Source organism: Punica granatum, chromosome 2, assembly GCF_007655135.1.
Source record: "Punica granatum isolate Tunisia-2019 chromosome 2, ASM765513v2, whole genome shotgun sequence".
NCBI lineage: Eukaryota > Viridiplantae > Streptophyta > Magnoliopsida > Myrtales > Lythraceae > Punica > Punica granatum.
The window spans coordinates 23,179,314-23,251,402 of record NC_045128.1 but is presented as its reverse complement, the minus strand read 5'-3'; the positions used below and the strand labels follow the sequence as shown (position 1 = coordinate 23,251,402).

At 38.7% G+C, this 72,089-nt stretch overlaps 5 protein-coding genes and 1 long non-coding RNA gene across 6 annotated transcripts; 2 read left to right on the top strand and 4 right to left on the bottom strand.

Moving 5' to 3' along the window:
* Positions 1–16,657: 16,657 nt before the first annotated feature.
* Positions 16,658–18,352, bottom strand: LOC116194759. The gene is made up of 4 exons (XR_004154522.1): positions 18,217–18,352; positions 17,661–17,958; positions 17,430–17,563; positions 16,658–16,987 (listed from the first exon to the last, which is right to left on the bottom strand). It is a non-coding gene; the product is annotated as an uncharacterized LOC116194759 (long non-coding RNA).
* A 16,931-nt stretch (positions 18,353–35,283) lies between these two features.
* LOC116193780 (glycine-rich protein 23-like) lies at positions 35,284–35,880 on the bottom strand. Its single transcript, XM_031522529.1, has one exon. The coding sequence runs from the start codon at positions 35,878–35,880 to the stop codon at positions 35,284–35,286; it is 597 nt and encodes a 198-aa protein (XP_031378389.1).
* Positions 35,881–36,935: 1,055 nt separating this feature from the next.
* On the top strand, positions 36,936–37,958 carry LOC116193779. The gene has a single exon (XM_031522528.1). The coding sequence runs from the start codon at positions 36,936–36,938 to the stop codon at positions 37,956–37,958; it is 1,023 nt and encodes a 340-aa protein (XP_031378388.1).
* Positions 37,959–46,913: 8,955 nt separating this feature from the next.
* Positions 46,914–47,963, bottom strand: LOC116195047 (glycine-rich cell wall structural protein 1). Its single transcript, XM_031524015.1, has one exon. The coding sequence runs from the start codon at positions 47,819–47,821 to the stop codon at positions 47,204–47,206; it is 618 nt and encodes a 205-aa protein (XP_031379875.1). The 5' UTR covers positions 47,822–47,963; the 3' UTR covers positions 46,914–47,203.
* A 1,837-nt stretch (positions 47,964–49,800) lies between these two features.
* LOC116197527 lies at positions 49,801–51,502 on the top strand. Its single transcript, XM_031527696.1, has 3 exons — positions 49,801–49,977; positions 50,457–50,597; positions 51,196–51,502. Exons 1-3 carry the CDS (start codon positions 49,870–49,872, stop codon positions 51,322–51,324), a joined length of 378 nt encoding a protein of 125 aa, XP_031383556.1. The 5' UTR covers positions 49,801–49,869; the 3' UTR covers positions 51,325–51,502.
* A 10,634-nt stretch (positions 51,503–62,136) lies between these two features.
* LOC116193778 (receptor-like protein kinase 2) lies at positions 62,137–65,947 on the bottom strand. The gene is made up of 2 exons (XM_031522527.1): positions 63,022–65,947; positions 62,137–62,654 (listed from the first exon to the last, which is right to left on the bottom strand). The coding sequence occupies exons 1-2, from the start codon at positions 65,945–65,947 to the stop codon at positions 62,137–62,139; spliced, it is 3,444 nt and encodes a 1,147-aa protein (XP_031378387.1).
* Between the last annotated feature and the right edge of the window lie 6,142 nt (positions 65,948–72,089).

Below are 72,089 nucleotides of genomic sequence, written 5' to 3'. Positions count from 1 at the left end.
TAGAATATTTCAATCTTCAAATATTCAAAAGATACAACGAAATCCTTAAAAAATAAGAAATATATCGTTCTTTCGTCTTTTTTAATGATCTCGTCGTTGTCTATCGAGTATTTGAATTTCGAGTCTTCGGGCTTAATGCAAGACATCTCCCACAAATCTCCATCTTGGCTCGCATTCAACCAAGCATGATCAACCTCCCACTTGACTGCTCTGTTACAACCCCTACTGGTCTCGACCTCACCTTGCACGCGTGCCGCTCAAGTCCAAGCCACCCTTGGACTTCTCCGAGGTGTCGGGCTTTCTCAGCTTTTCTTTTGTGCACACTTTAAAGCTAACTTGTCTACAAGTCATATCCCCGCCTTTAGCATTATCTGAGACCACAAACTTCGCAAGCCCGAAACAATCCCCGTGATCTCACATGCTCCCTCCGCCTGTCCTTTCTTCGCGAACTGTTCCATAGAGAATGTTGTCTCCCCTCAGATCTTCCCATCTGACATCCTCTACCATTACAGGTCAAGTCTCAAGAGTTTTCGGGTCTTCCACCACGAACTCCACCTTCTTCACAGGTTTCTTCATCTGTCATCGGCTCCTGCTCTTACACTGCTCCACCAAAGTAGTTTTATCAAAAGCAATACTCGATTGATAAGGAATTTTGAGGATTAACTGATCGAGTGCATTGACCTGCACCCATTCACCCTGTCATGGTCGAGATCACCCAAGTACTTTTCTTCCGAAGTTGACCTCTCAAACGCTGTCGTAGTACCAGTTTTACCGTACAGAACATATATGCCATCCTGCAAGACCCCCTTCATCACCACGAGAGCTCCCTTGGAGACCTTCAAAACTCTACCTTGGCTCCTGTACCACCCCGACAATATTACTTGTCTGACCATTCGCTATAAGAATTCTACCACCCTCTATTGACCGATAAGCGGTAAACAACTTTCTATCATGACAAATATGGTAAGAGCTACTCGAATAAAGAATCCACAATGTATCTGACTGACCTGATGTAATGAGAGCCCTTGTCCCCCTATCCACTACAACTGAGAGAACGTCACCTTCTCCATCGCTTCGCTCTGTCGCCCTTATATTCGTCGATGCCTTGACTTTTCGCTTTTGATAGTCCAGCTTGAGATGGCCTTCTTCATAACAAATCCAGCTAGTCCTTTTCCGGCGCCTGGACTTACTCCTGCAAGGGGACCCCTTCTTGATCAAGTTGCCCCTCACAATAAGTCCTTCACCATCGCTCCCTCGGTAACCGGTCACCTTCTTCTGCAACTTCTTCGAGTTCAACAATGCCTTGACATCTTCCAAGTGATGCTTGTCCCCCCATAGAGCATGTTGTCGACAAAGCTCTCATAGGACTACGATAGATAATACAACAACAACAAGACTTGATCCTCATCTTCTATCTTGACATCCACGTTGGTGATATCCATCACGATCTGATTGAATAGATTCACGTAATCACCTGTGGAGGTTCTTGGACTCAATCTCAACTAGTGCAACTGCTTCTTCACATACAACAAATCATCATGAACTTCTATAGATACAACGATTCTAGCTTCTTCCATACTTCTGGTGTCGAGCCCAGATCGCACACCTCCCGCAAGATTTTATTTGACAGGCTCAGTTGGATTATGCTAAGAGCCTTAGTCATGATCGACTTCTTCTAACCTGTCGTCAGTGTCGGATTTAGCTTGTCATCTTCTCCTAGTGCTCCCTCCAGGTAGTGGTAAAACAACAAAGTCTTCATCTTTATCTTCCATAATCTAAAGTCGTTCGTCCCATCGAATTTCTCCACCTTGAATCTCGCGTCTGACATCTTTAACAGCTCCAAAACCTGTGCTCTGATACACATTGTTGTTTCAAAGACGTCCAAATGAAATTAGAATCACGAGAAATAAAAAAAATAACGACACCAAATATACGTGGTAAAACCCTCAAATGGAGGGAAACATCCATGGACAGAGCAGAAATATTCACTAGATAAAAAAAAATCAAAGATTCAACCGAGATTTCACTCGTGTTTTCCAAGCCCTTTATCGACCCAAACTTCACCGAGTAGAGTCTTTCTTGACCTCTCAATTTTCTCACCTTTCTCACTCTAAAACCCTAGAGTTACGGGAAAAATATTCTCGAGAGAATTCCCAAAAGATCTCACCCAACACTTACAGTCCGTCGCAAAGTTGTTCACTTGAGTTCAAGACTCACTCCCTATATATAGATACAAGACCTCTTATATCTCAAATATATCCTAAATTCCTCTAGAATATTCTTCTCTTTGAGATGTAGAGATTTTTCCTTTTAAATAATCTGAAGATATCCTATGTATATCTCTAATATCTCCTAAAAATATTTCACTCTTCACATATTTAAACGATACAACGAAATTCCTTTAAAATAGAAAATATATTGCTCCTTCTCCTTTTCGACGGATCTCGTTATTGTCTATTGGGTATTCAAACTTTTGAGTCCTTGGGCTTGATGCGAGACATCTCTAACATTATATAAAGATTGAATGAACTCATCTTCGTAATATTTCATTCAACTTAAAACAAGTACTACTAGATTGTTGTCTTTAATCCTATTGACATCTCACCCCCAGACTCCTCAACTTTGCAGAGAGCATTGAACTCGACCTGATGGCACTCCACTGCCTCCCGGACCAGCCCCTCGTGCTCTGGTTTGTCTACGCCGGCCGCACTGGCCATCCTCGCAGGGTTAGTACCACGAAGCTGATAAGGCGCGTGCAAGTAAATGTGGGGCGCTAAACGTGGCTCACGCATTTCAAGTTGCGTTTCACAGTAGTGGATGAAGCTCAGGGCCCGGGGTCCGGCAGGGCAAGCAAGGGGCGATGATGTTCCCTGAAACTTATAATTGTATATCACGATGAGTCGCAACAAATATTGCGATTATTGACACATCATTTGCCACCTCACAATGTGAGCTTGACGCTAACAGCTAAGTACAGGGATTCAAAGTTGTAGAAGTCTCTCTAGAAATGAGATCCATATGATTTGAAGATAGAATTTAATTAACTAAAATATCTTGGAATTAATCAAGGATGACTTTTACTTGCATTACGAGAGTTGAAACTCACTAGAAGTATCTTATAAGTCAGGACAAGTCTATCTAAATGAGAATGGAATTCACCTAATAAATTGGAAATACCTTGTATTTCAAAAAATAAAATAAAAATAAAAATAAAATCCTGAACTTGCATATCTGTCCGATAGCCAGCCGAGGATTTTATCTAATTAATTATTCCATGCAGTTGGCTTCCACTTTTTTCTTTTCTTTTCTTTTTAGCTATCTTCATTAATTGAACTTCACCTTCTCTATCAAGCTAAGAGAAGAAGTTCCAAATTTCTTGTTGCTACAAGCTAAGAGATGAGAACTTCTTAATTCCAGATCCACCTCATTGAACTTCACCTTCTCTATCATTGATCTTACCGCTTTAGCTAGTTCTTGTGAATGGATATTAGGCTGTATAATATAACGTCCACAGTCTAAATTACGCATATTTAAGTTGCATTATATTCATATACAATACAAGCACTGACAGTAATTCATTCACTTCATTTGCATGCATATATGCGTGCTTCTAGAGAAAACAGTACATTATTCCGTAATACTTCGATTTCAAGCAGATGCACCCAGTCGGGCTGTTTCTAGAATAGGATTTAACCCTTAGTTTGATCCCCTCTAAGTCTTTCTTGCTTTCATTACTGGAACCCTGGCTTCATTTACGGTGCCCATGGCTTGAACTGGCGGCATGCCACTGCCGCCGCGGCCTCTGCCAAATCCAAATCGAAACCCAAACCCGGCCCCACCACCCCGTGAACTACCACCGCCCCCTCCTCCACCACCACCACCCACAGTGATCGCACCAGCTGGACCTTCTCTGCCCCACCCACTGCCTACACCGGAGCCAGAGCCAATGTCTCCCGGGGCCTCAGCCCATCCTCCGCCGTAGCCTCCACCACTACCGCCGATTTTGGTGGATCACCATGGGAATGGGCATTAAGGGAACCTGAGAAAAGCAAGAAGAAAAGAGCCCACAAGAGGATTAAGAGAGAGGAGCGAGCCATTGCCTTTTATAACCTTAGAGCATAGAGAAGAGAACTGCGAGGGGAATAGACTCCCCAAATTGCTTATTTGTAGGGTCATTTAATATTAGAAATCCAGATAATTAATAGACAAATAGCATAAATTTTTTTTCGGTGGATGACAGGGACGAGGCCTGGAAAAACAAAAGCAAAACTTAAAAGAAAGTATAAAGCGGATAAGGAGACCTTAATAATATCGCTAAATAATAGTGCACAAAGGTCAATTGGCGGATGTTGATAGTAATGAAGACCAAGTAGCAAGTGCGGGGGTATCGAGCCAACCAATCCGCACAAGAGTTTCCCTCACGATACGATACATGTGATGCACCTCAACCAACCAATCCCTGCTAATTAATCCCTTCAAGGCATCCACCAAAGGAAGGATATGCCCGAGAACATATAAAGACTACTCACTTATATTATGAAAGGATTCAGTCAATTATGTGTATGTACACCGACGAGGGTTGTGGTCAAAGTGGTGAGGTGATCTTTTCTTTAATTCATCGGGCGTTCTGGGTTCGATTTTGATTGTTGCTTAGGGAGTATTGTGATAAGTCGTCACAAAATAAATGTCAATCCATTTTATGGAAGTAATTTATGAAGATCGAAAATGTTGTGTTAGTGACCATTTGACAGAAATTAACCAATAATGCGAAAAGGAACAAAATTTTATTGTAAAAGACATGATTGAAACTATAATATATATATATATATAAGGATTAAACGAAAACGTAAAAAAAAAAAATCGAAGACCAAAGTTTGGCACTTTCTTATTAGAAATTTGGGTAATATGACCACAACGGAAAAATAAAGAAATGTACAAGATGAAAAACGAACTATAAAAGAGATAACAAAACAAAACAGGAGAGCATACAAAGGTACCGGACTAAAACGACAAAAGAACGATTATAATGGAATAGGAAGCCAAATTGACCAATTTTGAATTTTCTCTTAAAAAAATTCATACATCGTATTTCCATGTTTGTCTAAAGAAGTCCTTCCGAACTTTTTCATTAGATGAGGGGGGATATCTGAATTCTGGCAGACTAATAGCCACATTGCACGCGGCAAACCTTCCAATTCCAGGGGACAAATCTAACCATATAATCCACATACTTAATTAGTTCAATAAGAAGTATTCTTATACGTATGACTGCAAGCCATTTAATGATCAATGGTCTCCCGCAAGCTTTTCCTTATTATTATTATTATTTTTTGGTTGAAAGCTTTTTCCTTGACTTGTGGCCGACAAAGCAGCCATTTCGATTATCATCTTCGATTGTCATCTTCGTAATAATCAACATGAAAAAATATCCTGAAATCAATATGCATTGGTCGATCGGTGGTTTCACATTTTTTCCCCTAAAAATAAGGGTCTCTTCCTTGAGTTTATGAAAGAAAAAAATTCATGATTGGTAAAGCTTACCCCTTAACCAAATCAATGGACATCTGAATAACTGATGGCGCGTACTTGAAAAAAAAATCCTTGATTGCATATACCTCCTCTAGTAGAAGATTTTTCTTCGATTAATTGTTACATCCATTTTAAGTTATCTTTTGTGTGTGTGTTGTTTTCCTTATGCACCATCTGGTATCCGAATGCACAATTAATCCTTCAGTAACCAGTTTCGAGCTAGGTCGCCTCACTAGGGGTAGAGCTCTCCAATCACAAATTTTCTTCATATCATAATACTCGAATTCAAGACTTAGAAGAGCCGCTGAACTATCTAAACTAACCCATGTTAGTAGTTGTCTTGCGTTAATATTCTAAATTAGCTTTTGAACTTGCTTGGGAGATAAGTCTTTCGCAAAGTAATTCTTGAATGGGATTAGCTCGCTGGTCGGCATCTCAGGGAGAAGGTGGAGAGCTGCAACAGTGCCTTTTTTTTTTTGGGTAATCTGGCTGGAACGGTGCTTTGCTTAGGATTAACCGGGAGCTGCTTAACAAGAGTGGATGATTATAGTAAAAAATGTTGTTTTTTTTTCCCGGTTACATAAGAAATGTTTATTAGAAGGGAATACGTGTGCTAGTTAGTTAGCAAATTATGTATTAACTCTTCGTTTAGGCCTTCATAATCTCAATTACGTTCCTACCTGACCTACCTGACTGAGCTCAATCTCTTATATAGCTTTAATTTACAAATAAATTAGAGCTTCAACTCGATATTCAAAAAAGAAGAAGAAGAAGAAGAAGATAGAAATAGCATTCGAAGGAAAACTGACGGTTAGCTTTCGAAGGAAAACTGACAGTATACCGTGCAAACACATGTTTTAAGTTGCATCTTATTCAGATACAATATTACAAGCACTTAGTTCATTCACAAATAGCTTTCGAAGGAAAACTGACAGTATACCGTGCAAACACATGTTTTAAGTTGCATCTTATTCAAATACAATATTACAAGCACTTAGTTCATTCACTTCACTTAGCATGCTATGTGCATGCTTATAGACAGAACAACACATAAATTGTTACCTAATACTTGCCTAAGAATTGGACACAAATACATCGGCGTATTGATTCCGAGTATATGCACCCATTCCAAGGTAAGATTTAAGCCTTAGTTCGACCCTGGCGAGGTCTTTCTTGCTTTCAACGGGACCCTTGCTACATTGAGTTGGGGGAAGGGCGGAAACGGCGGCACTGGTATATTGCCACCGCCACCCCTGCCGTATCCAAAACCAAACCCTGCCCCACTACCCCGTGAACCGCCGCCGCCGCCGCCTCCGCCTTGACCACCTCCAGTATAGCCGCCGCTTGGACCTTCTGTGGCCCACCCAAAGCCTGAGCCAGCGCCAGACCCAAAGCCCCCCGGGGCCTCCGCCCATCCTCCACCATAGCCTCCGCCACTACCGCCAGCGAGAAAGGTGTTGTAACTTGGATTCACCTGAGCTGGTGTTTCCGGATCGGCATGGGAATCGGCATGAAGGGAAGTCGAGAAAAGCAGGAGGATAAGACCCCATAAGAGCACTAAAAGAGAGAAACGAGCCATTGCGCCTTTATCAACTAAGAGCAGAGAAAAGAGAACTATGAGGGGAATCGACTCCACGGATTGCTAATTTATAGGGCTCATGGCCATGGGCTCACGTAATGTTATCTGATACTAGGGAAATAAATTATTAATGATATGAAAAGAAGGTATAGTGCGGTGGCGCATGCACTCATCAAGTAATTAAAGGTTTCAAGCTCGATACTCGTTGTGAGACTATCTGTGTCCCTTTATTAGATATTAAAATTTTTTATTTCATTGTACTAGATATGTGACCCTCCATTTAACGAAAAAAATAAATAATGATAAACTTTTGACAAGATTATAATGTGGATTTAGTGATCATGTGATACAACTCTCTTCCTTAAGTAATGTTTCGAATTTAAATCTTTTGAATAGAGAAAATTCACGTTAAGGAGCAGTATCCTATAGTGAGCCAAATTTGGCTCGAACCTAGATCAGTCTAGACCCATGAGATGTACACGGAGAAAAAAGAATTTCGACGGAAATATATGTACTTTTTTTTTGCTAGAAAAAATAGTTGGCAGCAGTGACGATAACCTTACTGTCCCTCGCTACGCGCAACCGCGAACATATCAGACGAACTAAACAATCAGCATAAGTACTGACCACATCAACGTAGCACCACCAAAGACCTAGTGTAGTTAATAGAAGTTGGTGTCTTCCAAACTCAAGCCAAGAGCATATTTTTAATAAATATTTTGACACAAATGCATAAAGGGTATTCGAATCCGAAACAACACCCTAGCTAGAATTAGTCTAGGCACCAATTGGTCACTGTGAGAACAACGATATGTCTGTCTCGGGGTAATTAATAAAAAGGGGTTTTTACCCCAAATGGTCCATGGTTTAGCCATTTTGTCAAATCCATCATATGCATTTTTTTTGTCAGATATATCTCATGATTTACTTTTTGCATCAAATCTATCATGGCGTTATCTTTTTCGTCGACATCTAAGGCCGTGCTGACGTGGCGCTCACATGGCAAGTGTGGCCCACTATCGCTTCACGTGCCACATCAGTATGACCGTTAGATGTCGACGGAAAAGATAACGCCGGAATAGATTTGATGCAAAAAGTAAACCATGTGAGATATCTGATAAAAAAAGCATATAATAGATTTGACAAAATGAATAAATCATGGGCCATTTGAGGTATAAACCCCTAAACAAAAACTACTCACTCGCATCAGGTTGAGTATATTGTCCACTCGATACGTACGAACATAGTAAATGAGAGTTATAAAGGCTATTCTATAGGGTGATGTCATCTGCCAATAGCAACATATCTAATTAGCACGTAATCCCCTAACCATTGTTATTAGAACCGGACCGGATCGACTAATTCGACCGATCGGACCGAAAATCGGCATCATGATCGGTCCGATTCCACCTTCAGACTGAAAGTGCACATTTAAACAGTTGAATTCACAGAACCGACTGATAAATCGACCGGTTTATGGGTACAACAGCTTATTATATTTAAATCAAAATAAATTAATGTGCTGGCATTGGTGGGATTCGAACCCTGCCAATTACACTCCACATTCAAACTATGACCGCCTCACTAACCAACTAAGCCACAAGTTGTTATAATCAACTTATTTTATCTATAGCAATAATATAAACAATTATTATATGATTAATTAAATATGCGGTTTAACCCATTGAACTCCCGGTTGAACTCATGAACCCATGAACCCATGCCCTATCCGGTTCGCCATCCGATCAAATTTTAATAACACTGCCCCTAACAGTGGAAGTTATAGAAAGTACTAGAAATCTTAATCTTAACTATAGTAAAAGTGTTACGTGACTCTCCACTGAAAAAAAGTGTTACGTGACATATGTAACATATGCATGAAATACTCTTTTTTTTTATAAGGAGACCCATGGACTTAGTATAATAAAATAAAATTTTAATAGCTATAAAAAGACACAAATAATCTTATTAAATATCGAATACAGGAGCTCGTAATTATCCAATGAGTAGCGTGTGCGCCACTTATAATTTTCGACCAAAGAAAAGTTTTTCTATTTCTTGATGAATCAGGGATCAAAGCCCGAAGAAAAGTATTATTTATGCTAAAAGAATCCAAGCAACTTATTTTCTCATTTTATACATAAAATCCGTCCTTTTTCCCCCTTATAATGTATGCATTCACGAAACTTTTGTGAATAAAGTTTCTTTTTATTTTTCTATAGCTACGATTTTATCCTCTGGATGAATATTACATCACACTTTATCATTATCTTCCGTCTTTGAAATGACCAGTTTGCAACCATGGTCCACGTAGTATAAACGATATCTCTGAAAATGTGCAATAAATGCTCAATTAGAAGGTAAATAGATCGATAGATTGTCTCCATAGATTTTTTTTTCTTTTTTAAAATAACAGGAAAGATTCGACTTCATCTGAATAACTTTCACTGCTCACGTGAAGACCTTATTAGTTCACGAGAAAGATTAGTCCAGTCACGCAAGCAGTGCGGTGATCACTAGAGAATATTCTTCTGCCTGATCTTGGAATGACTCGACTTAAATAAGATTTCGATTTCGAGTCATTTACAATTAGAGCAAGATTCTAATAGACTGATTTCGCTTGAACATAAATTAGTTAGAAGCACGTTGTGCTTTCTGTAATAGGTGATGTACAACAAGCAAAAAATAGATTATAGAGAAGGTTTTACACCGAAACAAAGAACTTCATCAACGAAAATATGAATTATATTGAGGAGAGGTATTGATGTAATGGCATAGAGAATCGATTCGAAACTAGGGGATCCTGGATTCGAACCTCCCCAATAGGACTTGTATGTCCATTTGTTTCGCTTTACTTTTTTTTCTTGAAGTAGTTACATGAGCCTCTCTTACTATAAGTATATATATATATATATATATATTAATAAAGATCAGGTAATCAAAGCAAGAGGAAAGTAAGGCGGGAAACAGAGGGAGAGAGAGAGTAGTGGATAAAGGGAAGTTAGGGAGAGGATAGTGTGAGCAGTGGTACCGTAGATGATAAGAAAAACCTGCGCATTTTCAAATTTATACTCAAATTTCTCACAATCTAACAATTTTTTACTACAACTTAATTTATGATTGGTGTTACAGGAAATAGAATGTTGGCTAAATTTTTGCTTCTTCAAATTCAACTTGAATAGATTTGTAGTCGCGTGACACACGTTGGTTCTTAAATTCTTCAACTAGCATTTCAGTTACATTAATAATGTTCATTTATCACGTTAATTTGTTATGTGTACTAGGAGAGAGGGAGTGAGGAGAGGCGCATGGAGAAGGAGAAAAGATTTTTTTTTTTCCCTGATGAATGAACGAGAAGTGATGTAAAAGGGGAAAGAGGGTGGGAATGGCAGTAGTACTGTAAAATATTAAAACTACTACATAAATTTTTTTTTGATAAAACGACTAAATAAATTTACTAATTTACTTTCAAGTTTTTGACAATCTATTCTAATGGTTTTTAATTTACAGTTTAGCTTTACCATGAGTATTATTATTAGAATAATTTTTTTTTTCAATTACGAAAGAGATCATTGAGTTTAATACAATATATTATAAATCTTAATAGTTAATAAAATGACATGAGTAAATCTCACTAAATATTGGATATATATAACTTCTTGGTTAGTGGACGAAGGGGTGCGTCACTGTGCTATATCATTTTTTATGAGTATTATCAGAAATTGAATGTTGGGACTAATCTTTTGCTTCGAAAGTATGAACATTACTATATTTGAACTTGTGCGACTGCAATTGTTCGTAAATTCTTCAATTATCCTAGTTACGGTTTTAACACAAGTTTGTTACGTGTATTATTTCAATGGTTTTATAAAGGTGGGCCTCATCTGCCATCACTATTCTCCAGGATGAGGTCGCCGGCCAACCCGCAAGCCATCGATGAATCTCATCTCTTGGGTTGTGTATGTCGGCAAGGTCAACACCCTCGAGATTTTCCAAATAAATGATACTCTACGTCATTCTTGATAAGATCGATGTGATTTGATAAAAAAATGTGATTTGATAAAAAAAAAATTTTAAGTTTTTTTATTATAAAAGTAATTCATAAGTCTAATATATGAAATATAAATTTTAATAACTAATATAGAGGTACATGTATTCGCATAACGAATATTAAATCTAATACTTCTTAGTTACTAGGCAAAATTGTACTAAATCCTCTTTTGATTTAAAAAAAGACAGCGTAAATAGATGTTTGTTTAAGATAAGTGATTGCAACAGTTCAAGGAGAGCTAAGTGATCGAGGGTGTGCGGGTTCAGACACTTTTTTTTTTAAACATTCGAACTGTACCTTATAGGGGATAAATTCGAAGATTTTGGAACCGAATCCTATCATGTTGGAATCTAAAATCGGAATATATCATGAATTATATTACAGATTTCGAGTACCATATTGGAACATGTAATTTTTTTTCTCTTCAAGCATAATAAATAAAACAAATAACTAAAATCGAGAATATCTCATTCACAATCACACAAAATAAATAAATGTCGACATAAATTAATCGGATCACATCCATCCACAAAGCTAAAAAGGATTATGTAACTCTTTTTAGGATTATATAATAGACAAAGTAAATACACAATTAAAAGATTATATAACTATTTAGCAAAAAAATGATGATGTAGCTCTTCTTAATAGACAAAGTTAATAAGCTCTTCTTACGATTCTGTATCTATTACATCGCACATAGAAGATTATATAAATATAATATACTTTTTTTAAAAAAATATAGGTCCGAATATCAATTTCGTGATTACTCTATATGTTGGAACCGAAACCGGAATCTGAACCTGAACCTATTTCACTGGTTCCTTAAATTACTATCCAAACCATACCTTATTTTCAATTGGAGTTATTCGAACCATATCTTAAAGGGTAAGTTCCAACCGGTTTTGGATATATCCGGTATCCATGAACATCCTACTAGTGCCTCGACCAGCTGCCTACCCTGTCCGACTCACGCGCTAGGGGATCAATGGCAGCTAGAGTTCCCTGCAACCTGTTGAAGTGGTGGCCCGCGACTTGCTCTCTTCTTTTTGTCGTTCTAATTTTTAATAATTAATTTTCAATTTATTTATGAAAAATTTCATCTTAGCAAATAACTTGTATAGTGGATCCATACCAGTGAACTATCACTTCGACAAAGTTGCGACAAGGCCATTTTGGTGGCTAATAATTCTGGATGTTGTTGTCACTGCCAGCGAGGCCCCATCTCCAAAGCGTAGAGGTCCTAGTTTGCATATCGGTCTTAAGGGGTGGAATCAAGCCTACCATTATAACCCGACCCTAGAAAACATAGAGTCCTCAATAGTTGTGGGCGACCTTATATGGAGTATCTTCAATTGTTCTTTTATTGTAAATTTTCTTAATTTTCAAAAACTATTTTTCATTGACAGGTAATTTACATATAGATGAATTGTATGGAAATTCAGATGCTAAAATCAAGGTGAATTTGAAGTGACATGTGGAGGACAATATTAGAAAATATGAATTTGGACAAAATCGAAAAAGTAATTAAAAATTGACAAAATAACTTCTAATTAAATCAATATGGTCAATCAAGTGAAGTGTCAATTTTTTTAGGAAAAAATACAAAAATTTCATTGTGGGTTGAATTTGAGAGAAATTGGACCCTATGGTTTTTCGAAAGACAAATAACACCCTGTAATTCACTTCGTGAAACATAATGGACCTCACCGATAATTTTTCGTCACTTTCGGTCCTCAAACGTTTCTTTTTATCATTATTACCCTCAAACTTTTAATTTATTTCAATTTGGTCCTAAAATTCGAAAAAGAAAAGGGGAAAGGGGAAAGGAGTCGTTGGTCGGAGACTTCGACCCCACCACCGAAGTCTCATGCACCCATAAAAGATGCCGGACACCATGGAGGTGGGGCTGTGGCAGTAGATTAGAGGCCTGCCCCCGAATCGATTGAGATCTTTAGCTTGAGATCTCGGTCGATTCGGGGGGCTAGAGCCACTAATCGGAGATCCCGACCTCACTCTCGAGGTTTTCGGCGTCCTTTGTGGGTGTCGGCAACCTTGGTGGTGGGGTCGGGGTCGCTTACCGATGGCCCAAGCCCCCCCCCCCCCAACTCCTCTTTTTTTTTTCCGTATTTTCAGACTAAATTGCAAAAATGTTAAAAGTTTAAGGGTAATAATGACAAAAATAAAAGTTTGAGGACCAAACGTAATAAAAAAAATAATGGTGATGTTCATTATGGCTTACAAAGTAAACCACAGTGTGTTATTTGTTCTTAAAAAAATCATAGAGTCCAGTTTATCTCAAATTCAAATCAAATGGGGATTTTTGTACTTTTTTCCATTTGTTTTATCATGGACAAGGTGAAGTGTCATTTTTTTTCCTTAAGAATGAACCTTAATTTTCAATTAAAATTCATAAAAATATTTGACCGGTTAATAGAGCCGTGAGAATGGGCTCTCATGTTTCGATTCCTCTGTCCTAAAGTTGTTTTATTTTGGACTTATATCGCAAATCGAACCGTAATGTAAATATTATTCGGTTCGGTTCGGAATGGTTTCCAGAACCGAATAAAAGCTCGCCCAACCTACTTCAAGCTAATCATTTTAGGACAGAAGTAATTATATCTTTTTAAACGAAGGCAAAATTATTTAATTAAATGAAAGAAGATAAAAAGAATAAATTCGATCAAGAGGGCCTTCAGGTTTACTAAAAGAACCTATTAGCACGCGGTTGTCCTCAATTATAAGTACGAATATTTACCATGAGTGTTTAAAAGACGCAAATCATATCGTATCATACTAATAAACTAAATTCTCTTGTTTGCAGAAGGCATGTATCATTCTCATGATTTTTCCTTTCTTATTTTTTTATTGATTACCATAAATATAAAAAGAATGGAGATAGCTTTTTTCTTTTTCTTCTCAAAAATAAATTAACACTTTTCCTTTTCCTTCTTTTAAAACTTTTAGTTTTTATTAAATTTATGTATATAAATAATTTTTCTTGGTTGTGTACCACTTGATATTTGAAAGTCTAATAATCCGAGTAACCTAGGTTCGAGCGAGCTCGACCAACTAAGGGATAAACCTCTGGCGATTTTGAATTTTCTTCAATCATAAAACTCACACCGATGTCAAAACTAAAGATAACAAGCGCAAACTTATTTAAAACTGTCCAACATTGATTGAAAACCTATTTGAATTTGAGGAAACTATCAATTTAGTCCATGACTTATACAAGTTGCATCACCTTGGTCGCGTGCGTAAAATCAGCATCACTTTGGCCCCTAAGAACATCAATTTGGTCCTTTGGAACATCAAATTAGTCATGAGTACATCAATTTATAAACAACTTGTCATAATTTATTTTTAATCTTACATGTGTATTGAACTGATTTTTGATTTCCTATAAATTTTATACTAATAATATCCAACCAAATTTTTATTTTTCATATTTATGGTTTAAATTTTATATTAATAGATATTTTTGGAATAAAGATATAGAGTGAATGGGTAGATTTCTTTGTTATTATTTTCAATTTAACAAGCATTTTCTACAGGGTAATTAATTAACCATAGTAGGGCATTCACACACACCTATATATAATATGTCCGAGTTAATTAATGATCACTGTCAGCATCGTCGGTTCAAGAGGTTCAAAACTTATTCCCTTAAGTAATGTCTTGAGCTTGATTCTTGTGAAAGGAGAAAATTCTTGCTCGAAAAATTTTGCTTCTTGATGAGTCGATCCTGCTTAAATTAAATTACTCGGGACAATTGATTTTTGGATATCTGTGAGCACACGGAAAAAAATTGATGATCACTATATATATATATATATGTATGAAATGACTATCACATGTCACCCTTTTCTTAATCGGATACACGACAGAATAGTGAACCATTACTAATTATTAATTAATTACTCCTCTTATATGCACCGTCCAATAATTACGGTTGTGAAGGGAGATGGAAATTGTTACGCTACTCCTTGTACTTATACTGCATGGGTCGAGTTTAAAGCAAAAGATGAGTTAAGGATTCGAGTTTCAGGATGCCCGGATCTCCATATGTCACTATATTATATTTTCCTTCAAAGGGGATGACATATACTTCATCGTCCAGTACCGATCGAATAGGGAGGAGAGAAAAATTGTTCATTTGTTGATCAACTACATAGAACAAATCCATTTAATGTGTTCAGTGGGATAAACTACCCATTCTATATATTTACAACAAAGTTCGCAATATTTCGCTAGATTTATATGGAATTGGCTCGTATCAAATTCAAAAGTTCGAACTGATACGATATCCAATCATTTTATATACTCAAGATTTTTTACACTCACCATCACATGTCATGTGTCCGTAAATACTCACCCTCAACAACTCATAACAAGCTGAGCTGTCTTTTTTGTTCTCGGGCAAGACGGAACAAATTGACTACGAATAGGAATTACTCCTCCCTCATAGGGTTAAGGGAGACTAGCTAGGGGCGTAGACGTTTGAGCTTCGCACAGTATAAGCACACTAGAGCGTGGAAAACCTCCTCCCATAGTACTCGAAATTTCATTGGCAATTGGACCCTTATTCAACCCAAAACCACTATGAAATTCTTAGATGACCATAATCTTTACTCTAAAAGGTTAACCTTATTAAATATTAAATACAAAGTGTTTTATTTATTATTACTCAGCATTCCATCACATGCTGGATTAGATTCCAAGGTCTATTGTTTGAAATTAATTAAATGGAAAGCATATGCATGTGCAGTGTATTAAACCTTTCTTTTTTATCATCTAAAAGTTTCATGACCTATAAAGAATTGGGTCTGTGCTCAATCAAAAAGTTCGAACTAATAGAACAGGGAATTAAATTATCTCATAGACCCCAACAAAACAGATAAATAACGTAAATAGTAAAACAAAAATAACACTGTCTCACGTATGCAGATGTTGAAGCCGACGCTCCATACAGTGTTACTTTTGATTTCGTATCTTTCTTCTAAGACTCGGTCCCACTTTTTTATCTTCTGTTTCTCTGAACAACAAAATGTCAGTCAAACACCTTAATCTATTTTAAATAATTTTCTTTAATAAAATAGGAGTTGTCATAGAAAGAAATGATTTTCTTTTTTAGTCGAGAAAGATATTAGCAGAAGTACGATAATAAGGTGGTTTTGTTTCTATTTAAAATTATACTAGCTATTTTGCGCGCTTGAAATTATTATTATTGACAGAAAATAATACAATCTATTGTTTAATTTCTTTTTTCGGTATCATTAATAAAAGGCTTATTTAGCTGCAATTACTCTCCAAATTCACAGTCTCTGCCTCTGTTTAGATTTCTAATAATATTCGTGCTTTTCCTTTTTTTTTTCTTTCTTCATTTTTAAGAAATATTAGAATATCTTCACCATTTCGAAATAATCATTTGTTACTAAGGCAATAATTTTGATTTTTTTTTTCTTATAGGCAAAGCTATCTTCTGTGAGCGAATAATATATGGGGCTCCAATGAAGAAGATCCATATTAAAAATGGAAAAGAAATAAGCCTTCTTGTGTACAGATAATAGAAATTATATATAGATATTCCATCCCCTTATAAGTTGAGTGTAATTGCGTGTTTGCTGCAACCGTCAGTCAATCAAAAGCTTTGGTTCAATTCTTGTCAACACCAGCTCCCCACGCATATCTCACCCCAAAAAGTTCCCTCTATGTACGCTTCCCTTCACAGCATTTAGAAACCATAATAATTGACTTGGTATGATCACGTCTCAACCCTAACCCGAACTTCCTCAAGGCCTCCTTGTATTCCTCAGCCCTGTAGATACCTAACCAATTCAATCACGGGTCAATCCTTCAAATTGAAGAAGCTATTTACCAAAATTACAGCTAAGTCCGAATAGAGCTCTAATTCATCAGCTTCTCTTCTTACCAGTAACCCCTTCAAGTTCAAGTTCGAGCAAGCTGCATAAACTTAGTTGATAAGCAATCTCTAATTTAACATCATTAACCTCTATGTCTCGTGACAACTGTAAGCAGAAGTGACTATGAGAAAAGCCCCAGATAAAACAGACCAGTATTATGATGTGTGAAACCTAGGTGTATGCACGTCTTAGAATTATAGATGGTTGGTGTTCTCCAATGTTGTTTTTACCCTCGATTGCTTTTTCCCTTTTTGGCAATATAGAACTATAATTTCAACAATCGTTTAAAATGAACTAAGTAAATGACTATCTGAATCATTATAAAAGAGACTCTTTATCATTATACCACTATCAACTCATTTGGCTTCTCTCTCTGGAAGTTCTTGAGTGGTAAACAATGCACTGCGCCGAAGTTTGGGTAATCCCATTAGCTGTATCACCTTGAACACATTTGTCACAATTCATCCAACCTTCAGACACCTAATCGTAAGTCAGAAGAGCCACAAAAAAACAGAAAGATCATAATTCAATCCTAATTATAAAAGTAGATTAGCAAAAAAAGAACATGATCAGATACCTTGATAGGATTTAAAGCCTCAGTAACTGGGACACTGGTCAGCAAAGATGTTCAATGCGTCCGTTTCTCCTGCAATTAATCTTCAGTGTGTAATTAATCTTCAGCACCACCAGAGAGAGTGGGGGTGGACCTCTGGGTTGCACCTTCTCGGCATAAATACCGGGTAAAATTCATGCAGTCCAAGCATTACATGTTGCATTCGCTCTTATGAAGTCCACGTGAATTTTACACTGCAGGAAAAGCACTCACTCAGAGGCTTCAGCCATGGCAGCCACCTTTGTCATCATCATTAGCACCCCTGCACCATGTTCTCAATCCAATCAAGAAGAGCCATAAAAATAAGAATTTTGCTTCGCAGTATAATCAATCTGAGTTGAATCATAGTGTTTGTGTCAAAAGATTCGATCAAAAACAGCTCTATGCAGATCCATTGCCCTGTTAAAAATCCTTTATAGAAAACCCAATATGTAGGAACAGAACAGTCAAGATTCTTCGAAAGGAGACACCCAGCTAAGAAATCAGGAAAGGAATTATTTCCCAGCGGAAAACAGATTACAGAGATAGAGGTAGCATCGTAGCAGCTTGCTAAGTGTGTGTTGATTTCTCGAACATGATCTCCTGATTTTCGATCGGCATATCAGCACACATACTCTCTTTGGGCAACGACAAAGAGAGAGAGGGAGATGAGGAGACGTCTCTCTTTGGTTTTGACAGGTTCATTTTTTCTTTTCTCGGTATATTATTTTTGGGTAAATTGCACTGGTGATTCAAAAAGTTTTACAAATATTTGAATGTGGTATAAAAATTTTTTTTTGCTACTTGATAGTACAAAATGTTTCGAAATTGTTTCAGTATAGTACAAACCGTCATCTTGCTATTGACGCCGTCAAGCCGCCCTTTACAAGATCTGTAATTTTTACACCATCATGTAATTTACGTAAAACATTTTGTATTATTAAGCTATAACTTTAAAACATTTTGCACCATCATGTAACTCCCACAAAAATTAGTTTTGCACCATCAACGTCGATTTGACGGCGTCAATGGCGAGATGACGGTTTGTATTATATTAAAACAAACTTTAAAATATTTTGTACCATCAAGTAGCGAAAAAAACTTTTTGTACCATATTGAAACATTTGTAAAACTTTTTGGATCACCAGTATAATTTACCATTTATTTTTATTTGGGTAAATAGGGAGTCAGAGAGTGAGACATGCCAGCATCTTGAGATGACACATGGAGAAACCTCATTTAACTTCCATTTTCGTTTTGCCATTATATATTATATATAGATGTTAAAAGTAAAATGTTTAAATTTAAGTGCTAAAGAAATTAAGTGTGTAACTAATGGTGAGCTAAGTGTGGAGAATTTCATATTATTTGAGATCTTATCTATATATAATATATAAAAGCAGAAAAACAGAATGTGGGAGTTTCATTTCAGAATCCTCAGCTCTTTGAAAGATGCCATCGATTACTCGAATCACTCCATTTAATAAATCTTGGCTCCACATGAATTGACATTTCATTTTTAGTTAAATGAATTTATATTATATTTTATTGGTGTTATATTCAATGAATACTAAAACTTTGTCTAGATTATTTGCATGTAATAATATATAAAAAATTATTTTTGAAAAATTAAAAAGTTTTCTTGATAATTAGAAAGAACTTATCAAAATACATGATATGCTTCAAGTTCAACGTGTTAAATTCTCAATAAATATCCGAAAAATTCATTTTATTCATCGTCTTTACTATTCTCGCTATACTTTTCTCCGAGGCACTTATAATATTATAAAATTACGGTCTCTCTATAAGCATATTGTTCGCTTTATCTGTCTAGCATACATGTTTATTTATTGTTATCATAGTTTTACTTATGTTATTGCCTATTTTATATAGTTTTATTGTAATAATGGTTTATTTATCTAAGTTCGATATATATATATATTGCAATCATGGTTTATGTCTAGACTACGTTTTTATCAATATTCATTTATAAGTCATATATCATGATTGTCTATTTTCTAAAATAAGATAAAAATTGCCGCGCAACATGAGGAGTTCAACTAGTCTATATAACGCCACAAAACATTTTGACGAATATAAGAAGGGAAGAGATATGGTGGTGTGTGGACCCAAATTTAATATCGTTGGGGCCTGCATGTGTGCGGATAATCGCACGGTTTCAGAGTATCCACTTTCTCGAGGGACACGAATAGATGCCTGTGAGAAGGAGTTGTCATAACCTACTTGGGACCTGTAGGTCGAGGGCCAATGAGTTGTCCAGGTCTTGGGGTAGGGAATACACCTAGTTTGCTAAGGCATATGGTCTGTGGAACCGATGGTTCCGATTTCGGGATTTCTGTTACTTGAGGGCCTAAATCCCACATGCTTTGTTGGTACTATAGTTTGTCTAAGATTTGCTGTTTTTTTAGTTTATTTAACCCATGAATTAGGTTTTGCTCGTCTTGCTCAGTTTGACCTCGTAAACTCGTGAAAACGGTCGATTCGGACTAACAGACCAAAAGAGGAGTGGTTCCTCGTGTCCAGGAATCGGTCCATCATCCTCACATCTCGGTTAACCGGGCCATGATGACCAGTTCACCGTATGGACCGAACCCATGACCCTGATGGTTCCGCTCATCTTGAGGACCCCTAAACCGAGTCTATCAATTTCGACTCTTGGACCTCGTGCTTGCTGGACTGGGATCAATTTCGACTCTCGAACCTCGCGTTCGAATAATAGTTCGCTCGTGCTTACCGAGAGTTTGAAATGCTAGAATAGAATTAATGCAATGCGGGCTCATGAGAGCCAGGGGTCAGGTCCGACAAAACCAGCAAGTCAAGGGAGGATCGAATGGTCCTTGAGATGGCCACGGGATCGATCGAGCTCCTAGGTGATTGTCTAACCTCGTTTCACGTGACCTAACCTAAGTCATATTCCACTTCGATACTACTCGGATTGAAACAGTGACTCAAGGCTAGAACTCACGCCATGCTCAATTGTGCGCTCTCGGTATATGGGAGAATTAGACCCCGTGACGATGGTTGGAGCATTGGACCCCACGTTACTCGTGTCCTGTGGATTTGAGCTCGACCCAAATAAAACATAATAAATCAGACAAGTGGTGAGTTATTTATCAAGTCTACGTGATTATTAGGTTATGATTACAATTGTATGGCACGCATGTTTCTGTCCTAGGCACGCAAGCCCCGTTTGGGCACATAAAATTAAAAAACGGCCATCTCGAAGGTAGTGTTACATTCGATCTTTTTTTAAAGACAGCTCGAAGGACACCTAGTCTTTTCCTTGGGCGTGATGATCTATGAGTTTGTTTTAAATTTATCTGATAAATGGCACTGAAAGATTAACCGATTATGATCGGGGTTTGGTTTTTACTTGAAACCTATACCTAGGGTCTGCCCCCGCATTCGTTCCCATATGTTTAACTATTTCCAATGTGTGATTAGTATGTTTTCTGTTTTATTATAGATAAACCTAATCTAATGCACTAACTTAGGAAGTGGTAAAAGCGAAACACCACAGGAGTGCCAAGGTCATTCCTCATGTCCTATGAAGTACCAGATAACTTTTCATGAGTTTCCTTGCTCGCGTCTCAAATCCATACTCCTAAGCGCCCGATCTATGTTAAAATGACCAGAACACTTTAGTCGGAGGGAGAGAGCTATGTAGATGAGAGTTGCGTCTGCACGGGCTGCTCGTCTCTTCTTGTGTCTCAGAGTATTTCTATTGATCTAATGTTAAGGTTGTCGGTAAACCAATAACAGATCGTCGCGCCCTGTGATGGTAAAAGTGTTTTGTGGAGGAAAATCGAGACTGTGTGATACAGATTGTCGAGGTTGGTAGCCGATGTCAATTGATCTCTTGGACTCGCCAGGGTTGTGAGGACTTTGAGGGAGCCAAGAGATTGGTTGATCCGCCTAGAAGTGGTCCAAGAAGAAATCTCATGTTCCGACTCGAGCCGACCCAAATCGGACCCAAACTCGAGTCAGACACACAAGTTCTTCCAAGATGTCCATGCTACGTGGACCACGTATCTCGGTATTTTATAAAAACTTACGGATTTGAAAAAGGGCATGATTATCGGTTCGTGATTCATTGACCATTCGACCTGATTACAGATTAATGACCAATTTGTGCAATTTATTTAAATGTCGTGTGAATTAATTAACAGAGTGGATCGTGCCAATTACTACGCGTGTGAGATTGATTAAATTAATGGATTACCAAATGCTTTTGGATTTACAAGTTTCGAATCATCGAATTGGTTATTGGCGAACTGTCTTATTTGAATCCTAATCCTCGTCCATTTTAATTATTGAAAATGAATCGCGTACAAATGTTTCCATCAAAGCAAGTTTGGTGTTTTGGACTTTTTTTGAAAAGAATCTATTTAAACCTTTGGGATGATCTACGAAAATCTCAAAAAAATATTGGAATGATCCAAAACCCGTAGCTATCGGCCTAGGTAACGCTTGTGGGGACATCCCATGTGTGATGGGGCCGAATCCTTGCTCGAGAAATATTGGGGATCAATTCATAATTTCAAGAATTTAGGGACTAATCTATAATTTTTGGAAAATAAGTTGGGAAATCACGAAAATGAGTTTTCTAGACTGGAAAACATGTTTTAAGACCATTAGTATTGTTTTTAACCGGTTTTGTGGCTTGGAAGCACCCAAAAGTCACGTTTGGTCTGGTCTGTCGATAGAAATTTCGGTAAATATTTTTATTTGGATTTGCATTGCCCAAAAAAATCTGAAATTTTGTGTAGGGCCTAAAAATAACATCAAGAACATGTGGTAAAAATTTCAGCTCGTTTTGAAGTCGGATGGTTCACGAAAACTATCAAAATTAGATCGAAAAGACAAATAAATGTTTTTTTATCTGAAGATCCAGCACCCAGAAAAATCTAAACTTTTGTGTATGACCTTAAAATAATATCAGGATCATGTGGTAAAAATTCTAGCTCGTTTTGAAGTCGGGAGATTTTCGAAATTTATTAAGGCCAAACTCGGGATCTAGGGAAAAACGTGTGAAGTGAGTCCAAAACACCCATTCAGCAGTCCAGCAGTAAAGACACACATTAAATCGATATTTACATGCAAACATAAAAAAAAAACCTTAGAACATGAAAGTTAAGTCGGATCGGGTCCGCCTTATCGGCTGACAAGTACTTGTAAATAAATGGGGTTATTACGTCAGATATCTCATGGTATTACCGGTTTCTCAAAACTATACTATGCTTTAAAAATTATCCGAAAACACTTATGGTTTATATCTTGTTCCAAATATATCACGCCGTCAATTTGTCTGTCAATGAAATGTAAGTGGGCTCCAAACCTATCCCATGATTTTAATTTTTTCTCAAATCTATCACAGGACAAAGGGCCACAATGGCGAGAATTGGCCCACTGACGTTCCACGTCAACAACACCGTCAAATGTTGATGGAGAAATTAACACTAGGATAGATTTGGAATCAGATGTAAAACTATGAGCCTTTATGGGCAACTTTTAAACCATGTAATTGATTTGAGAAATCGATGATACAATGGATATTTGACGTAATAACCGCTAAATAAAAATTCATAATTTCTCTAAGTCGGGGATGTTAATACCTATACCTCAGGGCGTGAAAGAGGTGGCTTGGAGGCTCGTTGACACACGAGAAGTGGCTGCTGCAATGCTGGAACGGCCGTGAGGGAAGAGGAGCCGCAGATGGCTTTCTCGGGGACACCGAGTCATCGAGTGAGGCGCAACCGCACATGCTGCTTCAGGGGGCTCTTGACTTATAAAATAAGGTTAAAGAGAGGGAGAAAGATAGGAGGTCGGCATGCTGGAGGCTGAGCACCCGCTGGAGCTCGGTTGGGAATGAGAGGCCGAGAGGTCGGCTTAGGTGTCGCATGCTGAGGGATAGGAGGTCGGGCCCTTGGTACGTGACTCTCCTAGCCATACGAAGGGTGTAAACTTCTGGTGGTTTTCTTGCACATGTGGGCACGACTCACCAAAGTCCTGTGGAGAGCTTGCTCGGGCTTGAAGCAGGCAAGATGAGACTTCGGGTAGAAAAGAATGCATTGGCTGTGATGGCTGATTTCAGAGGGTTAGAAGCCTCAAATGGAAACAAATAACCTCGCCAACGGACTCGGGAGGATGAATATGTGTGAGAAATGAAGTTTGTTTTGAGTTCGGGTTGGGTCGGGGAGCGGCTGCGGGAAAAGCGGGGTGGTTTTTCGACAAAACAAGATGGTTTTGGCCTAGGTTGGAGGCATGCCCGAATTTTCAAGAGAGAGAAAGAGAGAGTTGAGAGAAAGCTTGGATGGTTGGTGTCTTGAATAGAAATTACTGATTGTAGTAACCCGACCTTTTTGATTATAGATCCTAAGACGAAGGTTCAATGTGATAAAAATAAATTGTTTAGTAATTGGAGAAGTAGCATTTTTACATTAAAAAATTATCAATCCCATCATGATTTTATGGTACTTAGGTAACTGTAAAGAAGAGTATATACTCCGAATGAGTTCATAGCAAATTATGCAGGATATGCTTCCGTTGCACATATCCGTGAAGAGCTCGCCTATTTGAGTGTTAGGAGGCTGCTACCTATGAGATTTGGCTTTTCTCTAGAGCAGAAAGAAGCAAGATGCAAGACCGTTAAAGCACAACCCTATTCAAGAACTCAATAAAAATCTCGTATGATGTGTATGATTAATTGATACTTGAGATAGAAGATCCTAGGACCTAGTTTAAGACGCAAGTTCACTATGGTTCTTCAGGATGGATTTTCTCGTAAGTGAGAGTTCACAAGACACTTTCACCAAACACATTGTAAAAGACTTTTATGTTGTGTATTGTCCTTAATTTCGAATAATGCAGGGGATTGTTGATTTACTTTACTTCTTTTTTTATTTTTTATTTTTTGGTGATTCAAAATTAAGAATCTGTGCGAAGTTATTTGTAGAAAGCCATGACTCTTGGATTATTGGAGATAAGTCTCCTTAATTGTAAAAAGTCATGTATTTTAATTATAGGGATTGATTCACTCATTTTGTGGATGAATATGTCTATTTATTGAAAAAGCACGATGATGATGTTTCACGAATATATGTACCTTTTACTTTTATTTATTATTTTTTGGTGATTCAAAATTAAGAATCTATGTGAAGTTATTTGTGGAAAGACATGACTCTTGGATTATTGCAGATAAGTCTCCTTAATTGTAGAAAGTCATGTATTTTAATTATAGGGCTTGATTCACTCATTTTGTGAACGAATATGTCTATTCATTGAAAAGGCACGATAGTAATGTTTCAGGAATATATGTACCAAGTCGCTTTCATTTTTACAACACATTCAGAAAACTCTATTTTCTTCCAACAATTCACTCTCTCTCTCATGTCTCTCAAGGTTCTTACAAAATACTCAAAGATCCAAAATCTTATTTCTTTCCCACATTTTTTCAAGAACGATCGAGAGATTTCTGAGTTCTTCAAATTTTCTATTTGAGTGCACATTAAAAAAATCATATGTGGTTTGTTCTATCTTGGAAGTAAGACGTCATCACGCTATTGCACTAACATAGCGACATAAATCTACTATAAAGTTTGCTTCTTTCATAATGTGCCTTGAACTAGTTCTATATGCAAAACTCTGTCATTTTTCTTAGGGAAAATTCCTAGACATATCACAGTTTGAAAACAAGTATCACAGTGTATCATATTTCGAAAAATTAACATGGTGTATCACGAAAATTTTGAAAAATTTCACCGTGCACCATTTCCGTCAACTGATGGACGGAAAGTTGACGTGGCACATTATTTGGACAAACGGTGTCAATGTGGCCGTGCTTACTTAACATCTCGGTCCCACCTGGTCATGAAAATATGATGCACTGTGAAAATTATTTTCAGACTGTGATGCACGGTGTCATTTTTTCATTTTAATATTTGTTTGTTAACTTATTTCCTAACAACCATATACAAACTGCCATGTCTTGAACAATCTTGTTCCTATCTTTCTTCCATTTTTTGTAATGTTAGACACAAGTTTGCTGATCGATCAGGAGACATGGCCTCCATCATCGGCTGAGCCACAAAACCTCACGCGGTGTGTTTCCCTTGGTCGGGTCAGGGCCACATGTACGGACCCGAATGTGGACTCTCGTCGGGGCCCGCATGCACGCTTTTGGATCGCGCGGCTTGGGAGTATCCACCTTCCCGTGGGGACACGTGACGGACACGCGTGAGAGAATGAGTCACCACTTATCATTTTACGACCCGAAGGTCGAGGGCGGATAAGTTACCCAGGTCTAGGGGTATGAAACACCTAGTTTTTCGTTAAGGCATTGATCTGTGCGGAACCGGAAAATCCGTGTTCGGGGGTTCATGTTACGTGTGGGCCTATATCCTGCACGCCCTTTCGGTACTCTGGTTTGCTAGGCTTGCATGTTTTATTATTTACCGCTTGAATTAAGTTGCACTCGGCTCGCACGTTTTGACACCAGAGATTCGGTGAACCAAACGATGTCGGTTGAGAAGCCGAGAGAGAAGTAAACCCGTATGTCAGGGAGTTGGTTCACAATCTTGCGTTACAATTCATCGAACCATGGAGGTTGAATCCCTGCGTGAACCAGAACTGCAAATTCTTGGATTTACTTTCCTTTGGGCAAGCATTAAACCGATTCGATTAATTCAACTCTCGGACTGTTCGATTACCGGCTGGAATTCTTACAGAATGAATGTACAAAATAAAAATCCTTACAATGCTCTCGCAAACAATAAATACAAATTACAAATGGCCGAATTCCAGTCAACTCGAGTTCGGTTATTATTCCACTCTAACTCACCGTGAGTTTAGGGAAAAGACCGAAGAACTGAAATTCAATGCACGCTCTCACTGAATAGGGCGTTGGACCCCGGGAGTGTTGATTAGGGCGTTGAACCCTGTGATCGATGATTAGGGCATTGAACCCTGTGATAGATGATTAGGGCATTGAACACTAATATTATTCGGCCTAGGGATCAGGCTCGACCCGCATGGCAAACAGGTGCGGAAAGATAACAAGCAGCAGGTAAATAACAGACAATGTGTTTGTATTCACCGAATGTACGTAGATTAGCAAGTTTATTAATCTGGGGTATTTTGGCATGCAAATCCTACCCTAGACAAACAAACGCGTGCCAATGTTTTAGCATTCGGCTTTGGTTTAAGAACCTGACATGTCGGGTGTCCGTAGTCAAGTTTTGTGTGTGTGGATTGCTTTTACAGTGATTCGGTGTTGTGACACTAAATTACCACTGAATTAACCCAACTTGTATTTTGACCCTATATTTGGAACCTAGAGTTCCACCAAACCATTTTCTAGCATTTGGTTAAGTCGAGTGAAATGATTAGTCAGGTAATTGTATTTTTGATACAGAATACCCAACCGACATCTTAAACTGCGCTAGGATGTCGGCAAATCACAAAATGATGTTCTTGCACTTGATTGGAAAATTTGATTTCAGAAAAGGAGAACAACACAATACGGATATGAAAGTATGAGGGTTTTGAAAAGGGCATTAACATCATTTTGTAATTCGTCGACACGAGTTACAAATTAATGTCCAGTTCGTGCAGAGTTATTTAAATTGAATGAATTAATCGTGTGAGCGTCCCGATTAACCCGTTCGTGGAATTAATGCTTAAGGTTGTTGCCGAATGCATTAATTATGAAAACAATTCGTGATTCGATAACCGAGATGGTTTCACAAGGATCGAGGATAATTTGGTCAAATAACCAAAAATACCCTCATAACCGAATGAACCCAAATAAGTTATCGATATTCGAATCCATGCATATTTGCTTTGAAAAGATATTTTCATGTGATATTGCGACGATAATGTAAATTGCAAATTACACGAAAGCTGAAAACGGACTCAAAACGAGAAGAAGAAACCTCATGCAACCCGTACGAGTCTAAGAGGCTCTCGGTTACTTCTCCTTGGAGATAGCCGAGAGGTCCCATGGCCCAAATGGGGTTCCACGAGGTTTCCCCGTCTCGTTTCGAATCATTTCTCGCATGCTTAAACGACAAACATGATAAATGACACGATTAAACGAAAGTCGGTATTGCCATGATTTGAATAACGCATTCGAACATGCAAACATGCACAAACAAGTTATTTAAGGAATCGATAAAACAATACCGACTTCATGCATGTAAAAAAAAGGAGAAAACTCGGGAATCGAACTTGGATCAGGCTAAGAAGACCGTTCTTAACCCGAGGAAAGCAAGCCAAGTCTCGGTTACCTCTTCTTGAGGCAAACCCGAGAGCTCTTTTGCTTATTTCGGGTCAGGAAGGTCTTCCGAATGACGATCCAAACGTTTCCCGACATGCTAATATGTTATATGATGACGGGCATGCATAATATAACGTGAAAACGCATAAAAATTAAATCTTGCATATGGAATATGTCATATACTCCATATCACTCCATAGCCATGAAAAAAATATAAAAGGCCCTAACTCCTCTATGTCGAGAATGTTCTACCTAGCCTCGGGATGCGAGGAAAGAGTCGGGGAAGAGTTCGAGAGTCGGGTGACTCGGTTGAACGTTTGGAAAGGTGCTCGGGTGCAAAGGATGCACGTTCGGCGAGGATGGGAGCGCGAGAGGACCTCAGGCGCGCGACTGGGCTTGCGGGGCGCGCGACAGGCACACGGCAGGCGCGCAGGCGCACGGCAGGCGCATGGCAGGCGACTGTCACTATTCACCTGAGAGCACGGGATGAACTCCAAAGTCTAAAATACACCTGAAATCATAACTTAAAGTGCTCAAATAGAAAAACAAGTTCACCATTGAACTCCAAGGGTCCAAAACATGTGGTCCATGGAATTTGAGAATTTTTGAACTTAAGTCGGGATGATGAACATCGGCTTCCGACTTAAGCACTCAAAGCTTTCTTCGGGTTTTCTCCGGTTTTTCTCTCTTGGTTTTGAAGTGTTGAAGTTTGCTGGTTTTGGCTATGGAGTTGAGAGCTTTTTTTGAGGGAGAAAGCTTGGAGAGAGTGTGCAAGAAGGGAAGTCATTAACTTAATCACTTTTGGGCAATTTATAGGCAAAACTAATGAGCAATTAAGCAAAAACAAGTGCTCTTAACCCCCATGCTTAGCAAATTTCGGCCAACTAATGAGGATGAGGATGAATGTGAGCCAAGTATTCTTCATGTGGAAGAGCCAAGAAGCATTAATGAGCATTGATGAAGCTTGAGTGTTATCTTGGAAGACTTGAAGATATTTTCATGCAAGAGTGCAAGAGAAGCTTGGTCTTGGCAAGGGAAGAGTTGCCATTGGGCAATTCATGGGTCCCACGATCGAAGAGGAGAAACCGGGGGAAAGTTCGAGTCTCGATTGATCACGCATTCGAAACTCGTGGTTCGAATTAAACGTCGAATTGTCGATATACGGGGGAAACAGATTTAATGAGCCCAAAATTGGCATTTTTCGTGGAAAATTGCCAAATGTCTGTATGAGGCTCGAAAGCTAGTTTTGCTCCTTTTACTCATTCAAAATGAGGTTATCTATTTCTGACAGCATAACTTGCATCTGCATCCCACGTCGGTCATTTTGACATAAATTGTCAAATCACGTGGGCACTTGACCCTTAAGCCGGTAATGCAAATATGGAGCCGGAGATGTCCTAGGAGGCCGAAACTGGATTTCTTAGATTGCTTTCTGAGTTGCTTGGGCGATCCGGAAATCATTGTGATCTTTGTTTGTTGAGATTGGGCCTCTAAGGACATGAAAAGTGCATCTGAGACCCTTAAAGCGCTGCTCGGGGGTCTATGAGTTGTGTGATTCATTCCGACGATTCCACATTAAGCCTTGAGAAGGCTAACACTGTGTAAGGTAGGCATCCGGCGTCAAGTTTCTCCAAAGAGGACTTCCGGATATGAATTTCCACTAAAAATGGCATTTTGTGCTCCTCGGAGGTTACTCGGGAAACCGAGAAGGGTTTTGCTGTTTGTTTTGCCTAATTGCGAATGTCCGTTGGAGTTTTTAGGGCAATGCAGTGTGAACTTCGTTTGTTATAATTCCGTCGGACCAGTTTCCGGTTATGCTTTTCCGAAAAGGGGTATGCTCGTTTTGTCACTCGGAAGTCATTCGGGGTGTCTGTATGGCTTCCAAAAGACAATATGAAGCACTGCTCGTGCTCTGTATGATTATGGGGCATGGCCGGATCTGATATTTGGAATTAACTTTTCTCCGAGAAACCGGTATTTTTGGACTTCTACTGAAAAGTTGTCTGTATACAGAAAGTTATTCTGTATAGAGCAGATGATTTACAAAATGCATTTGAAGACACTTTTCATAATTTTGGCATCGATGTGGATTTTTGAAATCCAATATCGGCTATCTTCCGACGATCAAGCGAACTATCAGAAAATAGGTCTGTTCATGTGAACTTTGGAAATGTCGGTTTCGGACATTGTTGAGCTCTCTGGTCACTCTGTTAGCTTCTGTTGATCAAGGCCGCTCTTCTGTCATGTGCATATGTCATCTGCTCAATTTTGCCGACTTGAGGTGAATAGTAATTTCTTGCTCTGCCGAGCCATTTTCTGTATTCCTGCTCAAGTCATGGTCTGGACCATTGCTGATATCGTTGTTTGGAATGGTGAGCCAAAATGGGGTGCTGACACCACATTAACGCAACTCTCGAACTCGCCGTTAAGGAAACCGAGCCATTTTCTAGAGTTGACCATTCGCCTGTGGTTGAACTCTATGTTGACGAAAGCGATATCAAGAGCTCTGCGAGTTTGAGGGTTGCGTTAATGTGGTCTTGATCCGGGCAAGGGAAACACTTCGTATGAGGTTTTGTGGCTCAGCTGACAATGGAGGCCATGTCTCCCGATCGATCAGCAAACTTGTACCAAATATTATAAAAAATGGAAGAGAGATTGGAACAAGACTGTTCAGGACATGGCAGTTTGTATACGGTTGTTAGTGCATTTCCGTTTTAGGAAATAAGTTAACAAACAAATATTAAAATGAGAAAATGACACCGCGCATCACAGTTTGAAAATAATTTTCATAGTGCATCATATTTTCATGGCCAGGTGGGACTCAGATGTTGAGTAAGCACGACCACATTGGCACCGTTTGTCCAAATAACATGCCACGTCTGCTTTCCGTCCATCAGTTGATAGAAATGATGCATGGTGAAAATTTTCAAAATTTTCGTGATGCACCAAGTTAATTTTTCGAAATATGATGCACTGTGATACTTGTTTTCAAATTATGATGCACGGTATCATTTTTATTTTTTCTTAATTGTTGGTTGTGTGTGTTCTTCGTATTTCTCGTTTGTTTTTGTGTATAAAAATTCCAGTACTTCCTACAATACTCATCAATTTTCCATTCCTATCTAATATGAGATTTTCTATTAACTAGTTCACTTGTACTGCAAAATATCCTATATGTATCCCACTTGACATGTCTCTGTCATCTTCATACGCTATTACACTTCTGCAATGGCTTTAATTGCATCAATTCAATATATATATCTTTATGCATGTCCATTTTTTTATTGGAATGTAGGACCGACATACTCACAATATTGCGTTCTATTAGACAATATTAAGTTTCAAATAAATTACTAAGATATGTGATACTTTATGAGTATCTATTTGTTCTAACTAATAGTTTGAATTGCTCTGTATATCATATCGAAATATCAAATGTTGTCCAATGTTGTTAAATCGATGTGTATAAAACACCAAAAACATAAGCGTCGCCAGATAGAGGAAATAATCATATAGGAATTTTTAATGCGTATTCGGACGACAATAGCCGAAACTTCCAAGGGTTTGTGTGGAATTTTCACATCCAAGGGTATTTCCTAACCAAATAAAGTATTTATTTAGGCCATCTTACTTTATTGGCTTAATATTCACCAACTATGCCTTCACTCTGTCCCTTTTTTATTTATTTTTTCTATTTTTTTAAAAAACACCATGATGGGGTTCACCATCTTTCACTTTTCATAGGAAAGGTCTCCAAACCTAGCCCGACTAATCTTCACATTACATACAAATCACAAGATATCCAGACCACATCGTTGTCTAATCATCTCTCTCTTAATATTCTCTTTTCTTTATGACGATGAATTAATTCAAGCGATTCAACGCTTATTCTCTATAAATAAGGTCTTGAGTTCGAATGATATGAATGGGAAAAATCCAAGCTATAAGAGCTTTATCAATCAATAGTCTGACCTTGCTTGATCTCTATTAGTTAGGACCTACTAGACTTTCAAATATATCCGAGTGCACACCGAAAAAAATTCACTTTTCTTTCATGTGGTATGGTAATTCTTTTCCTTTCTTTGTTTTTTTTTGGTTATAAATGAAATTGGAGTAGAAGAAAGCAGACAAGACAGTGAAAATCAAGGGTATGTTTAGTTCGCATGAAAAGGTAACAAATTATTGACGTATTACATACATAATACCTATTACAAGGGGTGTGCACGGGTATAAAGTATATCCAAAATCGGTCGGAATCTACCTGTTAGGGTACTGTTCGGATAGCTCGTATTGAAAATATAATATGGTTCGGGTATTAAAACTAGGAAACGATAAAATTCGGTTTCGATTTCGGTTCCTACGTACAGGGTACCCAAAACCAGAATCGGAACCGATACTCGGAACCGGATATTAAAAAAAAAAGGAAATAGTAAAGTTACTGTATTCTCTTACTGAATCAAAACATAAGCACTTCTCTCCGTCTCTTCTCCGGCCGTCTCCGAGACTCCGATTTCTCTCTCTCGCTCTCTATTGCCAACCTCGACTCTTTAGAGGCTCCCCTCCGTCTTCGACTCTCCGCCAAGGTAAAGTTCAATACTCTTCCACAACAGTAGGATGAATTGTCCCCACAAATAAAAACCTGCATCAGTAGAAGCCAATACCATTAGAAAGCCAATAAGAATATTGATCAGGATTATTTTCAAAATATGGATACATCAGCAAGTGTTTATTGAAAACTGAGAATTTACAAGTTTCAAACCTCTCCAGATTGCATGACGAAAGCGGCATGATTGTGGGAGGTTGACACTTGCAATACATGAGCTGGGTATGGAAAACTAATTGGGGTGAATGCTACACATTGTGTTATTTTAGCACTATGACCGAGTAGACTTGAAAAACTAGATCCGCAAGAATACATTGATGATTCATGAAGTAGCGAAGTATGATATCTTCCAGTTGTAACCTGCATCTGCTTGAGAATTAGACATTGAATTAGAACTTGTCCAAGAGCCCGTAAGTGAAGTAATAACAAATGGTTTGCACAATATGTTGAGGTTTACTCTGCAATCATAGTGCAATAGGAAACGATGTGCAATGCTCAAATTTGACATCAAAAGGTGTGCAAACAATTAAATGAGGAGAAAAAAAATTTCAACTTGGAGAATCAAAGAACTAGTACATTGCCAGCTGGGGTCTCGACATTTGCTTTAGTCAATGATTTCTATGGTGTCCATAGTTTTGTTTCTTAATTCTTCTGTTTCTTTTCGATGGTTTTGGGATTACGGAGCTCTCTTCATCTGTCATGTTTCTTGACATATCCTTGCACTAGGATTGCTAATTAATATCTATGTAGATATTCTATTTGGCGTGATTACTGATTATGCATGTGACATTTTCGGTTTTATTTAGTGAGACAAAAACATTTACAGGCTCCAACATGGTACTTTAAACCTGTGGTATAATACAAGTTCCGGGTAGGTTCCGGTTCCAAGATTCAATAGGGTAGGGTCTGGTTCCAAAATCTTGGAACATATCCATTACAGGGTAGGATCCGGATATCGTGAAAAATACTTGGTACCCGGAACCGATCACCCCTACCTATTACTTTGTTTGTTTTGACCTGCGGTCATAATCGCAATTATGGATGGGCTTACTTATCCGTAATAGACTCCGAATTGTGGTGTTGTACCTCCCTGTACGTAATAGGTAAAATGCATACATAATAGGAATGAAATGACCAAATTACCCTCAACTATCGTTCAAATGTTCTAATTGAACCACCCTTCTGCCCCCCACCCTCACCACCACCACCCCTCTTCCGCTATCGCCACCATCGAATTTTCACCTATGGCGAAATGGAGGCATCCTCTTTTTTGCGCTCGAGCTGGCGAAGCCAGATCAAGCTCGGGGGCTCACGTAGGGTCCGAGCACCATGTGCAGCTTGAGCCTCGAGCCATGCCTAGGGCTGCGAGCCCTTAGCTAGGTTCATCTCTCTCTCTGGCCCCCAAGCTTGGATTTGTTGAACCTAGGGTTCACGAGTCCCGTGGTTGGGTTTGCGACCCAGCCATGGGGTTCGGCCCATTCGATGTTTGCCACCTTTTTTAAAATAAAAAAGTTTTTTAATTTCAATTTTTATATCTTTAATAAATATTATATAATATTTATATTTTGGTAAATGAACAGTTAATATTTATTGGGCATTTTCTTCTTTGTATAGGAAGGGTAGTTCTGTATTTTTTTCAAAATCTCTCCATCAATTCTTTGAACCTACATTTTAGAATAGTAATTCACATTTCTCATGTTACATTCAATCAAGCAAATAAGTTTAAATGCAATTTTCATTCTATTACTTACTAATTCATATTCCCTACCTATTACGTTCACTGCTACTTCCATTACGGCGAAACAAACGTAGCATAAGGGATGGGGGTGCCCCATCAATGAAAATCGAAACCAAAATCTCTTATTTTGAGATCAAGGGTCACACCACTGCTCCAAATCCCCTTTCCCTTTATTTGCGTGGTGTGCTTTACTCCCCTTTTCCTAATATATGTCTTTGAACGTGGTTGAATTACATCCCGAAAAGGTAATTATTAAGAAAGTGTTTATAAAAGATTACTTTTGTTACATTCGATTATGATAGATGATTAATAGGAATCTAGCTATACGTGGTCTCATATTTCATGTTTTTTTAATAGATTTTACATTAGATTATCGTTACCTTATTATCGGGTGTGCACCTTATTATCGGAAGTCAATATATAGTCTGCGACTAATTTAGTTCGAGGCAAGTCAGCTTGTTAAAGAGTAGAACTCTCTCAACCATGAAAATGAAAGTGAGACTAAAATCTCTTCTTTTGGTTTTATAATTGTAGAGATGTTCAACATGATATTTGTTGAAGATGTTTACATACCCATCAATAAGGTACCGAGTACTCTGATATTTGTTGAATATTAACATGAAAATTTGTTCTTTTTTTTTTAAATAAGAAATATGCATCTTCCTTTTATTCTTCTTTTTCTGGAACAGATCCACTGAAAGACGTACACACCTTACTGTGGACCAATATAATATATTGTTACTAGAACTTAGACATTCGGTTTACCATTTTATTACAACATTAAAAGTGACATTACACGTCTCGTCAAAGTAAGTTGAAACCACTTAAAAGTGGATACACCAACAGGAACGACATCCGACAACGTATCGTCCAGGAAGCCGAAGATTTATTATGACGGGTATCTACAACCAGACCTACGAAGAGGAGATCATAGGTTGATACTAAGCTGAACCACGGAAGCAAGGCGAAATCATGGGAAAGGAAATGGGAGGCCGCGGATTCCACCTGTTGATCCGCCACCGAATCCATTGGCTGAGCCGACGCCGAACCCACCAGTGGAGCTGCCACTGAGTCCACCCGCGCCGCCAATCCCAACACCAGGTCCACCTGCACCCAGGCCTCCTGATAGGCCACCGCTACTAATTCCAGTTCCAGATCCAGCCCCAGCCCCAGCCCCGCCTCCGTAACTGAGGCCGCCGCCCATCCCAAACTCGCTCCTCATTCCAGGCCCAACCACACCGAGCCCTGGGATAAGCCCACCGCCCATCTCCCCATAGCCACCCATTCCAGCTCCAGCCCCTCCACTTATGGGAAACAAATTCTTCCGATCATCGATCCCAACTCCGCCATGACCATCGTCACCTTTGCCAACCTCCTTTGAAGGAGCAGTTGCACCTTGCTTTGAGGTGCTATCATTATTACCATTAGTATCATTATTATGGATATCGAGATGAGCCGACGTGGTCGGGATCGTCCGAGCAGCTCTGTTAGGGGTAGGGGCCACTAACACAAGTATGATCACTGATATAATCACCATCGAACTCGCCATGTATCTCATTTGCCCCATTTCCTGTTGTTTTCGTAGATGGAGATGTATTATTGTTCAGTGTCAGGCCAGTCCACCTGAGCTTGCACATTTATATTATGATCATTCAAATGCGAGGTTAGGGGACGGTTGGGAGCAGTAAAGGGGCGGCGTTCGATCCCATTAGTAAATGAGATCGCTGAAACTGATTGCTCTCCGAGTCTATTCGAAGATGTCTTGCAATTGTAAAGAAATTATTGGGAGTGAGCACTGATGAGTTTTAGGTGAGTGAGCAAAACAAGAGATGATTTTTACTTCACAGTTGCAGGGTAATGGCCACTGCATGGGCTATAAGCTCTGCGGATTCTGCTTTCACTAGCTTTAATTAGCAATTACTTTCATTGACAATTTTGAATTTATTTTCTTCTAACAGCAAAATATGACTCCTAGTGGTTTGTATATCTACCACTGCGTAGCTTCTTGTCGCCATCGAGTGTATCTTCCAACAATTCGGAGGCAGAACTTAAAATTTAATTTTTCGAGTACACATAGTCTCATATAGTCAAAGAATCGAGTTGAAATCTCTTGGTTCACCGTGCACCATATCCCTAGATCATAGTAACGGATACCAAAATGGAAAATAAAGAAGAGCAATAAGTATTATTTAAACTAAAATTTCACTAGATAGGGAAACACTACAATGACACATGTCTTTCCTTGTGAGTTAGGAGATTTCATGTTCGATTATTACCAATAGAATTTTTCTTCTTTGCTTTTCATTTCCTTTTCCATTTAGTAGAGCCATTAGTCTCCTTTATAACTATTACAGATATTTTAGATTGTATACGTATATATTAGGAATCTAGTATAATTGCTATTCGATATGTTAGGTAGTCACAGATATTAGGCCTAGAATATTTCTTGGTTTCCTTTTCTTGTAATATCAGTCGGGCTATTTATTCGTTGATCGACATGCTGAATAATAAGTTGGATTGATCCAAACTTTACATGGTATCAAAGCACCTACGCTCCTGAGCCGATTGAAATTTTCCGACTTCAATATGTTTGATGTTAGTGATGATGAGAAGAGTCCGAGAATGGATTCTAACTCGTCAAAGGGCAGAGCGGCAGGGGACGGCTCAATGAGGAGTGTGGAGGTCCCGCCGGTATATCGCCTTACGTCGTCGGATAGCACGGGAGCCCAAATAATCGGGTGCACCCTCAACGGCGACAACTATTTGACATGGTCACGGGCCATGTTGATCGCGTTACGGGCCTTCATAGACGGATCTCTCGAGCAACCGGGAGATAACAGTCCCCTCAGAGAAAGATGGGAACGATGTAACTCCACGATCTTGGCGTGGATGTTTAACACCATGGAGGGCAGTCTTCAAGCCACCGTTACATACGCCGTGGACGCCAAAAGGTTATGGGATGATCTCAAGGAGAGATATTCCGAGGGAAATCAATCTAGGGTTTTCCAAATCAAAACCGAAATTTGTCTTCTCAAGCAAGACGGGCTGAGTGTTCGGGATTACTATGGTAAATTGAAGTTGTTGTGGGATGAGTTAGAGTTCTATTTAGAACACCCGGGTTGTAGATGTGGAGTGGGTGCCGTGATTGCTGCGCAACGAGAAACGGAAAAATGTTTTCAGTTTCTCATGGGACTCACCTCGGATTTTGGCACGATTCGGTCCACCATCCTCAGTATTGAGCCGATGTCGAATTTGAACAAGGTGTATAAAATGGTGGCGAACGAAAAACGGCAGAAGCTGGTCTCGCGTGCACGAGAGTCAGCTCCTGAATCGGCTGCATTTCTCTCCAAAGAAAACCTGGAGCAGGGGCGAGGAGGAACCAACAGAGAGTTGCAGGGCTTTTCGGGGGAGAAGACAATCTGTAGCAACTGTGGAAAAGTGGGCCACATGAGGAATTCTTGCTGGGCCCTCATTGGATATCCATCTTGGCACCCAAAATCCAAGCCCAATGGAGGGAAAGGGTCTGGACAAGGACAGACAAAGCAGAGCTTGGGCCGCGAGGGAGAGCCCAATTCCAGCGAGGCCCAGACCGGGCAAATGCAGTCCAGACGGGCCAAGGAAGTGGCTCACGGGCTGAACGTTTAGAGGCCCTTCCCGATGAGCAATTTCAACGATTGCTGTCCATGCTTTCGCAAGACAATATGGATTCGAACCGGTTTGTTGGTAATGAATTTATTTTTGCAGACTTGCAGGATGAATGGATTTTGGACACAGGAGCCTCGAGACACATGACGGGGTGTCTTGAGAATTTCACGAAATCATTTCCATTAAAGGGCGGAGCACCAGTATTCATACCAAACGGGGGCATGGTACAAGCCACCCGAATGGGAAATGTGATGATTGCAAACTTGATGGAAATTACTGACGTGCTCTATGTGCCCACTTTCAATTGTAATTTAATTTCTATTGCACAATTATCGAAAGAGATGAACTGCATCGTGACATTCTGCGACAATTTATGTGTTATTCAGGACCGCACCTCGAGGAGGACGCTTGGAGTGGGTGAACTTCGAGGGGGGGTCTATCATCTGAGGCGAGTGGCCACTGGACCGCAAGTATGTCAGACAGTCATAGAGGGATCTGCGGAGATATGGCATCAGAGGCTCGGTCATCCGTCTCGCACGATGAAATTAAATGGTACTAATTTGGATTTTGGTGAAAGAAGTAATAAGGAGTGTGATATTTGTCTTAGAGCGAAGCAGACACGCTCACAATTTCACTTGAATATGAATAAAGCCGAGTATCCGTTTCAGTTGATACACTGTGATTTATGGGGGCCATATAAAATTAAGGCTAGTTGTGGATCCAATTACTTCTTAACAATTGTTGATGATTTTAGTCAAGGAGTGTGGTTATATCTGTTACGAGAAAAATCTGAAGCTCGGAGGTTTATCATTGATTTTTATAATTTAATTAAAAATCAATTTGGTCGCAAGATTAAGATCCTAAGAAGTGATAATGGGATGGAGTTTTTATCGAAGGAACTACGAGACTTTTTCTCTGCACATGGCATGTGCATCAAACGTCTTGTACAGATACGCCACAGCAGAATGGCAGAGTTGAAAGGAAGCATCGCCACATCCTCAATGTTGCTCGGGCACTCATGTTTCAGGCCTCATTGCCAACAAGGTTCTGGGGTGAATGTGTGTCAACCGCTGTTCACTTGATAAATGTCACCCCATCGTCATTGCTTGGTAATAAAAGTCCATACGAGGTATTATTCGGTAAACCACCTAACTACTCGAATTTACGAATTTTTGGATCATTGTGTTATGCTCACACACGGACCAAAGATAAATTCGAACCGAGGTCTCGAAAATGCATTTTTATCGGGTATCCACATGGAAAGAAGGGTTGGCGGCTTTATGACTTAAAGAATCGACAAACGTTTGTGTCGAGAGACGTTCATTTTTGCGACACCAATTTTCCCTTTGCCACAGAAAATGCAGAACCGAAGCAGGGGAGACGAGGTGGGCCACTGTTCCTAAGTGAGGCCTTGCCAACCAGCACATATGAAGGGCCCGAACTCGGGCTGTGGCAACACGGGAAGCCCACAGAAAATAGGTGGCAGAGCAGCCCAAATGATAATGGGCAGAAGCAGACAAGCCTGGAAAAGGAAGGAAGGCCCAATGATGGAAGTGGATCAAGTTCAGTCCAAGAGCCTTTTGAAATTGGGCGGACTGGGGCACATACGGGCCACCAGAAAGGAAGAAAGAGTCCAAGGCCCAAAAACGGGGCCAGTCCAGATCACAGGATTTCAGAGACGGGCCGAACAGAGAAGATTTTGGGTTGTCCGCTAGAAATAAAGGGGAGTGGCTCAACAGAAATATTGGGCCGAAATTTGGAGGAAAGGGGGAGTCGGCCAACATTGGAGGAATCACCCAAAATGGATTCTTTTTTGGAAAATTCAAATTTGAATCAGGAGAGTAATGACGAGGAAAAGCAAGCTTTGAGTATGGATAAGAAGGATGTCGTGCCAGAAGTAAATTTGCGGCGATCTGAGAGAACTTCCAATCTTCCCAAACGATTGAAAGATTTCATCGTTCATATTGCTCGCCATGAGACCCCCCCCCCCCCCCCCCCCCCCCCCCCCCCGATTCACCCATCTCCAGAGCTCCTCAGGTATGTCCTATCCCATTGAGAGGTATATTAATTATTCGGGTGTCTCTGACCAACACAAAGTATTTCTAGCTGCAATTGATTCTGACAGAGAGCCCACGTCATACCGAGAGGCCATCAAAGATCAAAGATGGAGAATGGCAATGGCGGATGAAATCCGCGCGCTAGAATTGAATAAGACATGGACAATCGAACAACTTCCACACGGTAAACGTCCTATCGGGTGCAAGTGGGTGTATAAGGTGAAGCGCCGGGCTGATGGAAGCGTAGAACGCTATAAGGCTCGATTAGTTGCGAAGGGCTTTACACAGGTGGAAGGAGTAGACTATCATGAGACATTTGCACCAGTGGCCAAGCTGGTGACCGTGCGATGCTTATTGACTGTTGCAGTGGCAAGGGGGTGGCAAATCCATCAGATGGACGTTAACAACGCCTTTTTACATGGAGAGCTAGATGAAGAAGTTTACATGGAATTACCTCCGGGTTTTTCTACGCCAAAAAGCGGGAATGTCTGTAGGCTCCGCAAATCTTTATATGGGCTACGTCAAGCATCAAGGAATTGGTTCTCGAAGTTTGCTGATGCACTCCGACACTATGGGTTCACTCAGTCCGGTGCGAATCATTCACTTTTCACTTTTACTAGAGGTACCATCTTTCTTGGCGTACTAGTTTATGTTGATGATTTAATCATAGTAGGCAACAGTTCTAGCCACTGTGATACATTCAAGGGCTATCTGGATAAGTGCTTTCGTATAAAAGACTTGGGGCCGTTGAAATATTTTCTTGGCATTGAAGTCACCAAAATGGACTCAGGACTCTTTCTAAGTCAACGGAAGTATGTTCTTGATATTTTGAATGAATGTGGTATGTTGGCATCGCGTCCATCACATTTTCCCATGGAGCAACATCATCGATTATCCACGAGTTCGAGTGACTTATTGTCAGATCCTGCCAAATACAGACGTCTGATTGGGAGACTTATTTATCTGACCATCACAAGGCCAGAAATTAGTTATTCTCTCCATACTTTGGCACAATATATGCAAGAACCGCGCCAAGACCATTGGGATGCTGCTATGCGGGTTCTTCGATACTTGAAACAATCTCCTGGTCAGGGAATTTTTCTGCGGCCTACTTTACTCGAACTTGAAGCTTTTAGTGATTCAGATTGGGCAAGTTGTCCTTTGACCCGTCGCTCAATTACGGGTTATTTCATTATGCTTGGAGGCTGCCCAGTCTCATGGAAAACGAAGAAGCAAACCACAGTTTCACGCTCATCCGCTGAAGCAGAGTATCGAGCTATGGCGGCAACTGTTAGTGAAGTCATCTGGTTACGGAGTCTTCTTTCTTCTCTTGGAGTACGTATGACCTCACCAACTCTGTTATTCTGCGACAATCAAGCAGCGTTGCATATTGCAGCCAATCCTGTATTTCATGAACGGACAAAGCATATTGAGATAGATTGTCACTTCGTTCGTGAACATCTCAAGTCAGGCGCCATGACCACAGACTATGTGCCTACAAGACTTCAACTAGTAGACATCTTCACAAAGGCATTGGGTCGAGATCGCTTCCGCTTCATCCTTTCCAAGTTGGGCATTCACAATCCTCATGCTCCAACTTGAGGGGGAGTATTACAGATATTTTAGATTGTATACGTATATATTAGGAATCTAGTATAATTGCTATTTGATATTTTAGGTAGTCACAGATATTAGGCCTAGAATATTTCTTGGTTTCCTTTTCTTGTAATATCAGTCGGGCTATTTATTCGTTGATCGACATGCTGAATAATAAGTTGGATTGATCCAAACTTCACAATAACCGGAAGGTTCGGAACGAGTAAATTATTATTTTGGTTCCTAAAGTTGGGGCAACGGAAAGCTGACTTAGAGTCCAACGGAAACTAATACCATTGACTTCAATACTGAAAGAATAATCTGTAAAAAAGCAATTACAATTGATATCACGTCATATTGAGATCGAAATTGTTCGTCCAACTCAAAATTATTCAGCGTAAGGGCTTGGCCCCCGGCTCCCATTTTAGGTTGAGTACTATTAGTCACTACAAGGGGCAAATAAGATTGGATTTAAAAATAATTAAATCTTTTACTTCCTAAAAAATCTTGAATGATATGTTTTCAATATATCTCTACTAATATATTTCTCTAAGTTATTTCTTTTTTTTAGAGGTAAAAGACGTTTCTACTGCTAGTGATTGTGATATATAGATATATAATATATTAAAGCATTAATTTTAGGTGATTTAGAGATAAATAAAATCCACATGACAGGCATATATTGTATTTGTCTCAAAATGAGAATTTTAGAGGCAAATATTATAGTTGTCTCCCATTAGTAGCCTTTGATAAGGGTATTTCTTGCGGCGACTACTTTGTAAATTTTCATAGTATTAACCATTACCACTAAATGTACCAAACATTTCTCCTTAAAATACCATTAATATATAATAAAAATATGTGGTAGACAACTGTAATGAATGCAGTCATCTATACTAAGCGCATCCGTCCATTATATATACGCATTATATATATATATATATATATGTTAAGCCGAAACATTTCGGACGTCCTGGTCGAGAAAAACGATAATTTCTCATACGCTCGCAATTTTCTTTTGTATTTATAATAAAAGTTATAAATTCTATTTTTTTGAAAGATTTTATGAAATAATGTAAAAATAAATACGTTACTTAACAATAAAAGAAATAATAATAATAATATACAATGATATAATAATATTTTTGTTTACTTAATTATGAAATAAGTACTATTAATATAAACATTCTTATTTTTTTCTAATTTGTGGCTATAATGATAAACTAGAATTAATTTTGTCACATTTACTTGGTTACGATGTAACTTATATTAACTAGGAAAAAATTACATGATGAGACTTATTTTAATCCTTAATACAATCTTAAACGGCTGTTTATAAAGTATTCAAATATTGATGTTAGTTATGGACCTTGAATGAACCATCAATAATTAGAGAAACGAGAAAAAGTTATATGCGGTTGTCTATATTAGCAACCAACAAAATGAGGTAATCCATAAGCGCTCTTCTATTATAAATAAGATGCATTAATTGGACGAAACAATATGCGTCGGTAGAAGAGTGCAAAATGTATTTTTACATGAGAAAACGCTAGCAGCTGTACATGACATATATGTTTTACTAAATTCAACTAGCATACACTCTAATGTATACTTGGAAATATGTCTCCTCGGTTTTATGATATGAAACGAAGTCATATATTTTCAATTTCTTAACATGATAACAAATTTTCAAATATTAAAATATAATTGTCTCAAATTGAATTAAGTTTTACTTAATTATGAAGCATGTATAAGACGAGTTTAATTTCAATTTCAAAATTAATGAGGCGGTGAAAATTTGCTTCAATGAAATTTAATCTTTTATGACGGTAACAAATTATTTAACTAGGGAGCAGTATTAATAGATCATAAATGAGCCGACGACAACTAAAAAGAAGTAAGGAGAAATAATGTTAGCAATAGAAATTATTATTTATGGGTTTTGAATTTTTAAGAATGACATTGAATTGTTAATATTTTCACTTTTCACGTGCATGCACGAGATTTTTCACTAATAATCATCTCATTCTTTTTTAAATGTGTACGACGGTATCCAAAAGTTTAATAAATCTCAATTAATTCAGTTTAAGAAATGTTGGTCTATTAAAGAGTAGAACTCTCCCAACATGAATTTTCTCTATTCACAAAACACGAAACCGCAATCTTATTTAAAGTGAATCAGTGTCAACTTTCTTGAATCAACCCCATATTAGTAGTAGTCATTTTATTTTCGAATATAGTCATCTATACCACGCATGAAACGGGCCGGGTGCGCGAAGGTACCTTCGCGTGAACTGGCTACTTGAATGTACGATAAAGTTTCTCCACCGTGAGGGAATCTGATGACTATTTAATTGACACCATAGGTTCGACCATCTATATATATTCAATTAGGCCATTTATGGACTTTGTTGTTGGTATTAAAGACGATTTAATGCGGCTTCCTGATGACTCTATATATTGGCTGATTCCTCTTGAATGACTTTCCCATATAAATGAAATTGATGCACTAAAAGCGACTGACATGCAAATCCCCGCCGCTCGCCGCCGCCGTACAGGTGTTGGCCATGCAAAATGGCGCTATTCAATTCAAGTTCCAGCAACTTAATTATTAGAATGCCCTTTTTTTCTTTTAATTTTCCCTCCTCTCGTAATTTCTTGTTCGAATCCCCGAAGTTCATCTTCAGACCTTAATAAATGCCATCCATGCATGCATGGATATTAAGAGAATGCAACTTTGCTCGCTAAACCTTCCATACCGTTTCAATTTTGTGTTTTCCATTTTTAACTCTTAAAACTATACGAAATATTCGAGTTTGCTCTCATTTTGGTCAAGTTATCCATCGTTGAGTTTGCACTAAACATTCTATCAAATGACATCAAAATTAACTTTCCGTAGTTGTTATCACCTATGGATGACTTGGTAAATAACTCACTTAATAGCACAAGAGTCCATTCTATTTTAATGTACTAGGCTCATGAGACTTCCTTGTAACTGAAAAAAAAAATATAAGAGTTCATTCTATTGATAGTGCTATATATATACCTTTTATTTTAGTAAGAGCCCGGGCATCTTGAATCTATTAGTGAAATTAACCTCGTTTCGGTATTAGTTTGGTTTTAGCTTAAACCATTTTCAGTGAGTTTTATACCCTAAATTGCAGTTATGCCTTGAATCCCCCGGGATTATGACTGTGGCACAAATGCTGCAAGCATGCAATGCCAAATAAATATTTTAAATCGTAAAAATGACTTCATCAAATATTCACTAAATACTAATAATCTCTCCCTAAATCTAAAGTATAAACTTATTTAAAAAAATTAATCTAGAATATTCCAATCTTAATTTTAATAGTTCTCGAATAGAAGATCTCTAATCGTGATCATCTAGCTCCCGTACACCTCTTAGTCGATCTGCATTGTAAAGTATGACCGCTAGCTAGTGTCAAGAATGTGAAAGGGGCCGCATATGCTCGACTCGATAGCCTAGCTAGTAATAATAGTAATAGATCCATGCTGGTTCGACCAGTCATTAATCGAAATAATTTCTTAGATAATAATATTATAGAATAGACAGCAGAAATTAGTCATCGTGATAGAAATTGCAATGGCAAACCACCACAGCTTAATCGTAATCGAAAAGGCTATGTACTTCGATTTTATCCGTTTGGGGCATACAATAACAAGTTCAGACAGCCGGCCGTCAAGTCTAGTGTCGATCATAGCCAAATATTGCTCATCTAAATAAAGCAATATTAGTTATGATACACAGACACTCGAAGAATAACAATTACAGATATCAACAAATATTTCCATACGTGATAGGACCTTCAAAATAACAAGTAATCATGAAACTTATTTAATGATTTTGAAGAACTACACGATGAAAAGAATTTACTTGTAAAATATTTAATTTCACAATCAATGACACAAACCACACGATGATTTATGGTGAATATGGGGTAAGCACAGGGATGAAGAAGTTTGCATGCAAAGTTCCTTCATTAAAGGAATACGGTGCTCAAAATGAATCTATATTACCCATATTATTTCAAAAAATATTCATTTTACAAAATGATGGGCAAGGCACTTCTCCGTTTTTCTTTTGAGAGTTATACTTTGCTATATAATGCAAACGGTAAGCTAGTTATGTTTAATAACGCAATTCGTTTTGGAAATCATCCTTCGCCTGAAATTTTAAACAAATGTAAGATCCAGACCCACTTAATGCAAGAGCTTCCCAGTTTAATTCTCTTCAAGCAATTACCTGTACCCATTATCTAAGTTTTTATTTTTGTTTTATTGTACTAGAAAGCCTTTTTTATTAAAAAAATTAAAACTCACTAAAAGTATTTTATAACAATAGCCAAGACATGCTCAAGCAAAACAGTCTCAATTAACTGGGAGAGAATAACTGGTTGCAAGGATGGACCGGGGAGAGGGGGTGCTAGGACATCGTCCCCCTAAAATTCTGATATTCTAAGTAAATTTATATATCATCCTTTAAATTTTCATGAAATTACTGCTATTTGTTCCCTTTAAGCTGGAAAATTTATGTCCGTATAGCCCCTCCAGGGACACCTCCCCCCCCCCCCCCCCCCCCCCCCCCCCCCCCCCCCCCCCCACTCTCCCTCTTCAGTCTAAATCCTAAGTCAGAAAACTTTAGACTGAAAGTTTGTGTTGCTAACCTCGGCCCCCTCAATCTACATCCTGTGTCTGTCCTTGCGGTTGGTGGCCCATTGAAAAAATAACCTATGTGGCTTAACAGGATCTGCATTAGACGATGGCCAATTATTAATCCTGGCAGAAGATAGTACGTACACCTTTGCCTTTTATTGTAAACAATAGTTTAACTTTGAGCATTTGCCCCAAAAGAAAAATCAAACAATAGGTCAAAAACATGATCCCTCCCACTTGCGCTATCGCATATTCACATGAAGTAATTTCACAGAATTTCGGGCGAACTTACAATCGAGTTATGTATCATATAAGAAAATCTACATAGCTGTGTGCTTGTAGAACAGGGTTAAGCAAGTTTTAAATAATAAGGATCAAATTAACAATTATCTAATTTTTCTTAACTTCATGCTAAATATTATCTATCTTCTTTGGTCATGGTCCGTGGCAAAACAATTGCATGATAAATTATATAGAATTATAACAAGCTGTTTGATGTATATGTCGATCATTCCAACGTCTGTGTCTTATGTAGAGACTGGAAACAACAGTCCATTTCAAGCTTCCGTCAGGAATATCGAGGTTCATATTATATTTATATAAATATATGTAATATAGAAGGGAAGACGATGCATGTCTAATCTTGTAATAATGAACGAAAGCCAACTGCATGCATGGATACATAAATTAACTTCTTCATCACCAGGATACCTAAACATGAACGTACTCTCAGCAAAATGAAATAGGACAATCGATAATTAGACATGACCAACAATTGAGAAGTGGTCACAGGACTCAAAATTAAGACTAGACTTACGACAAGTACCCCAAGGATTGCTAAACCTAAAAAACAAAAACGAACCATAACTAGGACGAGAAATTATTAGATGAACTCTTGTTATAATCAAGGAGAATTCAAGGATGCGGATGTATGCCTCCGCCAGCGATCCCACCTACGCCACCAGGTGCAGCACCTATCCCTCCGGCTCCACCGCCAACCCCACCTGTACCACCGCCAACCACACCTGTACCACCGCCTAAACCTCCAGCCCCACTGCCGATTCCACCTGTTCCCCCACCGATTCCACCAAGTCCGCCCGTCCCACCACCTAGGCCCCCAGCTCCACCTCCACCTCCACCTCCCATCCCGCCCATTGTGCCACCCACACCGCCAACACCGCCCACACCACCCACACCATGAGGGATCATGCCACCTATGCCTCCTATCCCGGCTGCCCCACCTATACCGCCAAACTTCCCGATACCACCAACCCCGCCTAGGATGGGGAAAGCACCTCCCATGCCCGCATAGCCCCCGACACCTGAGAAGCCACCAACGCCTCCCCAGGCTATGAAGTTCTTCTTGTCATCAAGGCCCGCCCCAGCTGGAGCGGCCGCTTCTGGCGCACTGCCTTGCAGCACCATCTGCTCGGGCTGATGGTTGCTCAGGCTATCACCCGGAATCGTTCGTGTGGAGACTTGCGTTATCATTATGGCAAGCCCTAACCCTAAGACAAAGTAAACCCTTGCCATCGTCCTTCTCTTTCTCTCTTAGCTACGAGGCTTTTTGTTTATGGGGCAATTTATGAATTTTTTGACGATTCTTCAACGGAGAGACCCTTGTTTATAAAGGAGAGGGAGCAGTGGGTCACAGTTGTAGTATTGAAGGACCGGAGTAAATAAGGGTTGTGAAACCTTGGCTCTCAACAACTATCCATTATAAGAGATCTTATCGAAGAGATATATTTTTTATTTTTATTTTTCTTCTGGTCAGATCATCATAATGGGTATCCAAAGCCTATTAACTAATACTAATTTCAATTTGACATTGGTTTACAACTGACCATGTGGTGCTTTCAGTAGATTTTGAACCTTACATATTTGTAATGTTTGTTTTTTTTTAAATTTATTTTAGAGAATTAGATATATGGCAGATTGTTTAGGTTGAATGAAAATACGTGAAAATTTATGGGGCATATGCCATAGCAAAGAGTTCATGCACCAAATGGCCCTCGTCTCTTGACATAAAAGCCCATCAGGGAAACCATAGAAAGCAAGAATTAGGTGTCAATCAGATTAAATCAATGTGCCCTCTGATAACTCTATATCTTGGCGTTGGATGGACGTGTTATCGCCTGGCTTGCGGTTCAGTCCGGTGTCCAGTCCAGTGTCTTATCTAGTTTTGGATCAATATCTTTTATGACTTTCTACTCGCCACATCACAAAATGTTGACATAATGGAAATTGAGGAATGGCACAATTTCTGGACCCGGAAAAGTTCGGCCTCTATGTTGGGCCAGGTTCCCCTTGATTGTTCTCTCATAATGTAACAGTGGCATGGTGTATTCCCACACTCGCCACTTGCATGCACCGTTGGGGGGGTCATATGATACTTTGGTAATTTGGCTATCGACAATCTCGCTATAACAAAATTGGTCTTTACTAAATCATATGAAGCAATGAAAAGTGATGTATTGGGTGACATGTAAAGTAGTTTAGTAATTGCATATTAAACCTACAGGCAGGACTCGTTTGCAAATAAACCCCCAGCAGTTAGCTGCTTTTTCACTTCAGATTTCCAGTAACATAGTCCTTCTAAAGAACATTTCTTATAAAAATTATGTTTTGACATTAATAAAGAAATTTTAAAACACGACAAGATTGCAATTGAATATATATACAGTAACCGAAAAAAATTAACTGTATATGGGAAGAACCATCAACGAGGATATGGGTTTTCACTTATCCGAGTGGATAGGGCCGTGGGCATTCTACTGTTGGATTTAAGGTCAGTTCCTATACTGAATGGAGCTCGCTACTACACAAATATTGGTACTTGCCAAGGTATATTTTCTCATCATCCATGGTGTTTCCTGCACAACAAGAAGAAATGGTATGAAAAATTATTAGTTCTTTCTTTCTATATGCGAAGCCTTCAAAGTTATATTATAATTCACGTTTTCACATTGATTGAAATTGACTTATTGCTTATTATTCTTGTGCTTATTACCCTTGATGGATTCTTGCAGACGTGGACGTATTTATATGTCCGATAATCACGTCTTGAAAAAGCATCGGAATTTCACAAATGTCAAAACCCGATAAATTCGTGAACAAGATCAGGCAGTACGTACTTGCCAATTGTCTTATTGTTAATCTCTCGCAACTGTCTTAGCAACATCGCAAATTTTCCATTTTTTAGTTCTAAAGAATGCAACTTATCTTCAAATGGTAATTTAAGGGGTAAAAGTGCGACGACAGCTCTATAGTTTAGGTTTGGAAGGATAATTTTCCCTAACTATTAAGGGCTCGTCAACCGCCTAATTTGTAATACTTCTCTGCGGCCATGAAGTTGTGTGGTAGTATTCTATTCTAACCGCAGAACACAGAAGAAGTCTTCATTCTAACTAACTGTAGGGCTACACTTTCGCAGATGTTGCCACTTGGATAACCGTTAATTAGCAATGAAAAACCAATGCGTTTCTTAATTCTTCTTTTACACCGATTAGTTGAGCTTTATTGAGGAAGAAGAGACAATTTCACCAAATCCATTAATTCCAACATAGAACTGAAGAAGCAAAATGTCCACTTTCAAACTAATCGTAGGAAGGATTTCGAGGTTAGTCCCCAATGGAAGAAGTGGCTCGAGCTCAAGGATTTATGTCACTGCGGCTACTAGACCACTCCAAGTACGTAGATCATTCGGATTCCCTGACTTGAGATTAATTTTGCAAGTACCATGGAGTTCTTTTTTATGTTTCAAGATCGTTGTCTTGCTGTCGGGAACATGCTTGAACCTAGAGCATATTGGCTTCTCACTTAGTTTTCTCTGTAGTTTCTTCAATAGTTTCGTCCAGTTAGGAATCTTAGGGTTCTCTCTTGGGTGTACTCGACTAAGTTGGATCGATCATTTGTACAAGTTTCAAATGTGAAATCTTTTTCCCATTAGGCATACAGGTAAAAGTAAAAATTACATATTCACATTAGAGCGGAGGCTAGGGATGTGCCGTCACACTTAGCGTAGCAATCACTGAGAACTTGATAACTAAATAATAAAATTGACACTCTAGAAATGTTAAAACAGGTTCTACCAAAAACATCAAATTGAATGTCGTCTTTATAACTAATGCATCTCGATCAACATGGCATGAAATTGTGATTCTCGCAGGATAGCAAGAAGGAGAGAGAGACTAAGAAGGAGAAAGATCAGAAGACGATAGAAGCCATGGAGTCGATCAAAGAAGGGATGGTCAAAGTGAAGGAGACCGCAGAATTCGTTAAAGGTGCCACTGCCAAGACTACCAAAAGCGTAAGTCCATTTAGAATTCTCAACCCAGTTATCGGGGAAATTATCCGATCTCTTAATCGATCTGTTCTTGAGCCCCCAACGACCCTCCCCCCCCCCCCCCCCCCCGAAAGGGCCATTGGATCAAATAGACCCAACTTCTTACTAAGTGCAGATTCGACGGGAGGGGACCAGGATCGGTCCGGCTAAGGGGTTGAATAAAATCCCATATGCTATATTACCAAGAAAAAAACTGTAGTTGCAATTCTGAATTTGTTATGGCTTTGATTGAACTTCCACCAGAATAAACCGGTCGAACATGTCACAATTTGGCGAGCCAATATATACCTAACCAAATGCTTGAAATAAAAAGTTTAGCAATTGATGGGATTTAATATCTTTGTTGGAACACCTCTTGGTCCCTCGAGGCCGTTGGATCACCGACTAATGTTGATCCAACAGCTCCGAGGAGCTAAGGACCGGTTCGAGGTTAAGGAAGCGTCGAATATTGCTTTCTTTTTACTAATCCGTAATTGTGATCATTACTTAAATGTCTAATTTTTCTATAGAAAGGAAATATCAAATATCTCATTCGTAAATGTTTTTTTTTTTTGGAGCACAGGTGACCTCCATGGCAAATAAAATATCAAAAGCGGTGTCGGACACAACCGGAGCTATTGCAGACAAAGCAACAGACTCAATAATCAAAGACGCCACTAACTACATCAAGGACAAAGCCGAGGACAAATGATTATATTTTATTATTATTCTGTGATACAATACATATACTGTTGGAACGGCTTGGCAAAGAATCACAGTAATATTCTTCTTTTAGTTTTAATTCGTACCAATTAATTGTTTCTATCTGAACAGTTTTTAATTACTGTTATGATCATATCGAGAATGGAATTTTTGGTGTCTGTTTGGTATGTTTTTACTGTTTTGTTTTAATAATGAAGAGTTTATTCTCCAAGGCTCATAAATATGAACTCCCTTCACAAGTGTGGATGGCCTCGCATGCGGAACCACTGCGTAGAATTAAGTTAATGGAAGCATATACATGTGTTGTATTTTCGAACGTGGGCTCTAGAAACTATATATATAAAACTAGTCGTGAAACCCGTGCACTGCACAAAGTAGAATGTGATGTCTTTTTTCTTTTTGTCAATTATGTTATATATCTTATACATACTTATTTTAAACAATAAACTAAGTAAAAATATATATTTATTATTTTAATATACTATATTAACATCGATTTGGTTAGATATTAATTTTATGTTAAATAAGAAATTCAAGATCATCAAATACCATGTAGATGGTAAAATCTTCTAAAAATTATCAAAAATATTCTATTATATCAATATCTAATAAAAAATATTCATTCAATTGTAAAATTTTAAAATTAGCATATATGAGAGACAATCATGCGACTATATTTTATCACAAGAAATACGTATAAATACATTTATATTATATATAAATAACTTAATATATGTATATTTTTAATACTAATATTTATGTGATTAGATATTAAATTTGTATCTTAAACAAGAAGTTCAAGATTATCAAATATTATATAGATAATAAAATCTTCTTAATTTCAAAAATATCCTATTATGTCAATATCTTATAAAATATTCCTTTTATTTTTAAAATTCTAATATTCACGATTTATAAATTAAATATTGCGTAATCATCAATATCTCATATGAAAGTTAGAAAATATTCTACTTTACTCTAATTTTGTCAAAAATATCTTTAAAATTTTAAAAATAGTTTTTATAAAAGTTGTTATAAAATTTTTAAAATTCAAAATATAGAAAAAAAAAAGATTTTATCATACCATATCTTCAATGATTCTTTTGAAAAAAAATATTTTTATTAAAAATAAAAATAACAAAACTCAAAAATTCGAGAAAATTCTATTCAAGAAACCAAATGTTTTGAGACCATCTGCCCAAGCCCATCATAGCTCCGCTTTATGTTAAATATAGATATAGATACTTCAAGTTATCACAACCATCTGTTTTGAAAGATTTAGATTTGAAAATAATATGGTTTAGAAAATGGGGGTGTCTGATATTGTCTTGAAGGAATGGGGGTGTCTGATATGGTTTAGTAAATGTAAGGGCGTGTAACCCGAAAGTAGTATATGTGTGGGTGTGTAACCCGAAAGCAGTAAATGTGGAGGTGTGTAAACTGAAAAAAGTAAATGAGCGAGTTTGTAACCCGAATGCCGTCTCATTGCATAGTGAAGATACACGATTGAAACCTCCTCATATTCCACGCATAGATGACCTGAAAGAAGGGGACCATCAGGAGGGAATCCTAATTTCCCTCTCCAATACTTAAATGAGTAATTTTGAAAAGTTACGTATCTCGAGTATTTATTATCTTTTACTGACCGCTGGTGGTTACTTAGGAATGGTCCAAATATAAATTCGAAGGGACACTTTATAACCATTCCCTCTACTAAATTATGGACTGTTTGTATCAGTTTTGGCCCATATGTTTTATGGGCTTGATTTAGAGGCTCTTGTTTCCAGGCTCATTATTTGCTCTCCAAGCTTGTGCTTTCAGTGAAAGTGCGGGGTTCAATTATTATTCTTCCAATTTTCATCCATTGTCTGCCTTGTGTTGCTTCGACACTATAGAAATGGGGTGAAATTTTTGGATTTCTCGCGAGGTGATACTCGCTCGCGGTTGCCCTCTGGGGGGTGTTAAATTGTTTCAATCTGCGAAGTATTATCTGTCAAGACTCAAAATTTCAGTAAAGTTTCCCCTAAATTTCTCCGATATCCATTATCACATAAACTATTCACATAAAACTTACTTTCCATAATTTTCCAAATGTATATAACCAATCCAACAAGCTCTCTCTCTCTCTCACACACACACAGACACACACACACACACACACACATATATATATATATATATATTCCAAAAGAGTATTTTTTCTCACCCACATCAGTAAACCGACTAAACAAAAGTTTCAAGTCATAACATATTCAAATACATTATATACAAAAAGAATACCTATCAAATAACTAAAGTATCTACATAGTCATCCGAGCTGATTCCCAATATCAAAAGTGGTTCTTCCACGCAGCTATAAGCTTATTTGGAAAAATATATGCAGGGTGCGAGCTGCATCTCAGTGAGTACTATAAATGAATTAAAATTAAGTAATAAATATATTTTCAAATGATCAAGTGTTCATATAGATAGTATTAGCATATCCAAGTCCATCATTTAATTCACCAACTCAACATATTATACAATATATAAAAATAATTACTAAATTCATTCTTAAACAATCAATTATCTTTATAACCATATAATAATATTAGAATCAACCATTAACTGAGCACCGCTTAACATTCATATACTGACTGTATCCAACTCTAGCAAATAACACGTCTTTCATAGAACAACTTCAGATAATCTCAACAATCATCACCTCTATAATAATCAAATCAAACAAATAATATACAGCACAATCAATCAATAAAACCATAGGATCGCATTTCCTTGCCACAAGTTAAGATAGTACCAAGACCCTGCACTTCTCACCCATATCATCCTCAACTTCCAATACTCATATCTCATAAGCGGGGGCCGCCCATTAACCTCTGGCGGTAAGAGTTGACCTCAATTTATATTCCGTCGGCCGATCATGCCCCTTTTTCTATTCCACCGGGTCCAGCGGTCGATCAGGCCCCTATTTATATTCCACTAGGTTCAGCGGCCGATCAGGCCCCTATTGATATTCCTCAGAGTCCTGCGATCGATTAGGACCTATTTGTATTATGCGGGTCCAACGACCAATTTGGACCATTTTGTAATCCACCGAGTCCAACAGTTCTATGGCTATAGTCAATCAACAATTACAAGAATAATCAACTGCAACTATTCCATCTCACATCATATACCCATACCAAATTCTTATTCCAAAATTATCACAATATCTCCTTAAATAATACTCCGTATGATTTGTATTCATATAACATATATATATATATGTATATATCATTTCACAAAGGAATAGAGTACTCACCGAACACCCAAAATGGTTCAACAAACTTGACCTTCAGGATGTTCAATATTGGTGCCCTTAGCCCTTATCAATCATAAGCACAGCTTAGAAAATAACTTATATCTCGTATATCATTTTCTCCACTAGTCCTCATACCAAATCACACCGTAGGAGCCTTAAAGGATCGAATAAATCTAAAATATAACGCACCAATAGCATCCGCCACCAAACACTCCATATAAGGAATCCTCCTCTTAGAAATTTTCTACCCTAGCATATTTCATAATTTACAGTTTATCAACCTTGGATAACTTGTCTAAACTAAATACTAACTTAGAATGTTGATATTCCAAAAATAGGTATAATGGGTTTAGTGGCCACATCCAAATATAGGGAGAAAGACAACAACAGATCATCCCTTACCAGTCTCACAATTTAGCAAAGCACATACAAGCAACAACTTTAATGGAAAACCAACTCTCAATACAACAACTAAATCAACAAGAACCGGTCATCATAAGTATATTTTAGCACCATTAATTTGTCCTAACTTAGTTCACTAAACATTTAGTTTATACATGTCAATCCTTCCAATTAGTTTCATACATAAAACCCAATTCAGTTTATTCTCATCAGATTTCAAGGTAAACTGAAATTCAACTTCACTATGGCCAATCAACTTCGCCATATTCATTCAAAACAGTCCACTTAGGTAATAAAATACTAGTATAATTAAAGCCTAAGTCAAGAGATCTTTCTCCTTAGCAAACAAGATAATATATAAAATCGAAATAGCCCATCGTAAGTGAAACTCAGCAAAACTTATATCTTTCCTTATAACCATCAGTTGGGCTTCGACATAAACTCATTTACTAATGATGTTCAGCTCGCTCTATTGTCTTTACCATCAACCAAAAGTAGCAAAAATCAGGAAATATGATATACAAATATATAACCATCAAGCATATATCACTACAAATACCTTAAGGCAGAATTGAAACTCAAAACATGAAAAATATACTTATTCAATTTCGTTTTTCAGCACATAGCATAATATAATAGTACAATGATATAAGGACACAAGAAAGCACCATAAAAATTCCTTAATACAACGCCTAAGACTATAAAATATAACTCAGTCAATCAAACAATACATCCAATAGCAATTGGAGAAGTCGAACAATTCAATATCAATAACTAGAACTTTAGCCAACCCATTGACAGTTCATTCCTCGAGTTTTTCAATCAATAGAACAGAACTTAATTAAGCTGAATTCAATGAATTTAAACCTTAATTTGCTTGTAAACCGGATTAATAGAGATACCTAAGCCATAAACAACAGACCCACATCAATTTCCACATTACTAGTCGGAACTCTAGACTGAACTCAGATGGAGAACAAGGCCTAATCCACATCTAAACATGGTGAGTAAGAGTGTCTAGGGTTAGGAGAATCAACTTACCATACCAGAATTCCCAAGCCTAGCCTTCTCTTTCTCTTCCCCCTGTTCAATTTCTACTCGCTACTCTACTCGAGTCTTGATTTAGGTTAGAAAATAACGGAGCTCAGACTTTGTTGTGAAGCTTCCCGAAGCTATTCTTCTCTTTCTCTTCCTCTTCAGTTCGCTCAGCCCTCTCTCTCTCTCTCTCTCTCTCTCTCTCTCGTGCTCTGTTTCTCGATTCTTCTCCAACTAAAATGGGACAAGGAAAGAAAAAGAAAGAAAATAAAAGAAAAGAAATGGATTGGACAGCGGTGGAATGGGTAAACGTGGAGCCTAAGCCACCATTTCTTTCTCTCTTTTTTTAGCCATAATATATATATATATATATATATATATATCTAAGCATATGTATGTATATGTATACTATTTGCAATTAAAATTTCAAGTCTCACAATCTCCCCCACTAATAAAAATTTCGTCCTCGAAATTTGTTTGAGGAATCACAAAGATTATTAAGGTTCATAGTACCCCCAGGTCCCCAAGTAGCTTCTGTACTAATTCCTCTATAGCATCATGCTTTCGCTGCCCCTCTAATAATTCAAATTATTTGAAGTTAGAAGCACATCAAAAACAATATACAAGGCCTAATGAATATGCCCCACAAAGAAAATTCCTAGTATTTTCCCGTGGAAATTCTTCTCTTGTTCTTCAGAATACCAAACTTTGAAACTTGATCCAGTATAAGCTTAATATAAATTTCAAACTTTGAAAATTGGTCAGTCTCATTTTGATAGCTTTTCAGTAGAATAAGTGTCCATGCCAAAATAGGATGCTGACAACAATAATTTAGAATATCTAAACCCATGCTGAACTCATATGATGATGCCAAACTAAAAACATTAAGCTAAGCAATAATAGAATCCCAAGATCAATGATGAAAACCAAGTAAGATCGTGTTCAGTAAGCAAAGCAACAATTCTCTTGACCTAGTCAGATCATTCTCACAGCAACATAAACCCTGACCGGTGGCAGATATAAAGAAGAAAATAAACTGGATTCACCATTTGGTAGAACCGAAGAACGCAGGATAACAAACAACATTGAATAAGTTGATACTCTAGGAAATATCCAACTAAAATAAATCTGACATATGTGGTAAAAAGTCGCAAGAACTTCTTGAAAGAATATCTCTAACCCTAATCTATAAAGAATCCTTGTGAAATCATATCTACATAGTTGAGACGCATATCGATTCTGATACTTAACTGAATTCAATACTGGTTTAGAGCTCGAAGAATAATTGATCATGACATTGATTTCATGATAAACTTAACCAATGGGGAACCTAAGGTGCTTCCTTCTACCCAAATCATAATAGTATTATAATAATTATGTGGATTTCAAAAAGTATACTTAAATCCCAAGCTTATTCTTTAACGAATTACAAAGAAATTAACTAGCTTCAACCTTTGAAAAATCTTACTAATATGTTAGTAAAATATAAAAGTTTCTTATAATTAAATCGAGCAAATAAGGCCGAAACTAATCGAATAACTAACATAGCAACTAAACAGGAAAATCACAATTAAAACTCAGCCACATATGTTTCTAATTCAATTCACTTTTGTTCTGAAGCTCCAATTTAGATCTTGCCTTTCACTTCTCCAATTTGGTGATCCACTAAATCAGTCTGTGAACAAGTTTCTCTCTTACCTAGCCCATAAAAATGAAATTCTAGCATATTAACTATCTACCATCCGATTTAGTTCTTCGATTGGTTCATTACCATCGAATTCGCAAGGAATATGCATTCAGACACAAGAAGAAATCAAGTCATTAGCACATACACAACACTTCCATATCAAGCTGATTTCAAGCTCAAATTATTGCTTTAGCCATTCTTCAAATTTCCTAGTCCAATAAGTGTCCCAAACAATCCAAATAAACCACATAACATGCGCTTTCTATTTATGTATCCTTGTTCTGCTCCAGACCGAGTCATTAACCGATTTCTAGGGAAGGAACATGATTTAAGAAAAAGGAGAATCCGAACAATAGGAACTCAACACATACCTAGTATGACAATAATCTAGCCAAAAGCAAGATCAAGTCTTCCCTATTCTGCAATATATATGTAAATTTCAACAATCACACATAAACACACACTTATTCACTAACAAATCCGACACACAAACAACTCAAATGTTTAATAAGCATGGAATTCAAAGAAATCATAGCAAAATCTCCACAATTATCAAAAAATTTCTCGGGGATCAAGCATCAACTTAAAAGTCCACAAGATCTCCTGACCCATGCTCTGATACCAAAATTGTCACGACCGAAAATTTCAACAGAGTTTCCCATAAATTTCCTCAATATCCATTATCACATAAACTATTAACACAAAACCTACTTTCCATAAACTCCCAAATGTATATAACCAATCTAGCAAGCTCTCTCTCTCTCTCTCTCTCACACACACACACACACATATATATATACATTTATTCCAAGAGAGTACTTTTTCTCACTCACATCACTAAACTGACTAAACAAAAGTTTCAAATCATAACATATTTAGATACATTTTATACAAAAAGAATACCTATCAAATAATTAAAGTCTCTACATAGTCATCAGAGCTGATCTCCGATATCAAAAGTGGTTCTTTCGCGCAACTAAAAGCTTATCTGAAAAAATATATGCAGAGTGTGAGTTGCATCTCAGTGAGTACTATATTCCAAGGTAAAATGAAATAATATTAAGCAATAAATATATTTTTAAATGACCAAGTGTTTATATAGATAGTACTATCATACCTAAGTCCGTCATTTAATTCACTAACACAGCATATTATACAATATATACAAATAATTATTAAAATCAGTTTCAAACAATCAATTATCTTTATAACCATATATTAATATTAGAATTAACCATTAACTCAACACCATTTAACATTCATACACCGACTATATCTAGCTCTAGTAAACAACACGGCTTTCATAGAACAACTTCAGATAACCTCAACAATCATAACATCTATAGCAATCATATTAGACAAACAATATACAGCACAATCAATCAATATAACCATAGGGTCGCATTTCCTTGCGACAAGCTAAAACGGTACCGTAACCCCGCACTTCTCACCCATATCATCCTCAATTTCCAATACTCATATCTCATAAGCGGGGGCCGCCTATTAACCTCTAACAGTAGGAGTTGACATCAATTTATATTTCGCTGAGCCTAGCAGTCGATTGGGCCCCATTTTCTATTTCGCCGGGTTCAGCAACTGATTAGACCCCTATTTATATTCTGTTAGGTCAAGCAGCCGATCAAGCCCCTATTTATATTCTACTGGGTGCAGCAGCCGATGAGGCCATATTTGTATTCCGCTGAGTCCAGAGGCCGATCTGGCTCATTTTGTAATCCGCCAGCTTCAACGGTCCCTAAACTATAGTCAAATAACAATCACAAGCATAATCAACTGCAACCACGCCATCTCACATCATATACCCATACCAAATTCTTATTCCCAAATTATCACAATATCTCCTTAAAATAATACTCCATATAATTTGTATTCATATAATACATATACATATATATATATATATATATATCATTTCACAAAGGAATAAAGTACTCACCGAACACCCAAAATGGTTCATCAAACTTGACCTTCAGGATGTATAATATTGGTGTCCTCAACCCCTATCAATCATAAGCACAGCTCAGAAAATAACTTATATCTCGTATGTCATTTTCTCCACTAGTCCTCATACCAAATCACACCATAGTGGCCTTAAAGGATTGAATAAATCTAAAATATAACGCACCAATATCATCCGCCACCAAACACTCCATATAAGGAATCCTCTTAGAAATTTTCTACCCTAGCATATTTCATAATTTACAGTTTGTCAACCTTAGATAAATTGTCTAAGCTAAATACTAACTTAGAATGTTGATATTCCAAAAATTGGCATAATGGGTTTAGTGGCCACATCCAAATACAGAGAGAAAGACAACAGCAAATCATCCCTCATCAGTCTCACAATTTAGCAAAGCACATATGAGCATAAACTTTAATGGAAAAATCAACTCTCAATACAACAACTAAATCAACAAGAATCGGTAATTATAAGTATATTTCAGCACCATTAATTTGTCCTAGCTTAGTTCACTAAACATTTGCATTAGTTTATACATGTCAGTCACTCCAATTAGTTTCATACATAAAACCCAATTTAATCTATTCTCATCGGATTTCAAGGCAAACTAAAATTCAACTTCACTATGACCAATCAACTTCGCCATATTGATTCAAAACAATCCACTTAGGTAATAAAATACTAGTATAATTAAAGCCTAAGTCAAGAGATCTTTCTCCTTAGCAAACAAGATAATATATAAAATCGAAATAGCCCATCGTAAGTGAAACTCAGCAAAACTTATATCTTTCCTTATAACCATCAGTTGGGCTTCGATATGGTATGGAAAACGGGGGTGCCACATATTGTCTTGAAGAAATGGGCGTCTCATTTGCTTGGTGAAGATACCCGGATGAAATCTCCTTGTACTCCACACTCAAATGATCTGCAAGAAGAGGAACATCAGGAGGGAATCCCGATTTCCCTCTCCGATGCGTAAATGAGTAATTGCCGTAAGAATGAAATATCCATAAATCCACTCTTGAAAAGTTATGTATCTTGGATATTCATTATCTTTTAATGACCGTTGGCGGTTAAGTGAAAGGGTCCAAATTCAAATTTGAAGAGAGACTGTGTAACCACTCCAACTACTAGATTATGGGTCCTTCGTATCAGTTTTGGACCATATCTTTATATGCTTGATTTAGGGGTTCCTGTTTCCAGGCCCATCAGAAAGGAACATGACCCCGTGGACTATTTGTGAAGTATGACCGAATGTGACTTTTTCCGAATCTACTATTACTTTTGTGTTGAAATTATATTCCCCGATGATATAAAATCACATTCGAGGGGAAACTACAAAAACAACTCTATCTTGTACATAATCTCAAGCTGAATGGCTCGCCCTCAAAGCTGGGCATTGCTGTTTGGGGCCATCATGATTCCCGGGCCGTCTGTCCACTGTGGCCGAGCAACTTGCATCACTATGTCAGAATCTTCGATATTCCTCACACGATCAGAACACAAAATAGAAGAGGAGAAATTTCCAAGCAAAAACAACAAATTCAAAATAATAATAATAATAATAATAACAACCCTGATATTCTAATCGACCCGACAATACGAGCTTAGTCTCTTAGAGTAATAACCTGACGGTGAAATCATGAATTCGTTTAAGAAGAAAATGAGTTTGTTAGGCCCTGTTTGGATTCAGGAACAAAAAATTTTAACTTTAACTTTAACTTAACACACTACATAACAAAAACACACATTTCCCAAGTCAAAAATTTCAACTTTAACTTTAACTCAACACACTATACAACAAAAATACACGTTTCTCAAGTCAAATTTATAATCACATCTCATTTATCATTTTTCACAATCAAAATCAAAATAAAAATTAAAGTTATTTTAACTCTGAATCCAAACGCACCCTTAATTCTTCTGCTTCCGGGTGTAGATGCACATCGATATCAGGTGCTATTCTTATCAAGCACTCCTCTTCTCCCCCTGTTCCCTCACAGCACTCTGTGCTTTAATTTTCTTCCAGTCCGAAAGATGAAATAAAATCTGCTTGACAGACTAATCGATACGATACAGAAAGATTGAGGAAAACCAAAGAAATGTTAATGGTACCCTGCGATGAGATTCTGCATTAGAAGAGTCGGGCAGAACAGGGTTCAGGCGGGTCTGTCTTTCGATATGAATGTTTATTTGGGGAGTCTATTAAACATAGCAAACCAGCAACCTTTGGCTCTGTTTCCTCTTATGCATAATATGGTGATGATAACAAATTTTGTCCCTTTCATTCTTCTTTACATTCATTAACACTGCAAAACAAGAGAAAGCAAAATGGATTTGATCCCCAACAGGGCAGAGTGATATGATCCCACTTCTTCCTCCTCTGCCTCTCAAGCTTCTACTTGAACCCGAGTCTAGAATGCTCGGACGAGGAGTAGAGCAATGAAGAGGCAGAAAAGCTAGTATTGTTGCTGTTTGGACACTGGCTCGGGAGGGTCTTCCTCGATGATGATGTGGGGTGGCCGACATTACTCTTAATGTTTTCCAGTTTTTCTGATGAGGGAGACCCCTTCAGGAGAACATCGACCTTTGCAAACTCCTCCCTCTCGTGCTTGATCTCCTTGAGCATAGCTGCGACATCCTTCATGGTGGGTCTCTCGTCGGGAGTTGCGTTAACACACAGTAAAGCTATCCCAAGGGCTTGCCTTATTTCCTCGACATCTGATTCAGTTTGTGAGAGCAGGGCTCGATCGAGAACTTCAAGGCTTCCCCTCTTCTGCCTCACCCAGTCAACCACATGGAGCCCTTCCGGGATGGTGGGGTCGATCGGTTGCTTCCCCGTTAACACTTCAAGAACTACTACTCCATAGCTGTAGACATCGCTTTTCTCTGTGATCTTCATCATGTATCCATATTCTGTTCACAAAATACACATTCAAAATCAACATCAACATCGAATCTCCTCAGAAGTTGGAAATGACGAACTTCTTCCAAGAATTTATCGACGGTGTCCAGTTAAAAGAATGAAATGATAAACTCGGAACTGGCAATATCTAACTCATCGTACATTTCAGGACAGTCGTATTCATTGGTCCTAGCATCAAAGTGGTCCTCCAATTAACTCTAATCCACTTGTTAAAAGTACAAATTTATTCAGAACTAGAAGCAGGACATGTCGTCCCCAATGATCCAAGATTCTGTTGTACTTTATCCCCAATAATGCTGATTTATAGCAACAAGCACAATTAATCAATTGGACGAGATTTTAGGAAAAATTTCTCACCTGGCGCAATGTACCCATAAGACCCAGCCACTGTGTTAGAAGACCGAGCAAAATCACCATCATCAACGAGCTTCGCCAAGCCAAAATCAGCTATATAGGGCTCAAATTCAAGCCCTATGAGGATATTGTTCGCCTTAATATCCCGGTGAACAATTGGCGGGACACAGTCGTGGTGCAAATAAGCCAGTCCTTGGGCCGATCCCAGCAAAATTCTGTACCTAAGATCCCAATCTAACGGCCTCCCATTCCGCTCATGGAGGAGGCTTCCGAGGCTCCCATTAGGCATGTAATCGTACATCAATAGCCTTGTACTCTTGTTCCAACAGCATCCTAAGAATCGAACGATGTTCTTGTGCCTGATTGACCCAAGTGTCTTTACCTCTGTCGAGAATGAATCACGGATTCCAGACTTATCATTGCCGTTCCCACGACCATCTGATTGGGCCATACTTATGGGCCATAGTTTCTTCACAGCAATGACTTCCCCATTCCCCATGTCCGCTCTATAGACTACCCCAGAGCAACCTTTCCCGATTACATTACCCTCAACTAGAGACTTTAGTACTTGATCGACCGAGAAGTTCAGCTTCTGGAATGGGGTGAACTGCCACTGCCAAGGCCATGATTCTCCAAGCTCGAACTCGCCGTCCCCAATAGTTCTGCGGGCTCGAACCACCGCTAGCACTCCCATCACAATCATTGCAACAGTGAGCGTGATCAGCAGTGCTAATGCTAGCTTTAGCCTCCGTGCCCGCTTATCATCGGCCCCATTATTTCCATCCTTAGTGTTGCTCGCGAAGCAAGAGTTTCGGGAGGAGGTGCAGAGGCCACTGTTTCCCGCTATATTTTCCGGTGACAACTGGTGGAAGAGCTTGTTATCGGGGAGGAGTCCGGTGAAGTTGTTGTATGAGATGTTCAGGGACACGAGGTTGTCCAATGAGAGGAGTGGGCTCAAGTCCCCCTCAAGCTTGTTATGTGAGATGTCTAGAACTGAGAGCTTGCTGAGGGCTGATATCTGGACCGGGATCGGGCCTGATAACCCATTCCAGCTCAGGTTGAGGGCTATCTCGAGAGTCTCAATTTGGCCCAGCTCAGGTGGGATGTTGCCACTGAGCCCATTGCTGCTGAGATCAAGTAGCTGAAGGCTCTTGCAGAGGCCAAGCGACATTGGAATTGGACCTGAGAAGTCATTCTTGCTCAGAATGAGCTTGTTCAGGGACACGAGACGGCCAAAACTTGCAGCGATGTGGCCTGAGAACCGATTGTTTGAAACATCCAACACTTGCAGGCTTGAGAGCAATGACAGTGAATTCGAGAGCGGGCCTTCCAAGGTGTTGTTGCTCAGGTCCATCATCTGAAGTTCGGCGCAGTCCATAATCTCTTCAGGAAGCGAGCCCAAGAGCCTATTACTCGCTAAATCGAGAAAATTTAGGCTCTCCAGTGATCCTATTTCTCTCGGGATCCAGCCGGTAATACGGTTTCTACCGAGCCTCAGCCTCACCAGGGAGGAACAGTTACCAATCTCCGGTGGGATAGTCCCCGATATATCATTGGAGATGAGTAGGAGCTTTGTCAGGTTCCTGAGCTGAAACAGCCCCGAAGGAATGGTTCCGGTGAGGGAATTGTGTGACAAGTCCAGGGCCTGGAGGCTTTGGCAGGAAGCCAAGGTAGAAGGAATGCTGCCTTCGAGGTTGTTTTGCCACGCGAAGAAGATGGTTAGCTGAGAGAGCCTCCCAAGCTCGGGTGGGATTAAGCCCGAAATCTGATTCATGTCGAGCTGCAGCTGCAACAAGCTGGTGCAGTTCGAGATGCTAGAAGGAATCGAACCCGAGACATTATTGTTGCTGATCATAAACTCCTGAAGGTTTACAAGCCTTCCGAGCGAGTCTGGTATTGCTCCCGATAAGTAGTTGATGGAGATGTCAACCATGGCGAGACTCGAGCAGTTCCCAATCTCTTCCGGTATCGAACCTGTGAGAGCATTCTGCCAAAGCATGAGGCTTTCGAGCTTCGAGAGCTTCCCGAGCTCTTTAGGAATCGGGCCTGACAGGCTGTTCTGGTAGAGGAACACGTTCACAAGCTCCGAGCAGTTCCCTATCTCTGCCGGGATGTCGCCTGACAGCATAGTGGTGTAAACAGATAGAGTCTGGAGGTTCCTCAGCAGGCCGAGCTCCCGGGGGAGCGGACCAGACACCCGAGTGTCCGCGAGGCCCAGAACAGTCAGCTTCCCGCATTGCCCAAGCTCGGGAGGGATCGCCCCGACAATGTCCTTGTTCCCCCCGAGACGTATAACCTCGAGCTCCTGAAGGTTCCCGAGCTCGGGCGGGATGATACCACTGAGCCCATTATCGAAAATCAGCAAGTTCCTGAGCCGCTCGCACCGGCCTAAGTCGGTCGGGATTTTCCCGGTGAACTGATTGGAGTTCAGGATCAAATCCTGAAGGCGAACGAGGTTCCCGAGGCTCGGAGGGATGTTGCCAGCTAAGGCATTGGAGCTGAGGTCGACGACCCGGAGAAAAGGGCAGGACCCGATACTGCTGGGGATGCTCCCGGTGAGGTTAGAGTCCGAAACGACGAGCTTCTCAAGGGAAGGGAAGGAGGAGAAGTTGAGGGAGGCGAGGGAGAGCTCGAGGGGTAAGGAGTTGATGTTGATCTCGGTGACGGGGCCGCCGGTGCCGGAGCAGGTGATGCAGGGCCAGTTGCAGGGGGTGGGGTCGAGCGGGTTCCAGTCGGAGAGGGCGGAGGGGGGAGAGGACGAGGGGGATGAGTGGAGCCATGAGAGCAGAGCAGAGGCTTCACTGTTGGCAGAGGCGGAAGCAGAGGTGAGAGTTGAAACGATGCTGAGGCAGAGGAGGAAGAAGAAGGGAGGGGGATGTGATAAAGGGGAGAAGAAGAAGAAGAACAGGGATTGCCTCGAACACGGCATCATCATAGACATATTCCTCTATTGTTGCATTTGCATCAATTTCCAAACCATCCTTCTCGGGCTCCTTCCATATCCTTTCCTTCCTTCCCTCCCTCCTTCTTGGTCTCTGTTCTCTCTGGGTTTTGCTGCTCTCTCTCTCTCTCTCTCTTTCTGGGTTTTCTTGCTTTGGTTGGACTCAAACTCGTGGAGAGGAAGATGGCACTTTAGAGGGAAGAAAGGACAGCAATAAAATTAAGGACTCTGTCTGTGTATCTCTCAGGCTCGGTTCCATATGGAGTTCCTTTTTGAATTATTTTTTTTAGAGGTGATGCATTTTTTACTTCTTGATTGAGATTAATTCAGTTCTTGATTGAGATTAATTCAGTTCGACTTGGAGTTGATTCCACTCTGGTCATGAAAAATTTCAACAAGTTTCGAATTTTTGGAATTAAAGATAATATATATATATTAACAGTGTAATTTGTCAACTTGATACACTTCCGTAATTCCTTTATGGAGGTTATTCGATGTATTGAGATGCGCAAAAGCGCAAAGAGCTGATGCCCAAAAAAAATGGAAAAGGAACAAATTGAATTGGGTGCCTAACGCCAGAGATCGGAGACGGCACCAACACCACCATTACTACCACTGACCTCTTTCTACGTGCGGTGAATAGAATAATTGGGCTGTGGGGAAGACAAGACACGACACGACACAAGAGTATTCGGGGGGGGGGGGGGGGGGGGACACAACCCAAAGAGGTGTTATATATCATGATTGATATACATATATCATATTATAGTATATAGTATTAGGATGTGGGGCTGCATCATCACGTGTATGTATTAGAGGGAGGGAGGAAGGGAGCGACACAAACACCAAATTTGACTCTCGTTGATGAAGTTTCGTATGCCTTCCCCTTGTTATTTGGAGGGAACCACATAAATGGTTCTAAAGAACTGTCTATTTCTAAATGACATTTATAAATGGGTAAAACTAATGATTTACATGTTATTTCAGATCTATCACAGTATTACTTTTTTCATTAATATTAGATGAAATTACTGATGTGACAAGGATGAGTCCACATTACTTGCATGGGCCATGAATCTTTTAAATAATATTTAAATCATTACATAAATTTAAAGAAAGTGTCGAATCATAAAACATATGATGTTATTGCTTCTTTATAAAAGGTGAAGTATTGAAGGAGGAAAAATGCATTAAAAATTTTATATTAACATTAATCTTTTTTCATTGAACCCAATTAAGTATAAAAAACATGACCAATTAATAGTAATGTATACTGAGATTCGCTAGTTGAGACACATATAAAAGTATCTCGTCATCGACTAAAGTAAATGAACATTCGATATCATTGGGTGCTTGTGGAGTCATTATGATTGATTTCTTTTTTTTACAATTGTGCCTACTTGGACTTTGGAAGCCTAATCGGCCCGACCAATAGGTTTAAGTTGGATTAATTTATTAAGAAATAAATTTCTCTAATTATGAATTTTCTCTATTTATAAAATTCGTTCCCGAGACTTATGTGTCAAACCACCTGAATCAATCTACATTAATCAACGATTAAATATTTTAACTTGTATGTCAGCTAATAATTGACTCAACGCATTATTGACGTGGTAAAAATAGGTTTCGTTTTAAAATTTCTCAAAAAGTGGAAGAGCTCGTGGCTACTCCCTATAGAACCCCCTCAATAAGAAAAGTAGATTAGGAAAAGGAAAAAACAAAAAAAAAGGAGAATCAATTGTTTGTCTCTTGGTTTGGGATTAGATTGAGCTATTATATAGTTGGTGTAATTGCAGTTGCACTTTAGGCTAATTGCACACATCTGTCCGGCGTACGTCTTTCACAATTTATATAGTCTCATTGAAGCATTCTATACCATTGCACGCTTTATAGTGATAAAATTCCCATCGCTTGTCAACTGGCATTTATTCTACTCGACCTTTTCATATAGTGGCGAACTTGCTCAATTTCGTTTTCCCGCTTTAGTCTGTAGTATTTTCCTCGAAAGCAAAATCGGGGTACCGATGCTCTTTTGTATGAATTAAGAAAGAGACAGGTGAAATGTGCGCAATTTGCAATAATAATTGGATCGAAATGAATTGGGATATACTAGCTAGAATTCTTTCACCAAAAAAAAAATACTAGCTAGAATTCAAGTAGAGATTCAAATAAAAAGCTTTGATTCCCCCACTATGGAATGCAAAGACAAATCCCACAGCATGGTCACTATCACAGAGGTATATCTTTGTTCTTGAGGGCCTAGAGGATCTACTTTTTGGGTTTCCATCGATATAATATAGTAATATTCTTACTAGGGAGAATCAAGATATTAGAATATTTGATATTATTACGAAGAATCAAATGAGATACTATTTAGAAGATTATATTTGTGAGGTGTTTTAGATATTTAGTAGAAGTATCTTTCTTGATATGATGTATTTCGGTCTATAAATAAGAGCGATCTCCGCACTATTTTATATGTGAGTCAATTCTATCGATTCTATCTATTTTAGAAAATCTTCGTGGTATCAAAGCGGGACAATCATGTTGCTACTGATTAAAGCTTCCACTAAATACGTTATCTGGAGCATCCGGCCATGACCGAGCGTGCCCGGCAACCTCAATTTTGCAACCAATCCATTTTTTTCTACCTCTTCCCAAGCTTTGCTCGCTTATTCAGTTTGGTTGAAAGAAATCTTTCCTCCAAACAGATTATCTTTGTCTCCGGCTTAATAATAAGAATACCTTGAACTCTTTTGCCCTACCACAACGGTAGTTAGTCCTGAATTTGAGTTGCTCGGTACTGAGATTTTCTTTTTATTTTTTTCCTTCCCCTCTGTCTTTGCGGAATCTCTCTCATTTCTTTCATCTCAAATCTCGACACTTATTTTTTTCTGCTACTATTGGTCGTACCCGACCTTCCTCAAATTCATGGTTGTCCCGAACTTTGGCCATATGACCTCGTCTTCACGAGTCTCTCCTTGCCAGTGCTCACAAATTTTCTCTCTGCTAGTCTCTCCCTCTAAACCTTTCATTCCCTTCCGATGCTACTTTTTCTTTCTCTATCACCAAGATCAAAGCTCTCTTTTGTCAGCCTCAGGTTCCGATCTCCAGGCCCCTTTATTGTTGGGATGATGCTATGCCATGCTCCTTATGCTGCTCAGCATGCTCTTGACCCCTTTTGTTGGCCAACACTCTGGTATCTTCTTCATCTCCTGTCACTGGATTTCATGGTCTTTGGAAACGGGGAAGAATCAAAGTTGCTTATTAAAGGTAACTTTTCCAAGACATTTCTAATCCAAATCATCGGGTGACAACTCATCAACTCAATAGTGTTCTTATGAAGGGTATTCACACTGCACTCGCTCAAATCAATTTCAAGCCCAACGTACGATCTCTTTTGTTGCACTTGCGGGGGATTATGAGAGAGAATCGAGGGATATCGATATTGTAGAGAATCAATTAGGGATATCGAAGAATATTTGATATTATGATGTTGTGTAATCTTTAATATCTTTCTATATATGTTGTATTTCATCTACTAAAAATAAGAGCACATAGACACCATTTGGTACGTGACATTCTAGCAAATTCACTCTATCTATTTCGGGGGAGTATGAGAAAAAATCAAGGGATATCAATATCGTAGAAAATCAATTAGTAATATTGAAGAATATTTGATATTATGATATTGTGTAATCTTTGATATCTTTCAATATATGTTATACACATTCACACCATTTCTTGTTTGACATTCTAGCAAATTCTCTCTATCTCTCGTGGTATCAGAGCGGAAAATCTTGGCATAGTTGAGACCTTCGATTGCGTATAGCGCCCAAGCATTCGACCTTGATTGGACGCTTTCGGCAACCCAATTCCATTTCAGCTCTTGAAATCCTTGTCTGACAACCCAATTCAACAGTTTTGCCTTTGCTTTTATACCCGTTCTTCCATGACGATATTTGACTGATTGTCATCTCCTCTCACATAAACCAGTCTCCTAAAAAAAATAAAAAATCACTTCTCTCTCGGGTCTGATTGGTTGACCTCTCCTCTCGGTCACCTCCATGTTCCCTCAAGTTTGTTGCCCTTAGGTCTATTGTCTCCCTTTTTTCCCTTGCTCCACCCAAAATCACTTCATCTTCTTGGCTTTTCTCATTCTTGAATCGGTTGGCCTATGCTCCTTCTTTGCTTCGTGGCCATCTTCTCATTCCTCTTGCTCAACTGTTGCTTTTGTGTCCTCAAACACCATGTGCGGCCCTTCTCACTCTCAAGTCGCCTGGTCTCTCGACGAAGTCCTCTCCTGTCGCTCGTTTTGGCCGTCCCGAGCTTCAGCCATGACCTCATCATCATGAGCTATCTCTCAATCTCTCCACTATTAATTACTGGTCCTGACAGCTTTATTGTCACGCTTCAATGTCGTCCTTCCTTATCTCTCCATTTTCGGTCCATGGCTTTCTTCTCATCCGCCTCTTTTTAATCGGCAATCCACCCTCTTCTCAACCTCCCTTTAGGCTATTGCAATTATATCTCAAAACTTCATCTTCTAACATCTACCATGTCACCCTGTGCCTCAAAGCTGCGGCCATCATCTCTCTTGGCCTTGTTGCACTTCAAATTGGACCAGCCATATCAAAGTGCATCAATGTCAATTTCTTTTTGGACCATGATGTTTTGTTGCCATTTTTTTTACATTTTTGAGTTCAAGCGCAATGTCGCTCTGGAACATTGCACTTGCAGGGGAGTATTAGGGAGAATCAAATAAGATATTAGAATATTTGATATTATTATAGAGAATCAAATCAAATACTATTTAGAGGATTGTATTTGTGAGGGATTTTATATATTTAGTAGAAGTATCTCTTGATATGACGTATTTCGGTCTATAAATAAAAGCGACATCCACACTATTTTATGTGTGAGCCAATTCTATGGCGATTCGCAATAGGATAGACATAAGCTTCTCTCTCCTAGTTGGGAGCCTCTCTCTCATCTCTTCTCTTTGTTGGAAACTTCCTTCTTCTCCTCTTCTCTTCAAACGATCGGTTGCCCTAAAACATCAACAAGGAAAGATCACATTCTCAACATTTACTAAACTGCATCTACTACACAAGGAGTTCATCAAAGCTGCAAGTACATTATGCATCTGCTAACAAAGTAGATCTCTAACATTACAACATCAAATCAACAACATTCAATATTCCCAATCACCACTCCAGCGTCAACGGCCACCCTTACACTTCTCTTAGACCTCCAACTACCAGCAATAAGCAAACAAACCGAGCTTTTCCTCATTTTCAAACACTCTATGATCGCCCCTCCCTCCTTGACTACACAAGAAAACAAGCAGAGACAAAATCTCTACCCATCAACCATTCCAAAACCTCTACTACACCCACAAGACACCTTACCACCAATGGACCTAGCCGATCTGGAAATCTCCCTCTTTGAAATGTTATGTTCATAGGTCTCTATGGCTCACGGCCAGGACATACTAGACCTGCCAGCCAACGATGAGGAATCACAAGACCTAATACCATTAACTCTCCTCATCAAGCCATTCGATTTCAAACCCCCTCCCCCAAAAGCTATTATACCACGCACGTTACAAGCTTGGAACACAAAAATGGCGTAACCATCACACCAAAAAATTACATAGAAGACATTCTGATTTGCTTATTCAGGACAAACGAGACATGCTATTTGTCAAAAGAGACCGAGCCTGGTCAATCCAGGGAGCCCATATGATGATAGCTCATTAGGACAGAGGATTATCACTAGAGGAAATCAAATTTGACTCCGTAACCTTCTAGATTCAAATAAGGGGCATCCCACCCGAACTTCTCTTCAAAGCAAACATATCAAAATTGGTGTAAAGAGCAGGGCAAGTATTGGAAATTGATTGGAAGGACTCGCCATCACTCCCGAAGTGGTTTGTAACGTCGAGAGGCCTTATTAGGGCTCCGGTTTTAAAGCCGTTGTGTCCCGGGCACCTAATCAATAGGAAGAAATGAGTGGCTACCTGGGTGTTTTTAAAATATGAGCACTTGAAGACTTTCTGCTACGACTACGAGATTCTTGGCCACGATCAGGCACACTATACGTCGGAGGCTCCAGGGCCTTGAATTTG

Excerpts from the sequence above, each read along its gene's own strand:
- LOC116193780 (XM_031522529.1), bottom strand. The coding sequence starts at position 35,880 with ATGGGGCAAATGAGATACATGGCGAGTTCGATGGTGATTATATCAGTG.
- LOC116193779 (XM_031522528.1), top strand. The coding sequence starts at position 36,936 with ATGGATTCTAACTCGTCAAAGGGCAGAGCGGCAGGGGACGGCTCAATG.
- LOC116195047 (XM_031524015.1), bottom strand. The coding sequence starts at position 47,821 with ATGGCAAGGGTTTACTTTGTCTTAGGGTTAGGGCTTGCCATAATGATA.
- LOC116197527 (XM_031527696.1), top strand. The coding sequence starts at position 49,870 with ATGTCCACTTTCAAACTAATCGTAGGAAGGATTTCGAGGTTAGTCCCC. Across the intron at positions 49,978-50,456 it reads CGGCTACTAGACCACTCCAA|GATAGCAAGAAGGAGAGAGA; the intron begins GTACGTAGATCA and ends TGATTCTCGCAG. Across the intron at positions 50,598-51,195 it reads CTGCCAAGACTACCAAAAGC|GTGACCTCCATGGCAAATAA; the intron begins GTAAGTCCATTT and ends TTTGGAGCACAG.
- LOC116193778 (XM_031522527.1), bottom strand. The coding sequence starts at position 65,947 with ATGCCGTGTTCGAGGCAATCCCTGTTCTTCTTCTTCTTCTCCCCTTTA. Across the intron at positions 62,655-63,021 it reads TTATGGGTACATTGCGCCAG|AATATGGATACATGATGAAG; the intron begins GTGAGAAATTTT and ends TTTTGTGAACAG.